We start from the raw sequence: 72,089 nt of genomic DNA on the forward strand, positions 1-72,089 counted from the left end.
CTTCTGAACTGCTAAATAATTAGCAGAGAAGAGCTAACAGCCTGTGCCAGATTCCTTTACCTCAGTGGCTTCTCTGATCCCAGAGCCCTTCCCAGCGCAATGGGCACAGTGTGCCCCTACCCCACCATCTGTGCTGGTCTTTTTTATTCCTCCCCTGAGAACTGACCTTTCCTGTAGAAACTCCAGATTCTCTTCAGCTGGTAAGTCGTGCTTCCAGTCTTTGTGGTATCTATCAGTCCTGAGCTAATTTTGAGACTTAATTTATCTAATTGGTTGTGAGTGAGTGAGGACATTCACTGAGTCCTGTGTTTCTTCTCCGGCATCTTGGCTCCGCCCCATCAAAGGTTTCTTAACAGCAGTCCATTTCAGTGGAATTCGAAATTGTTCCAAGAAATCTTACACTTATTCCATTCTACACATCTATTCCTTTTCTTACTTGTTGTTCTCTGTTTCCCATTCCATTGAGTTTACTTTTCATATAGTTTCTTGTGCATTTTGTGTCATAATTATTGAAGTCAATGCTGTCTTATTTGTGTCAATGGAACTCTTTCTGCAAAATGGATTTCCGTCTTTATATTAACAGCTGGGAGAAAAGTTTCTAAGCAGCACTTCTTTTTTGTGGAAATAGTGAATGTGTCAAGAAATCTTTCAGTTATTGTGTTTTGAAACATCAATACGTTATCTTACTTGTACTTTACCCTTTCCCATTCTATCAGGTCTAGTTATTCCTTTGTTTCCTTTCCTTTTTTGTCATAATTATTGATGTCAATGAGGTCTTATTTGCATCAATAAAATGCCTTTCTTCTTTATATTAACAGGAGAAAGGTTTCTAAGTAGCACTTCTTTTTCGTGGAAATAGTGAATGTGCAGAGAAATCTTTCAGTTATTGTCTTTTGAAACATCAATACGTTTTCTTACTTGTTCTACTCCGTTTTCCATTCCATCAGGTCTAGTTATCCCTTTGTTTCTTGTGCAGTTTGGCTTATTATTATTGATGACAATTTTTTTCCAATATGGGTCAATAGAACTGTGTCCTCACACTACATCATCTTCTTTACATATAACGTTCCATCAAACGCTTCTTAACAGTAGTCCTTTTCAATGGAAATCAGGATTGTTCGAAGAAATCTTACACTTATTCCTTTCTACACAGATATTCCTTTTCTTACTTGTTGTTCTGTTTCCCATTCCATTGAGTCTACTTTTCATATTGTTTCTTATGCATTTTGTGTCATAATTATTGAAGTAAAAGCTGTCTTATTTGTGTCAATGGAACTCTTTCTGCAAAATGCATTTCTGTCTTTATATTAATAGCTGGGAGAAAAGTTTCTAAGCAGCACTTCTTTTTTGTGGAAATAGTGAATGGGTAAAGAAATCTTTCAGTTATTGTCTTTTGAAACATCAATTCGTTTTCTTACTTGTTCTTCTCCATTTCCCATTCTATCGGGTCTAGTTATCCCTTTGTTTCTTGTGCAGGTTGGCATATTATTATTGATGTCAATTTTCTCCATTCTGCGTCAATAGAACTGTGTCCACACAGTGCATCAACTTCTTTACATATAGCGTTCCATCAAAGGTTTCTTAATAGCAGTCCATTTCAGTGGAATTCGAGATTGTTCCAAGAAATCTTACAGTTATTTAGATCCAAACATCTATTCCTTTTCTTACTTGTTTTTCTCTATATCCTGTTCCATTTAGTCTATTTTTCGCATTGTTTTCTGTGCATTTTGGGTCATAATTATCAATGTTAATGCTGTCTTATTTGTGTATTTGGGACTCTTTCTGCAAAATTCAGTTTCTTCTTTATATTAACAGCTGGGAGAAATGTTCCTTAGCAGCTCTCTTTCTTCTTGAAAATACCGAATGTGCAGAGAAATCTTACAGTTATTCCCTTTTTGAAACATCAATTACTTTTCTTACTCATTCTTCTATATTTCCCTTTCTATTGAGTCTACTAGTGCCATTTTTTCTTGTTCATATAGCGAAATTACTATTGATGTCAATTCCCTTCTTGTTATGTCGATGGAACTGTGTGTACACACTGCATTACCTTCTTTATATTTAGTGCAGGAACCAAGGTTTCTTAACAGTCCTTTTCAGTGTCAATAGTGAATGTGCAGAGAAATCTTTCAGTTAAATTCTTTTGAAACATTAATTCGTCTTATTACTTGTTCTTCTGTACTTCCCATTCAATCGGGTCTTGTTATCCCTTTATTTTGTGTGCACTTTGGGACATTGTTATTGATGTCAGCGCTCTCCCATTTGCATCAATGGAACTCTTTCTTCACAATGCATTTTCTTCTTTATATTGACAGCTAGATGAAAGGTTTCTTAAGAATAGTTCCTTTCTTTGTAAATATTGAATTTACAAAGAAATTTTCCATTTATATCCTTTGGAAACATCAATGCGTTTTCTTACTTATTCTTCTCCATTTCCCATTCTGTCGGGTCTAGTTATCCCTTTGTTTCTTGTGCAGTTTGGCATATTATTATAAATGTAAATTTTCTCCAATATGCGGCAATAGAAATGTGTCGGCACATTCCATCATTTTCTTTACATTTAATGGTCCATCAAAGGTTTCTTAACAGCAGTCCATTTCAGTGGAATTCGAAATTGTTCCAAGAAATCTTACACTTATTGCATTCTACACATCTATTCCTTTTCTTACTTGTTGTTCTCTGTTTCCCATTCCATTGAGTTTACTTTTCATAAAGTTTCTTGTGCATTTTGTGTCATAATTATTGAAGTAAATGCTGTCTTTTTTGTGTCAATGGAACTCTTTCTGCAAAATGGATTTCCGTCATTATATTAACAGCTGGGAGAAAAGTTTCTAAGCAGCACTTCTTTTTTGTGGAAATAGTGAGTGTGTCAAGAAATCTTTCAGTTATTGTGTTTTGAAACATCAATACGTTTTCTTACTTGTACTTTACCCTTTCCCATTCTATCAGGTCTAGTTATTCCTTTGTTTCCTTTCCTTTTTTGTCATAATTATTGATGTCAATGAGGTCTTATTTGCATCAATAAAATGCCTTTCTTCTTTATATTAACAGGAGAAAGGTTTCTAAGTAGCACTTCTTTTTCGTGGAAATAGTGAATGTGCAGAGAAATCTTTCAGTTATTGTCTTTTGAAACATCAATACGTTTTCTTACTTGTTCTTCTCCGTTTACCATTCCATCAGGTCTAGTTATCCCTTTGTTTCTTGTGCAGTTTGGCTTATTATTATTGATGACAATTTTTTTGCAATATGGGTCAATAGAACTGTGTCCTCACACTACATCATCTTCTTTACATATAACGTTCCATCAAACGCTTCTTAACAGTAGTCCTTTTCAATGGAAATCAGGATTGTTCAAAGAAATCTTACACTTATTCCTTTCTACACAGATATTCCTTTTCTTACTTGTTGTTCTGTTTCCCATTCCATTGAGTCTACTTTTCGTATTGTTTCTTATGCATTTTGTGTCATAATTATTGAAGTAAAAGCTGTCTTATTTGTGGCAATGGAACTCTTTCTGCAAAATGCATTTTTGTCTTTATATTAATAGCTGCGAGAAAAGTTTCTAAGCAGCACTTCTTTTTTGTGGAAATAGTGAATGGGTAAAGAAATCTTTCAGTTATTGTCTTTTGAAACATCAATTCGTTTTCTTACTTGTTCTTCTCCATTTCCCATTCTATCGGGTCTAGTTATCCCTTTGTTTCTTGTGCAGGTTGGCATATTATTATTGATGTCAATTTTCTCCATTCTGCGTCAATAGAACTGTGTCCCCACAGTGCATCAACTTCTTTACATATAGCGTTCCATCGAAGGTTTCTTAATAGCAGTCCATTTCAGTGGAATTCGAGATTGTTCCAAGAAATCTTACAGTTATTTTGATCCAAACATCTATTCCTTTTCTTAGTTGTTTTTCTCTATATCCTGTTCCATTTAGTCTATTTTTCGCATTGTTTTCTGTGCATTTTGGGTCATAATTATCAATGTTAATGCTGTCTTATTTGTGTCATTGGGACTCTTTCTGCAAAATTCAGTTTCTTCTTTATATTAACAGCTGGGAGAAAAGTTTCTAAGCAGCACTTCTTTTTTGTGGAAATAGTGAATGTGTCAAGAAATCTTTCAGTTATTGTCTTTTGAAACATCAATTCGTTTTCTTACTTGTTCTTCTCCATTTCCCATTCTATCGGGTCTAGTTATCCCGTTGTTTCTTGTGCAGGTTGGCATATTATTATTGATGTCAATTTTCTCCATTCTGCGTCAATAGAACTGTGTCCACACAGTGCATCAACTTCTTTACATATAGCGTTCCATCGAAGGTTTCTTAATAGCAGTCCATTTCAGTGGAATTCGAGATTGTTCCAAGAAATCTTACAGTTATTTTGATCCAAACATCTATTCCTTTTCTTACTTGTTTTTCTCTATTTCCCGTTCCATTTAGTCTATTTTTCGCATTGTTTTCTGTGCATTTTGGGTCATAATTATCAATGTTAATGCTGTCTTATTTGTGTCATTGGGATTCTTTCTGCAAAATTCAGTTTCTTCTTTATATTAACAGCTGGGAGAAATGTTTCTTAGCAGCTCTCTTTTTTCTTGAAAATACTGAATGTGCAGAGAAATCTTGCAGTTATTCCCTTTTTGAAACATCAATTACTTTTCTTACTCATTCTTCTATATTTCCCTTTCTATTGAGTCTACTAGTGCCATTTTTTCTTGTTCATATAGCGAAATTACTATTGATGTCAATTCCCTTCTTGTTATGTCGATGGAACTGTGTGTACACACTGCATTACCTTCTTTATATTTAGTGCAGGATCCAAGGTTTCTTAACCGTCCTTTTCAGTGTCAATAGTGAATGTGCAGAGAAATCTTTCAGTTAAATTCTTTTGAAACATTAATTCGTCTTATTACTTGTTCTTCTGTACTTCCCATTCAATCGGGTCTTGTTATCCCTTTATTTTGTGTGCACTTTGGGACATTGTTATTGATGTCAGCGCTCTCCCATTTGCATCAATGGAACTCTTTCTTCACAATGCATTTTCTTCTTTATATTGACAGCTAGATGAAAGGTTTCTTAAGAATTGATCCTTTATTTGTAAATATTGAATTTACAAAGAAATCTTCCATTTATATCCTTTGGAAACATCAATGCGTTTTCTTACTTATTCTTCTCCATTTCCCATTCTGTCGGGTCTAGTTATCCCTTTGTTTCTTGTGCAGTTTGGCATATTATTATAAATGTAAATTTTCTCCAATATGCGGCAATAGAAATGTGTCGGCACATTCCATCATCTTCTTTACATTTAATGGTCCATCAAAGGTTTCTTAACAGCAGTCCATTTCAGTGGAATTCGAGATTGTTCCAAGAAATCTTACAGTTATTTTGATCCAAACATCTATTCCTTTTCTTACTTGTTTTTCTCTATTTCCCGTTCCATTTAGTCTATTTTTCGCATTGTTTTCTGTGCATTTTGGGTCATAATTATCAATGTTAATGCTGTCTTATTTGTGTCATTGGGATTCTTTCTGCAAAATTCAGTTTCTTCTTTATATTAACAGCTGGGAGAAATGTTTCTTAGCAGCTCTCTTTTTTCTTGAAAATACTGAATGTGCAGAGAAATCTTGCAGTTATTCCCTTTTTGAAACATCAATTACTTTTCTTACTCATTCTTCTATATTTCCCTTTCTATTGAGTCTACTAGTGCCATTTTTTCTTGTTCATATAGCGAAATTACTATTGATGTCAATTCCCTTCTTGTTATGTCGATGGAACTGTGTGTACACACTGCATTACCTTCTTTATATTTAGTGCAGGATCCAAGGTTTCTTCACCGTCCTTTTCAGTGTCAATAGTGAATGTGCAGAGAAATCTTTCAGTTAAATTCTTTTGAAACATTAATTCGTCTTATTACTTGTTCTTCTGTACTTCCCATTCAATCGGGTCTTGTTATCCCTTTATTTTGTGTGCACTTTGGGACATTGTTATTGATGTCAGCGCTCTCCCATTTGCATCAATGGAACTCTTTCTTCACAATGCATTTTCTTCTTTATATTGACAGCTAGATGAAAGGTTTCTTAAGAATAGTTCCTTTCTTTGTAAATATTGAATTTACAAAGAAATCTTAGATTTATATCCTTTGGAAACATCAATGCGTTTTCTTACTTATTCTTCTCCATTTCCCATTCTGTCGGGTCTAGTTATCCCTTTGTTTCTTGTGCAGTTTGGCATATTATTATAAATGTAAATTTTCTCCAATATGCGGCAATAGAAATGTGTCGGCACATTCCATCATCTTCTTTACATTTAATGGTCCATCAAAGGTTTCTTTACAGCAGTCCATTTCAGTGGAATTCGAGATTGTTCCAAGAAATCTTACAGTTATTTTGATCCAAACATCTATTCCTTTTCTTACTTGTTTTTCTCTATTTCCCGTTCCATTTAGTCTATTTTTCGCATTGTTTTCTGTGCATTTTGGGTCATAATTATCAATGTTAATGCTATCTTATTTGTGTCATTGGGATTCTTTCTGCAAAATTCAGTTTCTTCTTTATATTAACAGCTGGGAGAAATGTTTCTTAGCAGCTCTCTTTTTTCTTGAAAATACTGAATGTGCAGAGAAATCTTGCAGTTATTCCCTTTTTGAAACATCAATTACTTTTCTTACTCATTCTTCTATATTTCCCTTTCTATTGAGTCTACTAGTGCCATTTTTTCTTGTTCATATAGCAAAATTACTGTTGATGTCAATTCCCTTCTTGTTATGTCGATGGAACTGTGTGTACACACTGCATTACCTTCTTTATATTTAGTGCAGGATCCAAGGTTTCTTAACCGTCCTTTTCAGTGTCAATAGTGAATGTGCAGAGTAATCTTTCAGTTAAATTCTTTTGAAACATTAATTCGTCTTATTACTTGTTCTTCTGTACTTCCCATTCAATCGGGTCTTGTTATCCCTTTATTTTGTGTGCACTTTGGGACATTGTTATTGATGTCAGCGCTCTCCCATTTGCATCAATGGAACTCTTTCTTCACAATGCATTTTCTTCTTTATATTGACAGCTAGATGAAAGGTTTCTTAAGAATAGTTCCTTTCTTTGTAAATATTGAATTTACAAAGAAATCTTCCATTTATATCCTTTGGAAACATCAATGCGTTTTCTTACTTATTCTTCTCCATTTCCCATTCTGTCGGGTCTAGTTATCCCTTTGTTTCTTGTGCAGTTTGGCATATTATTATAAATGTAAATTTTCTCCAATATGCGGCAATAGAAATGTGTCGGCACATTCCATCATCTTCTTTACATTTAATGGTCCATCAAAGGTTTCTTAACAGCAGTCCATTTCAGTGGAATTCGAGATTGTTCCAAGAAATCTTACAGTTATTTTGATCCAAACATCTATTCCTTTTCTTACTTGGTTTTCTCTATTTCCCGTTCCATTTAGTCTATTTTTCGCATTGTTTTCTGTGCATTTTGGGTCATAATTATCAATGTTAATGCTGTCTTATTTGTGTCATTGGGACTCTTTCTGCAAAATTCAGTTTCTTCTTTATATTAACAGCTGGGAGAAATGTTTCTTAGCAGCTCTCTTTTTTCTTGAAAATACTGAATGTGCAGAGAAATCTTGCAGTTATTCCCTTTTTGAAACATTAATTACTTTTCTTACTCATTCTTCTATATTTCCCTTTCTATTGAGTCTACTAGTGCCATTTTTTTCTTGTTCATATAGCGAAATTACTATTGATGTCAATTCCCTTCTTGTTATGTCGATGGAACTGTGTGTACACACTGCATTACCTTCTTTATATTTAGTGCAGGATCCAAGGTTTCTTAACCGTCCTTTTCAGTGTCAATAGTGAATGTGCAGAGAAATCTTTCAGTTAAATTCTTTTGAAACATTAATTCGTCTTATTACTTGTTCTTCTGTACTTCCCATTCAATCGGGTCTTGTTATCCCTTTATTTTGTGTGCACTTTGGGACATTGTTATTGATGTCAGCGCTCTCCCATTTGCATCAATGGAACTCTTTCTTCACAATGCATTTTCTTCTTTATATTGACAGCTAGATGAAAGGTTTCTTAAGAATAGTTCCTTTCTTTGTAAATATTGAATTTACAAAGAAATCTTCCATTTATATCCTTTGGAAACATCAATGCGTTTTCTTACTTATTCTTCTCCATTTCCCATTCTGTCGGGTCTAGTTATCCCTTTGTTTCTTGTGCAGTTTGGCATATTATTATAAATGTAAATTTTCTCCAATATGCGGCAATAGAAATGTGTCGGCACATTCCATCATCTTCTTAACATTTAATGGTCCATCAAAGGTTTCTTTACAGCAGTCCATTTCAGTGGAATTCGAGATTGTTCCAAGAAATCATACAGTTATTTTGATCCAAACACCTATTCCTTTTCTTACTTGTTTTTCTCTATTTCCCGTTCCATTTAGTCTATTTTTCGCATTGTTTTCTGTGCATTTTGGGTCATAATTATCAATGTTAATGCTGTCTTATTTGTGTCATTGGGACTCTTTCTGCAAAATTCAGTTTCTTCTTTATATTAACAGCTGGGAGAAATGTTTCTTAGCAGCTCTCTTTTTTCTTGAAAATACTGAATGTGCAGAGAAATCTTGCAGTTATTCCCTTTTTGAAACATCAATTACTTTTCTTACTCATTCTTTTATATTTCCCTTTCTATTGAGTCTACTAGTGCCATTTTTTTCTTGTTCATATAGCGAAATTACTATTGATGTCAATTCCCTTCTTGTTATGTCGATGGAACTGTGTGTACACACTGCATTACCTTCTTTATATTTAGTGCAGGATCCAAGGTTTCTTAACCGTCCTTTTCAGTGTCAATAGTGAATGTGCAGAGAAATCTTTCAGTTAAATTCTTTTGAAACATTAATTCGTCTTATTACTTGTTCTTCTGTACTTCTCATTCAATCGGGTCTTGTTATCCCTTTATTTTGTGTGCACTTTGGGACATTGTTATTGATGTCAGCGCTCTCCCATTTGCATCAATGGAACTCTTTCTTCACAATGCATTTTCTTCTTTATATTGACAGCTAGATGAAAGGTTTCTTAAGAATAGTTCCTTTCTTTGTAAATATTGAACTTACAAAGAAATCTTCCATTTATATCCTTTGGAAACATCAATGCGTTTTCTTACTTATTCTTCTCCATTTCCCATTCTGTCGGGTCTAGTTATCCCTTTGTTTCTTGTGCAGTTTGGCATATTATTATAAATGTAAATTTTCTCCAATATGCGGCAATAGAAATGTGTCGGCACATTCCATCATCTTCTTTACATTTAATGGTCCATCAAAGGTTTCTTAACAGCAGTCCATTTCAGTGGAATTCGAGATTGTTCCAAGAAATCTTACAGTTATTTTGATCCAAACATCTATTCCTTTTCTTACTTGTTTTTCTCTATTTCCCGTTCCATTTAGTCTATTTTTCGCATTGTTTTCTGTGCATTTTGGGTCATAATTATCAATGTTAATGCTGTCTTATTTGTGTCATTGGGACTCTTTCTGCAAAATTCAGTTTCTTCTTTATATTAACAGCTGGGAGAAATGTTTCTTAGCAGCTCTCTTTTTTCTTGAAAATACTGAATGTGCAGAGAAATCTTGCAGTTATTCCCTTTTTGAAACATCAATTACTTTTCTTACTCATTCTTCTATATTTCCCTTTCTATTGAGTCTACTAGTGCCATTTTTTTCTTGTTCATATAGCGAAATTACTATTGATTTCAATTCCCTTCTTGTTATGTCGATGGAACTGTGTGTACACACTGCATTACCTTCTTTATATTTAGTGCAGGATCCAAGGTTTCTTAACCGTCCTTTTCAGTGTCAATAGTGAATGTGCAGAGAAATCTTTCAGTTAAATTCTTTTGAAACATTAATTCGTCTTATTACTTGTTCTTCTGTACTTCCCATTCAATCGGGTCTTGTTATCCCTTTATTTTGTGTGCACTTTGGGACATTGTTATTGATGTCAGCGCTCTCCCATTTTCATCAATGGAACTCTTTCTTCACAATGCATTTTCTTCTTTATATTGACAGCTAGATGAAAGGTTTCTTAAGAATAGTTCCTTTCTTTGTAAATATTGAATTTACAAAGAAATCTTCCATTTATATCCTTTGGAAACATCAATGCGTTTTCTTACTTATTCTTCTCCATTTCCCATTCTGTCGGGTCTAGTTATCCCTTTGTTTCTTGTGCAGTTTGGCATATTATTATAAATGTAAATTTTCTCCAATATGCGGCAATAGAAATGTGTCGGCACATTCCATCATCTTCTTTACATTTAATGGTCCATCAAAGGTTTCTTTACAGCAGTCCATTTCAGTGGAATTCGAGATTGTTCCAAGAAATCTTACAGTTATTTTGATCCAAACACCTATTCCTTTTCTTACTTGTTTTTCTCTATTTCCCGTTCCATTTAGTCTATTTTTTGCATTGTTTTCTGTGCATTTTGGGTCATAATTATCAATGTTAATGCTGTCTTATTTGTGTCATTGGGACTCTTTCTGCAAAATTCAGTTTCTTCTTTATATTAACAGCTGGGAGAAATGTTTCTTAGCAGCTCTCTTTTTTCTTGAAAATACTGAATGTGCAGAGAAATCTTGCAGTTATTCCCTTTTTGAAACATCAATTACTTTTCTTACTCATTCTTCTATATTTCCCTTTCTATTGAGTCTACTAGTGCCATTTTTTTCTTGTTCATATAGCGAAATTACTATTGATGTCAATTCCCTTCTTGTTATGTCGATGGAACTGTGTGTACACACTGCATTACCTTCTTTATATTTAGTGCAGGATCCAAGGTTTCTTAACCGTCCTTTTCAGTGTCAATAGTGAATGTGCAGAGAAATCTTTCAGTTAAATTCTTTTGAAACATTAATTCGTCTTATTACTTGTTCTTCTGTACTTCCCATTCAATCGGGTCTTGTTATCCCTTTATTTTGTGTGCACTTTGGGACATTGTTATTGATGTCAGCGCTCTCCCATTTGCATCAATGGAACTCTTTCTTCACAATGCATTTTCTTCTTTATATTGACAGCTAGATGAAAGGTTTCTTAAGAATAGTTCCTTTCTTTGTAAATATTGAATTTACAAAGAAATCTTCCATTTATATCCTTTGGAAACATCAATGCGTTTTCTTACTTATTCTTCTCCATTTCCCATTCTGTCGGGTCTAGTTATCCCTTTGTTTCTTGTGCAGTTTGGCATATTATTATAAATGTAAATTTTCTCCAATATGCGGCAATAGAAATGTGTCGGCACATTCCATCATCTTCTTTACATTTAATGGTCCATCAAAGGTTTCTTTACAGCAGTCCATTTCAGTGGAATTCGAGATTGTTCCAAGAAATCTTACAGTTATTTTGATCCAAACATCTATTCCTTTTCTTACTTGTTTTTCTCTATTTCCCGTTCCATTTAGTCTATTTTTCGCATTGTTTTCTGTGCATTTTGGGTCATAATTATCAATGTTAATGCTGTCTTATTTGTGTCATTGGGACTCTTTCTGCCAAATTCAGTTTCTTCTGTATATTAACAGCTGGGAGAAATGTTTCTTAGCAGCTCTCTTTTTTCTTGAAAATACTGAATGTGCAGAAAAATCTTGCAGTTATTCCCTTTTTGAAACATCAATTACTTTTCTTACTCATTCTTCTATATTTCCCTTTCTATTGAGTCTACTAGTGCCATTTTTTTCTTGTTCATATAGCGAAATTACTATTGATGTCAATTCCCTTCTTGTTATGTCGATGGAACTGTGTGTACACACTGCATTAACTTCTTTATATTTAGTGCAGGATCCAAGGTTTCTTAACCGTCCTTTTCAGTGTCAATAGTGAATGTGCAGAGAAATCTTTCAGTTAAATTCTTTTGAAACATTAATTCGTCTTATTACTTGTTCTTCTGTACTTCCCATTCAATCGGGTCTTGTTATCCCTTTATTTTGTGTGCACTTTGGGACATTGTTATTGATGTCAGCGCTCTCCCATTTGCATCAATGGAACTCTTTCTTCACAATGCATTTTCTTCTTTATATTGACAGCTAGATGAAAGGTTTCTTAAGAATAGTTCCTTTCTTTGTAAATATTGAATTTACAAAGAAATCTTCCATTTATATCCTTTGGAAACATCAATGCGTTTTCTTACTTATTCTTCTCCATTTCCCATTCTGTCGGGTCTAGTTATCCCTTTGTTTCTTGTGCAGTTTGGCATATTATTATAAATGTAAATTTTCTCCAATATGCGGCAATAGAAATGTGTCGGCACATTCCATCATCTTCTTAACATTTAATGGTCCATCAAAGGTTTCTTTACAGCAGTCCATTTCAGTGGAATTCGAGATTGTTCCAAGAAATCATACAGTTATTTTGATCCAAACACCTATTCCTTTTCTTACTTGTTTTTCTCTATTTCCCGTTCCATTTAGTCTATTTTTCGCATTGTTTTCTGTGCATTTTGGGTCATAATTATCAATGTTAATGCTGTCTTATTTGTGTCATTGGGACTCTTTCTGCAAAATTCAGTTTCTTCTTTATATTAACAGCTGGGAGAAATGTTTCTTAGCAGCTCTCTTTTTTCTTGAAAATACTGAATGTGCAGAGAAATCTTGCAGTTATTCCCTTTTTGAAACATCAATTACTTTTCTTACTCATTCTTCTATATTTCCCTTTCTATTGAGTCTACTAGTGCCATTTTTTTCTTGTTCATATAGCGAAATTACTATTGATGTCAATTCCCTTCTTGTTATGTCGATGGAACTGTGTGTACACACTGCATTACCTTCTTTATATTTAGTGCAGGATCCAAGGTTTCTTAACCGTCCTTTTCAGTGTCAATAGTAAATGTGCAGAGAAATCTTTCAGTTAAATTCTTTTGAAACATTAATTCGTCTTATTACTTGTTCTTCTGTACTTCCCATTCAATCGGGTCTTGTTATCCCTTTATTTTGTGTGCACTTTGGGACATTGTTATTGATGTCAGCGCTCTCCCATTTGCATCAATGGAACTCTTTCTTCACAATGCATTTTCTTCTTTATATTGACAGCTAGATGAAAGGTTTCTTAAGAATAGTTCCTTTCTTTGTAAATATTGAATTTACAAAGAAATCTTCCATTTATATCCTTTGGAAACATCAATGCGTTTTCTTACTTATTCTTCTCCATTTCCCATTCTGTCGGGTCTAGTTATCCCTTTGTTTCTTGTGCAGTTTGGCATATTATTATAAATGTAAATTTTCTCCAATATGCGGCAATAGAAATGTGTCGGCACATTCCATCATCTTCTTTACATTTAATGGTCCATCAAAGGTTTCTTTACAGCAGTCCATTTCAGTGGAATTCGAGATTGTTCCAAGAAATCTTACAGTTATTTTGATCCAAACATCTATTCCTTTTCTTACTTGTTTTTCTCTATTTCCCGTTCCATTTAGTCTATTTTTCGCATTGTTTTCTGTGCATTTTGGGTCATAATTATCAATGTTAATGCTGTCTTATTTGTGTCATTGGGACTCTTTCTGCAAAATTCAGTTTCTTCTTTATATTAACAGCTGGGAGAAATGTTTCTTAGCAGCTCTCTTTTTTCTTGAAAATACTGAATGTGCAGAGAAATCTTGCAGTTATTCCCTTTTTGAAACATCAATTACTTTTCTTACTCATTCTTCTATATTTCCCTTTCTATTGAGTCTACTAGTGCCATTTTTTTCTTGTTCATATAGCGAAATTACCATTGATGTCAATTCCCTTCTTGTTATGTCGATGGAACTGTGTGTACACACTGCATTACCTTCTTTATATTTAGTGCAGGATCCAAGGTTTCTTAACCGTCCTTTTCAGTGTCAATAGTGAATGTGCAGAGAAATCTTTCAGTTAAATTCTTTTGAAACATTAATTCGTCTTATTACTTGTTCTTCTGTACTTCCCATTCAATCGGGTCTTGTTATCCCTTTATTTTGTGTGCACTTTGGGACATTGTTATTGATGTCAGCGCTCTCCCATTTGCATCAATGGAACTCTTTCTTCACAATGCATTTTCTTCTTTATATTGACAGCTAGATAAAAGGTTTCTTAAGAATAGTTCCTTTCTTTGTAAATATTGAATTTACAAAGAAATCTTCCATTTATATCCTTTGGAAACATCAATGCGTTTTCTTACTTATTCTTCTCCATTTCCCATTCTGTAGGGTCTAGTTATCCCTTTGTTTCTTGTGCAGTTTGGCATATTATTATAAATGTAAATTTTCTCCAATATGCGGCAATAGAAATGTGTCGGCACATTCCATCATCTTCTTTACATTTAATGGTCCATCAAAGGTTTCTTAACAGCAGTCCTTTTCAGTGGAATTCGAGATTGTTCCAAGAAATCTTACAGTTATTTTGATTCAAACATCTATTCCTTTTCTTACTTGTTTTTCTCTATTTCCCGTTCCATTTAGTCTATTTTTCGCATTGTTTTCTGTGCATTTTGGGTCATAATTATCAATGTTAATGCTGTCTTATTTGTGTCATTGGGACTCTTTCTGCAAAATTCAGTTTCTTCTTTATATTAACAGCTGGGAGAAATGTTTCTTAGCAGCGCTCTTTTTTCTTGAAAATACTGAATGTGCAGAGAAATCTTGCAGTTATTCCCTTTTTGAAACATCAATTACTTTTCTTACTCATTCTACTATATTTCCCTTTTTATTGAGTCTACTAGTGCCATTTTTTTCTTGTTCATATAGCGAAATTACTATTGATGTCAATTCCCTTCTTGTTATGTCGATGGAACTGTGTGTACACACTGCATTACCTTCTTTATATTTAGTGCAGGATCCAAGGTTTCTTAACCGTCCTTTTCAGTGTCAATAGTGAATGTGCAGAGAAATCTTTCAGTTAAATTCTTTTGAAACATTAATTCGTCTTATTACTTGTTCTTCTCTACTTCCCATTCAATCGGGTCTTGTTATCACTTTATTTTGTGTGCACTTTGGGACATTGTTATTGATGTCAGCGCTCTCCCATTTGCATCAAGGGAACTCTTTCTTCACAATGTATTTTCTTCTTTATATTGACAGCTAGATGAAAGGTTTCTTAAGAATTGATCCTTTCTTTGTAAATATTGAATTTACAAAGAAATCTTCCATTTATATCCTTTGGAAACATCAATGCGTTTTCTTACTTATTCTTCTCCATTTCCCATTCTGTCGGGTCTAGTTATCCCTTTGTTTCTTGTGCAGTTTGGCATATTATTATAAATGTAAATTTTCTCCAATATGCGGCAATAGAAATGTGTCGGCACATTCCATCATCTTCTTTACATTTAATGGTCCATCAAAGGTTTCTTAACAGCAGTCCATTTCAGTGGAATTCGAGATTGTTCCAAGAAATCTTACAGTTATTTTGATCCAAACATCTATTCCTTTTCTTACTTGTTTTTCTCTATTTCCCGTTCCATTTAGTCTATTTTTCGCATTGTTTTCTGTGCATTTTGGGTCATAATTATCAATGTTAATGCTGTCTTATTCGTGTCATTGGGACTCTTTCTGCAAAATTCAGTTTCTTCTTTATATTAACAGCTGGGAGAAATGTTTCTTAGCAGCTCTCTTTTTTCTTGAAAATACTGAATGTGCAGAGAAATCTTGCAGTTATTCCCTTTTTGAAACATCAATTACTTTTCTTACTCATTCTTCTATATTTCCCTTTCTATTGAGTCTACTAGTGCCATTTTTTTCTTGTTCATATAGCGAAATTACTATTGATGTCAATTCCCTTCTTGTTATGTCGATGGAACTGTGTGACACACTGCATTACCTTCTTTATATTTAGTGCAGGATCCAAGGTTTCTTAACCGTCCTTTTCAGTGTCAATAGTGAATGTGCAGAGAAATCTTTCAGTTAAATTCTTTTGAAACATTAATTCGTCTTATTACTTGTTCTTCTGTACTTCCCATTCAATCGGGTCTTGTTATCCCTTTATTTTGTGTGCACTTTGGGACATTGTTATTGATGTCAGCGCTCTCCCTTTTGCATCAATGGAACTCTTTCTTCACAATGCATTTTCTTCTTTATATTGACAGCTAGATGAAAGGTTTCTTACGAATAGTTCCTTTCTTTGTAAATATTGAATTTACAAAGAAATCTTCCATTTATATCCTTTGGAAACATCAATGCGTTTTCTGACTTATTCTTCTCCATTTCCCATTCTGTCGGGTCTAGTTATCCCTTTGTTTCTTGTGCAGTTTGGCATATTATTATAAATGTAAATTTTCTCCAATATGTGGCAATAGAAATGTGTCGGCACATTCCATCATCTTCTTTACATTTAATGGTCCATCAAAGATTTCTTAACAGCAGTCCATTTCAGTGGAATTCGAGATTGTTCCAAGAAATCTTACAGTTATTTTGATCCAAACATCTATTCCTTTTCTTACTTGGTTTTCTCTATTTCCCGTTCCATTTAGTCTATTTTTCGCATTGTTTTCTGTGCATTTTGGGTCATAATTATCAATGTTAATGCTGTCTTATTTGTGTCATTGGGACTCTTTCTGCAAAATTCAGTTTCTTCTTTATATTAACAGCTGGGAGAAATGTTTCTTAGCAGCTCTCTTTTTTCTTGAAAATACTGAATGTGCAGAGAAATCTTGCAGTTATTCCCTTTTTGAAACATCAATTACTTTTCTTACTCATTCTTCTATATTTCCCTTTCTATTGAGTCTACTAGTGCCATTTTTTTCTCGTTCATATAGCAAAATTACTATTGATGTCAATTCCCTTCTTGTTATGTCGATGGAACTGTGTGTACACACTGCATTACCTTCTTTATATTTAGTGCAGGATCCAAGGTTTCTTAACCGTCCTTTTCAGTGTCAATAGTGTATGTGCAGAGAAATCTTTCAGTTAAATTCTTTTGAAACATTAATTCGTCTTATTACTTGTTCTTCTGTACTTCCCATTCAATCGGGTCTTGTTATCCCTTTATTTTGTGTGCACTTTGGGACATTGTTATTGATGTCAGCGCTCTCCCATTTGCATCAATGGAACTCTTTCTTCACAATGCATTTTCTTCTTTATATTGACAGCTAGATGAAAGGTTTCTTAAGAATAGTTCCTTTCTTTGTAAATATTGAATTTACAAAGAAATCTTCCATTTATATCCTTTGGAAACATCAATGCGTTTTCTTACTTATTCTTCTCCATTTCCCATTCTGTCGGGTCTAGTTATCCCTTTGTTTCTTGTGCAGTTTGGCATATTATTATAAATGTAAATTTTCTCCAATATGCGGCAATAGAAATGTGTCGGCACATTCCATCATCTTCTTTACATTTAATGGTCCATCAAAGGTTTCTTAACAGCAGTCCATTTCAGTGGAATTCGAGATTGTTCCAAGAAATCTTACAGTTATTTTGATCCAAACATCTATTCCTTTTCTTACTTGTTTTTCTCTATTTCCCGTTCCATTTAGTCTATTTTTCGCATTGTTTTCTGTGCATTTTGGGTCATAATTATCAATGTTAATGCTGTCTTATTTGTGTCATTGGGACTCTTTCTGCAAAATTCAGTTTCTTCTTTATATTAACAGCTGGGAGAAATGTTTCTTAGCAGCTCTCTTTTTTCTTGAAAATACTGAATGTGCAGAGAAATCTTGCAGTTATTCCCTTTTTGAAACATCAATTACTTTTCTTACTCATTCTTCTATATTTCCCTTTCTATTGAGTCTACTAGTGCCATTTTTTTCTTGTTCATATAGCGAAATTACTATTGATGTCAATTCCCTTCTTGTTATGTCGATGGAACTGTGTGACACACTGCATTACCTTCTTTATATTTAGTGCAGGATCCAAGGTTTCTTAACCGTCCTTTTCAGTGTCAATAGTGAATGTGCAGAGAAATCTTTCAGTTAAATTCTTTTGAAACATTAATTCGTCTTATTACTTGTTCTTCTGTACTTCCCATTCAATCGGTTCTTGTTATCCCTTTATTTTGTGTGCACTTTGGGACATTGTTATTGATGTCAGCGCTCTCCCATTTGCATCAATGGAACTCTTTCTTCACAATGCATTTTCTTCTTTATATTGACAGCTAGATGAAAGGTTTCTTAAGAATAGTTCCTTTCTTTGTAAATATTGAATTTACAAAGAAATCTTCCATTTATATCCTTTGGAAACATCAATGCTTTTTCTTACTTATTCTTCTCCATTTCCCATTCTGTCGGGTCTAGTTATCCCTTTGTTTCTTGTGCAGTTTGGCATATTATTATAAATGTAAATTTTCTCCAATATGCGGCAATAGAAATGTGTCGGCACATTCCATCATCTTCTTTACATTTAATGGTCCATCAAAGGTTTCTTAACAGCAGTCCATTTCAGTGGAATTCGAGATTGTTCCAAGAAATCTTACAGTTATTTTGATCCAAACATCTATTCCTTTTCTTACTTGTTTTTCTCTATTTCCCGTTCCATTTAGTCTATTTTTCGCATTGTTTTCTGTGCATTTTGGGTCATAATTATCAATGTTAATGCTGTCTTATTTGTGTCATTGGGACTCTTTCTGCAAAATTCAGTTTCTTCTTTATATTAACAGCTGGGAGAAATGTTTCTTAGCAGCTCTCTTTTTTCTTGAAAATACTGAATGTGCAGAGAAATCTTGCAGTTATTCCCTTTTTGAAACATCAATTACTTTTCTTACTCATTCTTCTATATTTCCCTTTCTATTGAGTCTACTAGTGCCATTTTTTTCTTGTTCACATAGCGAAATTACTATTGATGTCAATTCCCTTCTTGTTATGTCGATGGAACTGTGTGTACACACTGCATTACCTTCTTTATATTTAGTGCAGGATCCAAGGTTTCTTAACCGTCCTTTTCAGTGTCAATAGTGAATGTGCAGAGAAATCTTTCAGTTAAATTCTTTTGAAACATTAATTCGTCTTATTACTTGTTCTTCTGTACTTCCCATTCAATCGGGTCTTGTTATCCCTTTATTTTGTGTGCACTTTGGGACATTGTTATTGATGTCAGCGCTCTCCCATTTGCATCAATGGAACTCTTTCTTCACAATGCATTTTCTTCTTTATATTGACAGCTAGATGAAAGGTTTCTTAAGAATAGTTCCTTTCTTTGTAAATATTGAATTTACAAAGAAATCTTCCATTTATATCCTTTGGAAACATCAATGCGTTTTCTTACTTATTCTTCTCGATTTCCCATTCTGTCGGGTCTAGTTATCCCTTTGTTTCTTGTGCAGTTTGGCATATTATTATAAATGTAAATTTTCTCCAATATGCGGCAATAGAAATGTGTCGGCACATTCCATCATCTTCTTTACATTTAATGGTCCATCAAAGATTTCTTAACAGCAGTCCATTTCAGTGGAATTCGAGATTGTTCCAAGAAATCTTACAGTTATTTTGATCCAAACATCTATTCCTTTTCTTACTTGGTTTTCTCTATTTCCCGTTCCATTTAGTCTATTTTTCGCATTGTTTTCTGTGCATTTTGGGTCATAATTATCAATGTTAATGCTGTCTTATTTGTGTCATTGGGACTCTTTCTGCAAAATTCAGTTTCTTCTTTATATTAACAGCTGGGAGAAATGTTTCTTAGCAGCTCTCTTTTTTCTTGAAAATACTGAATGTGCAGAGAAATCTTGCAGTTATTCCCTTTTTGAAACATCAATTACTTTTCTTACTCATTCTTCTATATTTCCCTTTCTATTGAGTCTACTAGTGCCATTTTTTTCTTGTTCATATAGCGAAATTACTATTGATGTCAATTCCCTTCTTGTTATGTCGATGGAACTGTGTGACACACTGCATTACCTTCTTTATATTTAGTTCAGGATCCAAGGTTTCTTAACCGTCCTTTTCAGTGTCAATAGTGAATGTGCAGAGAAATCTTTCAGTTAAATTCTTTTGAAACATTAATTCGTCTTATTACTTGTTCTTCTCTACTTCCCATTCAATCGGGTCTTGTTATCACTTTATTTTGTGTGCACTTTGGGACATTGTTATTGATGTCAGCGCTCTCCCATTTGCATCAAGGGAACTCTTTCTTCACAATGCATTTTCTTCTTTATATTGACAGCTAGATGAAAGGTTTCTTAAGAATTGATCCTTTCTTTGTAAATATTGAATTTACAAAGAAATCTTCCATTTATATCCTTTGGAAACATCAATGCGTTTTCTTACTTATTCTTCTCCATTTCCCATTCTGTCGGGTCTAGTTATCCCTTTGTTTCTTGTGCAGTTTGGCATATTATTATAAATGTAAATTTTCTCCAATATGCGGCAATAGAAATGTGTCGGCACATTCCATCATCTTCTTTACATTTAATGGTCCATCAAAGGTTTCTTAACAGCAGTCCATTTCAGTGGAATTCGAGATTGTTCCAAGAAATCTTACAGTTATTTTGATCCAAACATCTATTCCTTTTCTTACTTGTTTTTCTCTATTTCCCGTTCCATTTATTCTATTTTTCGCATTGTTTTCTGTGCATTTTGGGTCATAATTATCAATGTTAATGCTGTCTTATTCGTGTCATTGGGACTCTTTCTGCAAAATTCAGTTTCTTCTTTATATTAACAGCTGGGAGAAATGTTTCTTAGCAGCTCTCTTTTTTCTTGAAAATACTGAATGTGCAGAGAAATCTTGCAGTTATTCCCTTTTTGAAACATCAATTACTTTTCTTACTCATTCTTCTATATTTCCCTTTCTATTGAGTCTACTAGTGCCATTTTTTTCTTGTTCATATAGCGAAATTACTATTGATGTCAATTCCCTTCTTGTTATGTCGATGGAACTGTGTGTACACACTGCATTACCTTCTTTATATTTAGTGCAGGATCCAAGGTTTCTTAACCGTCCTTTTCAGTGTCAATAGTGAATGTGCAGAGAAATCTTTCAGTTAAATTCTTTTGAAACATTAATTCGTCTTATTACTTGTTCTTCTGTACTTCCCATTCAATCGGGTCTTGTTATCCCTTTATTTTGTGTGCTCTTTGGGACATTGTTATTGATGTCAGCGCTCTCCCATTTGCATCAATGGAACTCTTTCTTCACAATGCATTTTCTTCTTTATATTGACAGCTAGATGAAAGGTTTCTTAAGAATAGTTCCTTTCTTTGTAAATATTGAATTTACAAAGAAATCTTCCATTTATATCCTTTGGAAACATCAATGCGTTTTCTTACTTATTCTTCTCCATTTCCCATTCTGTCGGGTCTAGTTATCCCTTTGTTTCTTGTGCAGTTTGGCATATTATTATAAATGTAAATTTTCTCCAATATGCGGCAATAGAAATGTGTCGGCACATTCCATCATCTTCTTTACATTTAATGGTCCATCAAAGTTTTCTTAACAGCAGTCCATTTCAGTGGAATTCGAGATTGTTCCAAGAAATCTTACAGTTATTTTGATCCAAACATCTATTCCTTTTCTTACTTGTTTTTCTCTATTTCCCGTTCCATTTAGTCTATTTTTCGCATTGTTTTCTGTGCATTTTGGGTCATAATTATCAATGTTAATGCTGTCTTATTTGTGTCATTGGGACTCTTTCTGCAAAATTCAGTTTCTTCTTTATATTAACAGCTGGGAGAAATCTTTCTTAGCAGCTCTCTTTTTTCTTGAAAATACTGAATGTGCAGAGAAATCTTGCAGTTATTCCCTTTTTGAAACATCAATTACTTTTCTTACTCATTCTTCTATATTTCCCTTTCTATTGAGTCTACTAGTGCCATTTTTTTCTTGTTCATATAGCGAAATTACTATTGATGTCAATTTCCTTCTTGTTATGTCGATGGAACTGTGTGACACACTGCATTACCTTCTTTATATTTAGTTCAGGATCCAAGGTTTCTTAACCGTCCTTTTCAGTGTCAATAGTGAATGTGCAGAGAAATCTTTCAGTTAAATTCTTTTGAAACATTAATTCGTCTTATTACTTCTTCTTCTGTACTTCCCATTCAATCGGTTCTTGTTATCCCTTTATTTTGTGTGCACTTTGGGACATTGTTATTGATGTCAGCGCTCTCCCATTTGCATCAATGGAACTCTTTCTTCACAATGCATTTTCTTCTTTATATTGACAGCTAGATGAAAGGTTTCTTAAGAATAGTTCCTTTCTTTGTAAATATTGAATTTACAAAGAAATCTTCCATTTATATCCTTTGGAAACATCAATGCTTTTTCTTACTTATTCTTCTCCATTTCCCATTCTGTCGGGTCTAGTTATCCCTTTGTTTCTTGTGCAGTTTGGCATATTTTTATAAATGTAAATTTTCTCCAATATGCGGCAATAGAAATGTGTCGGCACATTCCATCATCTTCTTTACATTTAATGGTCCATCAAAGGTTTCTTAACAGCAGTCCATTTCAGTGGAATTCGAGATTGTTCCAAGAAATCTTACAGTTATTTTGATCCAAACATCTATTCCTTTTCTTACTTGTTTTTCTCTATTTCCCGTTCCATTTAGTCTATTTTTCGCATTGTTTTCTGTGCATTTTGGGTCATAATTATCAATGTTAATGCTGTCTTATTTGTGTCATTGGGACTCTTTCTGCCAAATTCAGTTTCTTCTGTATATTAACAGCTGGGAGAAATGTTTCTTAGCAGCTCTCTTTTTTCTTGAAAATACTGAATGTGCAGAGAAATCTTGCAGTTATTCCCTTTTTGAAACATCAATTACTTTTCTTACTCATTCTTCTGTATTTCCCTTTCTATTGAGTCTACTAGTGCCATTTTTTTCTTGTTCACATAGCGAAATTACTATTGATGTCAATTCCCTTCTTGTTATGTCGATGGAACTGTGTGTACACACTGCATTACCTTCTTTATATTTAGTGCAGGATCCAAGGTTTCTTAACCGTCATTTTCAGTGTCAATAGTGAATGTGCAGAGAAATCTTTCAGTTAAATTCTTTTGAAACATTAATTCGTCTTATTACTTGTTCTTCTGTACTTCCCATTCAATCGGGTCTTGTTATCCCTTTATTTTGTGTGCACTTTGGGACATTGTTATTGATGTCAGCGCTCTCCCATTTGCATCAATTGAACTCTTTCTTCACAATGCATTTTCTTCTTTATATTGACAGCTAGATGAAAGGTTTCTTAAGAATAGTTCCTTTCTTTGTAAATATTGAATTTACAAAGAAATCTTCCATTTATATCCTTTGGAAACATCAATGCGTTTTCTTACTTATTCTTCTCGATTTCCCATTCTGTCGGGTCTAGTTATCCCTTTGTTTCTTGTGCAGTTTGGCATATTATTATAAATGTAAATTTTCTCCAATATGCGGAAATAGAAATGTGTCGGCACATTCCATCATCTTCTTTACATTTAATGGTCCATCAAAGGTTTCTTAACAGCAGTCCATTTCAGTGGAATTCGAGATTGTTCCAAGAAATCTTACAGTTATTTTGATCCAAACATCTATTCCTTTTCTTACTTGTTTTTCTCTATTTCCCGTTCCATTTGGTCTATTTTTCGCATTGTTTTCTGTGCATTTTGGGTCATAATTATCAATGTTAATGCTGTCTTATTTGTGTCATTGGGACTCTTTCTGCAAAATTCAGTTTCTTCTTTATATTAACAGCTGGGAGAAATGTTTCTTAGCAGCTCTCTTTTTTCTTGAAAATACTGAATGTGCAGAGAAATCTTGCAGTTATTCCCTTTTTGAAACATCAATTACTTTTCTTACTCATTCTTCTATATTTCCCTTTCTATTGAGTCTACTAGTGCCATTTTTTTCTTGTTCATATAGCGAAATTACTATTGATGTCAATTCCCTTCTTGTTATGTCGATGGAACTGTGTGTACACACTGCATTACCTTCTTTATATTTAGTGCAGGATCCAAGGTTTCTTAACAGTCCTTTTCAGTGTCAATAGTGAATGTGCAGAGAAATCTTTCAGTTAAATTCTTTTGAAACATTAATTCGTCTTATTACTTGTTCTTCTGTACTTCCCATTCAATCGGGTCTTGTTATCCCTTTATTTTGTGTGCACTTTGGGACATTGTTATTGATGTCAGCGCTCTCCCATTTGCATCAATGGAACTCTTTCTTCACAATGCATTTTCTTCTTTATATTGACAGCTAGATGAAAGGTTTCTTAAGAATAGTTCCTTTCTTTGTAAATATTGAATTTACAAAGAAATCTTCCATTTATATCCTTTGGAAACATCAATGCGTTTTCTTACTTATTCTTCTCCATTTCCCATTCTGTCGGGTCTAGTTATCCCTTTGTTTCTTGTGCAGTTTGGCATATTATTATAAATGTAAATTTTCTCCAATATGCGGCAATAGAAATGTGTCGGCACATTCCATCATCTTCTTTACATTTAATGGTCCATCAAAGGTTTCTTAACAGCAGTCCATTTCAGTGGAATTCGAGATTGTTCCAAGAAATCTTACAGTTATTTTGATCCAAACATCTATTCCTTTTCTTACTTGTTTTTCTCTATTTCCCGTTCCATTTAGTCTATTTTTCGCATTGTTTTCTGTGCATTTTGGGTCATAATTATCAATGTTAATGCTGTCTTATTCGTGTCATTGGGACTCTTTCTGCAAAATTCAGTTTCTTCTTTATATTAACAGCTGGGAGAAATGTTTCTTAGCAGCTCTCTTTTTTCTTGAAAATACTGAATGTGCAGAGAAATCTTGCAGTTATTCCCTTTTTGAAACATCAATTACTTTTCTTACTCATTCTTCTATATTTCCCTTTCTATTGAGTCTACTAGTGCCATTTTTTTCTTGTTCATATAGCGAAATTACTATTGATGTCAATTCCCTTCTTGTTATGTCGATGGAACTGTGTGTACACACTGCATTACCTTCTTTATATTTAGTGCAGGATCCAAGGTTTCTTAACCGTCCTTTTCAGTGTCAATAGTGAATGTGCAGAGAAATCTTTCAGTTAAATTCTTTTGAAACATTAATTCGTCTTATTACTTGTTCTTCTGTACTTCCCATTCAATCGGGTCTTGTTATCCCTTTATTTTGTGTGCTCTTTGGGACATTGTTATTGATGTCAGCGCTCTCCCATTTGCATCAATGGAACTCTTTCTTCACAATGCATTTTCTTCTTTATATTGACAGCTAGATGAAAGGTTTCTTAAGAATAGTTCCTTTCTTTGTAAATATTGAATTTACAAAGAAATCTTCCATTTATATCCTTTGGAAACATCAATGCGTTTTCTTACTTAATCTTCTCCATTTCCCATTCTGTCGGGTCTAGTTATCCCTTTGTTTCTTGTGCAGTTTGGCATATTATTATAAATGTAAATTTTCTCCAATATGCGGCAATAGAAATGTGTCGGCACATTCCATCATCTTCTTTACATTTAATGGTCCATCAAAGTTTTCTTAACAGCAGTCCATTTCAGTGGAATTCGAGATTGTTCCAAGAAATCTTACAGTTATTTTGATCCAAACATCTATTCCTTTTCTTACTTGTTTTTCTCTATTTCCCGTTCCATTTAGTCTATTTTTCGCATTGTTTTCTGTGCATTTTGGGTCATAATTATCAATGTTAATGCTGTCTTATTTGTGTCATTGGGACTCTTTCTGCAAAATTCAGTTTCTTCTTTATATTAACAGCTGGGAGAAATCTTTCTTAGCAGCTCTCTTTTTTCTTGAAAATACTGAATGTGCAGAGAAATCTTGCAGTTATTCCCTTTTTGAAACATCAATTACTTTTCTTACTCATTCTTCTATATTTCCCTTTCTATTGAGTCTACTAGTGTCATTTTTTTCTTGTTCATATAGCGAAATTACTATTGATGTCAATTTCCTTCTTGTTATGTCGATGGAACTGTGTGACACACTGCATTACCTTCTTTATATTTAGTTCAGGATCCAAGGTTTCTTAACCGTCCTTTTCAGTGTCAATAGTGAATGTGCAGAGAAATCTTTCAGTTAAATTCTTTTGAAACATTAATTCGTCTTATTACTTGTTCTTCTGTACTTCCCATTCAATCGGTTCTTGTTATCCCTTTATTTTGTGTGCACTTTGGGACATTGTTATTGATGTCAGCGCTCTCCCATTTGCATCAATGGAACTCTTTCTTCACAATGCATTTTCTTCTTTATATTGACAGCTAGATGAAAGGTTTCTTAAGAATAGTTCCTTTCTTTGTAAATATTGAATTTACAAAGAAATCTTCCATTTATATCCTTTGGAAACATCAATGCTTTTTCTTACTTATTCTTCTCCATTTCCCATTCTGTCGGGTCTAGTTATCCCTTTGTTTCTTGTGCAGTTTGGCATATTATTATAAATGTAAATTTTCTCCAATATGCGGCAATAGAAATGTGTCGGCACATTCCATCATCTTCTTTACATTTAATGGTCCATCAAAGGTTTCTTAACAGCAGTCCATTTCAGTGGAATTCGAGATTGTTCCAAGAAATCTTACAGTTATTTTGATCCAAACATCTATTCCTTTTCTTACTTGTTTTTCTCTATTTCCCGTTCCATTTAGTCTATTTTTCGCATTGTTTTCTGTGCATTTTGGGTCATAATTATCAATGTTAATGCTGTCTTATTTGTGTCATTGGGACTCTTTCTGCCAAATTCAGTTTCTTCTGTATATTAACAGCTGGGAGAAATGTTTCTTAGCAGCTCTCTTTTTTCTTGAAAATACTGAATGTGCAGAGAAATCTTGCAGTTATTCCCTTTTTGAAACATCAATTACTTTTCTTACTCATTCTTCTGTATTTCCCTTTCTATTGAGTCTACTAGTGCCATTTTTTTCTTGTTCACATAGCGAAATTACTATTGATGTCAATTCCCTTCTTGTTATGTCGATGGAACTGTGTGTACACACTGCATTACCTTCTTTATATTTAGTGCAGGATCCAAGGTTTCTTAACCGTCATTTTCAGTGTCAATAGTGAATGTGCAGAGAAATCTTTCAGTTAAATTCTTTTGAAACATTAATTCGTCTTATTACTTGTTCTTCTGTACTTCCCATTCAATCGGGTCTTGTTATCCCTTTATTTTGTGTGCACTTTGGGACATTGTTATTGATGTCAGCGCTCTCCCATTTGCATCAATGGAACTCTTTCTTCACAATGCATTTTCTTCTTTATATTGACAGCTAGATGAAAGGTTTCTTAAGAATAGTTCCTTTCTTTGTAAATATTGAATTTACAAAGAAATCTTCCATTTATATCCTTTGGAAACATCAATGTGTTTTCTTACTTATTCTTCTCCATTTCCCATTCTGTCGGGTCTAGTTATCCCTTTGTTTCTTGTGCAGTTTGGCATATTATTATAAATGTAAATTTTCTCCTATATGCGGCAATAGAAATGTGTCGGCACATTCCATCATCTTCTTTACATTTAATGGTCCATCAAAGGTTTCTTAACAGCAGTCCATTTCAGTGGAATTCGAGATTGTTCCAAGAAATCTTACAGTTATTTTGATCCAAACATCTATTCCTTTTCTTACTTGTTTTTCTCTATTTCCCGTTCCATTTAGTCTATTTTTCGCATTGTTTTCTGTGCATTTTGGGTCATAATAATCAATGTTAATTCTGTCTTATTCGTGTCATTGGGACTCTTTCTGCAAAATTCAGTTTCTTCTTTATATTAACAGCTGGGAGAAATATTTCTTAGCAGCTCTCTTTTTTTTTGAAAATAATGAATGTGCAGAGAAATCTTGCAGTTATTCCCTTTTTGAAACATCAATTACTTTTCTTACTCATTCTTCTATATTTCCCTTTCTATTGAGTCTACTAGTGCCATTTTTTTCTTGTTCATATAGCGAAATTACTATTGATGTCAATTTCCTTCTTGTTATGTCGATGGAACTGTGTGACACACTGCATTACCTTCTTTATATTTAGTGCAGGATCCAAGGTTTCTTAACCGTCCTTTTCAGTGTCAATAGTGAATGTGCAGAGAAATCTTTCAGTTAAATTCTTTTGAAACATTAATTCGTCTTATTACTTGTTCTTCTCTACTTCCCATTCAATCGGGTCTTGTTATCACTTTATTTTGTGTGCACTTTGGGACATTGTTATTGATGTCAGCGCTCTCCCATTTGCATCAAGGGAACTCTTTCTTCACAATGCATTTTCTTCTTTATATTGACAGCTAGATGAAAGGTTTCTTAAGAATTGATCCTTTCTTTGTAAATATTGAATTTACAAAGAAATCTTCCATTTATATCCTTTGGAAACATCAATGCGTTTTCTTACTTATTCTTCTCCATTTCCCATTCTGTCGGGTCTAGTTATCCCTTTGTTTCTTGTGCAGTTTGGCATATTATTATAAATGTAAATTTTCTCCAATATGCGGCAATAGAAATGTGTCGGCACATTCCATCATCTTCTTTACATTTAATGGTCCATCAAAGGTTTCTTAACAGCAGTCCATTTCAGTGGAATTCGAGATTGTTCCAAGAAATCTTACAGTTATTTTGATCCAAACATCTATTCCTTTTCTTACTTGTTTTTCTCTATTTCCCGTTCCATTTAGTCTATTTTTCGCATTGTTTTCTGTGCATTTTGGGTCATAATTATCAATGTTAATGCTGTCTTATTCGTGTCATTGGGACTCTTTCTGCAAAATTCAGTTTCTTCTTTATATTAACAGCTGGGAGAAATGTTTCTTAGCAGCTCTCTTTTTTCTTGAAAATACTGAATGTGCAGAGAAATCTTGCAGTTATTCCCTTTTTGAAACATCAATTACTTTTCTTACTCATTCTTCTATATTTCCCTTTCTATTGAGTCTACTAGTGCCATTTTTTTCTTGTTCATATAGCGAAATTACTACCGATGTCAATTTCCTTCTTGTTATGTCGATGGAACTGTGTGACACACTGCATTACCTTCTTTATATTTAGTGCAGGATCCAAGGTTTCTTAACCGTCCTTTTCAGTGTCAATAGTGAATGTGCAGAGAAATCTTTCAGTTAAATTCTTTTGAAACATTAATTCGTCTTATTACTTGTTCTTCTGTACTTCCCATTCAATCGGGTCTTGTTATCCCTTTATTTTGTGTGCACTTTGGGACATTGTTATTGATGTCAGCGCTCTCCCATTTGCATCAATGGAACTCTTTCTTCACAATGCATTTTCTTCTTTATATTGACAGCTAGATGAAAGGTTTCTTAAGAATAGTTCCTTTCTTTGTAAATATTGAATTTACAAAGAAATCTTCCATTTATATCCTTTGGAAACATCAATGCGTTTTCTTACTTATTCTTCTCCATTTCCCATTCTGTCGGGTCTAGTTATCCCTTTGTTTCTTGTGCAGTTTGGCATATTATTATAAATGTAAATTTTCTCCAATATGCGGCAATAGAAATGTGTCGGCACATTCCATCATCTTCTTTACATTTAATGGTCCATCAAAGGTTTCTTAACAGCAGTCCATTTCAGTGGAATTCGAGATTGTTCCAAGAAATCTTACAGTTATTTTGATCCAAACATCTATTCCTTTTCTTACTTGTTTTTCTCTATTTCCCGTTCCATTTAGTCTATTTTTCGCATTGTTTTCTGTGCATTTTGGGTCATAATTATCAATGTTAATGCTGTCTTATTCGTGTCATTGGGACTCTTTCTGCAAAATTCAGTTTCTTCTTTATATTAACAGCTGGGAGAAATGTTTCTTAGCAGCTCTCTTTTTTCTTGAAAATACTGAATGTGCAGAGAAATCTTGCAGTTATTCCCTTTTTGAAACATCAATTACTTTTCTTACTCATTCTTCTATATTTCCCTTTCTATTGAGTCTACTAGTGCCATTTTTTTCTTGTTCATATAGCGAAATTACTATTGATGTCAATTCCCTTCTTGTTATGTCGATGGAACTGTGTGTACACACTGCATTACCTTCTTTATATTTAGTGCAGGATCCAAGGTTTCTTAACCGTCCTTTTCAGTGTCAATAGTGAATGTGCAGAGAAATCTTTCAGTTAAATTCTTTTGAAACATTAATTCGTCTTATTACTTGTTTTTCTGTACTTCCCATTCAATCGGGTCTTGTTATCCCTTTATTTTGTGTGCTCTTTGGGACATTGTTATTGATGTCAGCGCTCTCCCATTTGCATCAATGGAACTCTTTCTTCACAATGCATTTTCTTCTTTATATTGACAGCTAGATGAAAGGTTTCTTAAGAATAGTTCCTTTCTTTGTAAATATTGAATTTACAAAGAAATCTTCCATTTATATCCTTTGGAAATATCAATGCGTTTTCTTACTTATTCTTCTCCATTTCCCATTCTGTCGGGTCTAGTTATCCCTTTGTTTCTTGTGCAGTTTGGCATATTATTATAAATGTAAATTTTCTCCAATATGCGGCAATAGAAATGTGTCGGCACATTCCATCATCTTCTTTACATTTAATGGTCCATCAAAGTTTTCTTAACAGCAGTCCATTTCAGTGGAATTCGAGATTGTTCCAAGAAATCTTACAGTTATTTTGATCCAAACATCTATTCCTTTTCTTACTTGTTTTTCTCTATTTCCCGTTCCATTTAGTCTATTTTTCGCATTGTTTTCTGTGCATTTTGGGTCATAATTATCAATGTTAATGCTGTCTTATTTGTGTCATTGGGACTCTTTCTGCAAAATTCAGTTTCTTCTTTATATTAACAGCTGGGAGAAATCTTTCTTAGCAGCTCTCTTTTTTCTTGAAAATACTGAATGTGCAGAGAAATCTTGCAGTTATTCCCTTTTTGAAACATCAATTACTTTTCTTACTCATTCTTCTATATTTCCCTTTCTATTGAGTCTACTAGTGCCATTTTTTTCTTGTTCATATAGCGAAATTACTATTGATGTCAATTTCCTTCTTGTTATGTCGATGGAACTGTGTGACACACTGCATTACCTTCTTTATATTTAGTTCAGGATCCAAGGTTTCTTAACCGTCCTTTTCAGTGTCAATAGTGAATGTGCAGAGAAATCTTTCAGTTAAATTCTTTTGAAACATTAATTCGTCTTATTACTTGTTCTTCTGTACTTCCCATTCAATCGGTTCTTGTTATCCCTTTATTTTGTGTGCACTTTGGGACATTGTTATTGATGTCAGCGCTCTCCCATTTGCATCAATGGAACTCTTTCTTCACAATGCATTTTCTTCTTTATATTGACAGCTAGATGAAAGGTTTCTTAAGAATAGTTCCTTTCTTTGTAAATATTGAATTTACAAAGAAATCTTCCATTTATATCCTTTGGAAACATCAATGTGTTTTCTTACTTATTCTTCTCCATTTCCCATTCTGTCGGGTCTAGTTATCCCTTTGTTTCTTGTGCAGTTTGGCATATTATTATAAATGTAAATTTTCTCCTATATGCGGCAATAGAAATGTGTCGGCACATTCCATCATCTTCTTTACATTTAATGGTCCATCAAAGGTTTCTTAACAGCAGTCCATTTCAGTGGAATTCGAGATTGTTCCAAGAAATCTTACAGTTATTTTGATCCAAACATCTATTCCTTTTCTTACTTGTTTTTCTCTATTTCCCGTTCCATTTAGTCTATTTTTCGCATTGTTTTCTGTGCATTTTGGGTCATAATAATCAATGTTAATTCTGTCTTATTCGTGTCATTGGGACTCTTTCTGCAAAATTCAGTTTCTTCTTTATATTAACAGCTGGGAGAAATATTTCTTAGCAGCTCTCTTTTTTTTTGAAAATAATGAATGTGCAGAGAAATCTTGCAGTTATTCCCTTTTTGAAACATCAATTACTTTTCTTACTCATTCTTCTATATTTCCCTTTCTATTGAGTCTACTAGTGCCATTTTTTTCTTGTTCATATAGCGAAATTACTATTGATGTCAATTTCCTTCTTGTTATGTCGATGGAACTGTGTGTACACACTGCATTACCTTCTTTATATTTAGTGCAGGATCCAAGGTTTCTTAACCGTCCTTTTCAGTGTCAATAGTGAATGTGCAGAGAAATCTTTCAGTTAAATTCTTTTGAAACATTAATTCGTCTTATTACTTGTTCTTCTCTACTTCCCATTCAATCGGGTCTTGTTATCACTTTATTTTGTGTGCACTTTGGGACATTGTTATTGATGTCAGCGCTCTCCCATTTGCATCAAGGGAACTCTTTCTTCACAATGCATTTTCTTCTTTATATTGACAGCTAGATGAAAGGTTTCTTAAGAATTGATCCTTTCTTTGTAAATATTGAATTTACAAAGAAATCTTCCATTTATATCCTTTGGAAACATCAATGCGTTTTCTTACTTATTCTTCTCCATTTCCCATTCTGTCGGGTCTAGTTATCCCTTTGTTTCTTGTGCAGTTTGGCATATTATTATAAATGTAAATTTTCTCCAATATGCGGCAATAGAAATGTGTCGGCACATTCCATCATCTTCTTTACATTTAATGGTCCATCAAAGGTTTCTTAACAGCAGTCCATTTCAGTGGAATTCGAGATTGTTCCAAGAAATCTTACAGTTATTTTGATCCAAACATCTATTCCTTTTCTTACTTGTTTTTCTCTATTTCCCGTTCCATTTAGTCTATTTTTCGCATTGTTTTCTGTGCATTTTGGGTCATAATTATCAATGTTAATGCTGTCTTATTCGTGTCATTGGGACTCTTTCTGCAAAATTCAGTTTCTTCTTTATATTAACAGCTGGGAGAAATGTTTCTTAGCAGCTCTCTTTTTTCTTGAAAATACTGAATGTGCAGAGAAATCTTGCAGTTATTCCCTTTTTGAAACATCAATTACTTTTCTTACTCATTCTTCTATATTTCCCTTTCTATTGAGTCTACTAGTGCCATTTTTTTCTTGTTCATATAGCGAAATTACTACCGATGTCAATTTCCTTCTTGTTATGTCGATGGAACTGTGTGACACACTGCATTACCTTCTTTATATTTAGTGCAGGATCCAAGGTTTCTTAACCGTCCTTTTCAGTGTCAATAGTGAATGTGCAGAGAAATCTTTCAGTTAAATTCTTTTGAAACATTAATTCGTCTTATTACTTGTTCTTCTGTACTTCCCATTCAATCGGGTCTTGTTATCCCTTTATTTTGTGTGCACTTTGGGACATTGTTATTGATGTCAGCGCTCTCCCATTTGCATCAATGGAACTCTTTCTTCACAATGCATTTTCTTCTTTATATTGACAGCTAGATGAAAGGTTTCTTAAGAATAGTTCCTTTCTTTGTAAATATTGAATTTACAAAGAAATCTTCCATTTATATCCTTTGGAAACATCAATGCGTTTTCTTACTTATTCTTCTCCATTTCCCATTCTGTCGGGTCTAGTTATCCCTTTGTTTCTTGTGCAGTTTGGCATATTATTATAAATGTAAATTTTCTCCAATATGCGGCAATAGAAATGTGTCGGCACATTCCATCATCTTCTTTACATTTAATGGTCCATCAAAGGTTTCTTAACAGCAGTCCATTTCAGTGGAATTCGAGATTGTTCCAAGAAATCTTACAGTTATTTTGATCCAAACATCTATTCCTTTTCTTACTTGTTTTTCTCTATTTCCCGTTCCATTTAGTCTATTTTTCGCATTGTTTTCTGTGCATTTTGGGTCATAATTATCAATGTTAATGCTGTCTTATTCGTGTCATTGGGACTCTTTCTGCAAAATTCAGTTTCTTCTTTATATTAACAGCTGGGAGAAATGTTTCTTAGCAGCTCTCTTTTTTCTTGAAAATACTGAATGTGCAGAGAAATCTTGCAGTTATTCCCTTTTTGAAACATCAATTACTTTTCTTACTCATTCTTCTATATTTCCCTTTCTATTGAGTCTACTAGTGCCATTTTTTTCTTGTTCATATAGCGAAATTACTATTGATGTCAATTCCCTTCTTGTTATGTCGATGGAACTGTGTGTACACACTGCATTACCTTCTTTATATTTAGTGCAGGATCCAAGGTTTCTTAACCGTCCTTTTCAGTGTCAATAGTGAATGTGCAGAGAAATCTTTCAGTTAAATTCTTTTGAAACATTAATTCGTCTTATTACTTGTTTTTCTGTACTTCCCATTCAATCGGGTCTTGTTATCCCTTTATTTTGTGTGCTCTTTGGGACATTGTTATTGATGTCAGCGCTCTCCCATTTGCATCAATGGAACTCTTTCTTCACAATGCATTTTCTTCTTTATATTGACAGCTAGATGAAAGGTTTCTTAAGAATAGTTCCTTTCTTTGTAAATATTGAATTTACAAAGAAATCTTCCATTTATATCCTTTGGAAATATCAATGCGTTTTCTTACTTATTCTTCTCCATTTCCCATTCTGTCGGGTCTAGTTATCCCTTTGTTTCTTGTGCAGTTTGGCATATTATTATAAATGTAAATTTTCTCCAATATGCGGCAATAGAAATGTGTCGGCACATTCCATCATCTTCTTTACATTTAATGGTCCATCAAAGTTTTCTTAACAGCAGTCCATTTCAGTGGAATTCGAGATTGTTCCAAGAAATCTTACAGTTATTTTGATCCAAACATCTATTCCTTTTCTTACTTGTTTTTCTCTATTTCCCGTTCCATTTAGTCTATTTTTCGCATTGTTTTCTGTGCATTTTGGGTCATAATTATCAATGTTAATGCTGTCTTATTTGTGTCATTGGGACTCTTTCTGCAAAATTCAGTTTCTTCTTTATATTAACAGCTGGGAGAAATCTTTCTTAGCAGCTCTCTTTTTTCTTGAAAATACTGAATGTGCAGAGAAATCTTGCAGTTATTCCCTTTTTGAAACATCAATTACTTTTCTTACTCATTCTTCTATATTTCCCTTTCTATTGAGTCTACTAGTGCCATTTTTTCTTGTTCATATAGCGAAATTACTATTGATGTCAATTCCCTTCTTGTTATGTCGAGTGAACTGTGTGTACACACTGCATTACCTTCTTTATATTTAGTGCAGGATCCAAGGTTTCTTAACAGTCCTTTTCAGTGTCAATAGTGAATGTGCAGAGAAATCTTTCAGTTAAATTCTTTTGAAACATTAATTCGTCTTATTACTTGTTCTTCTGTACTTTACATTCAATCGGGTCTTGTTATCCCTTTATTTTGTGTGCACTTTGGGACATTGTTATTGATGTCAGCGCTCTCCCATTTGCATCAATGGAACTCTTTCTTCACAATGCATTTTCTTCTTTATATTGACAGCTAGATGAAAGGTTTCTTAAGAATAGTTCCTTTCTTTGTAAATATTGAATTTACAAAGAAATCTTCCATTTATATCCTTTGGAAACATCAATGCGTTTTCTTACTTATTCTTCTCCATTTCCCATTCTGTCGGGTCTAGTTATCCCTTTGTTTCTTGTGCAGTTTGGCATATTATTATAAATGTAAATTTTCTCCAATATGCGGCAATAGAAATGTGTCGGCACATTCCATCATCTTCTTTACATTTAATGGTCCATCAAAGGTTTCTTAACAGCAGTCCATTTCAGTGGAATTCGAGATTGTTCCAAGAAATCTTACAGTTATTTTGATCCAAACATCTATTCCTTTTCTAACTTGTTTTTCTCTATTTCCCGTTCCATTTAGTCTATTTTTCGCATTGTTTTCTGTGCATTTTGGGTCATAATTATCAATGTTAATGCTGTCTTATTTGTGTCATTGGGACTCTTTCTGCAAAATTCAGTTTCTTCTTTATATTAACAGGAGGGAGAAATGTTTCTTAGCAGCTCTTTTTTTCTTGAAAATACTGAATGTGCAGAGAAATCTTGCAGTTATTCCCTTTTTGAAACATCAATTACTTTTATTACTCATTCTTCTATATTTCCCTTTCTATTGAGTCTACTAGTGCCATTTTTTTCTTGTTCATATAGCGAAATTACTATTGATGTCAATTCCCTTCTTGTTATGTCGATGGAACTGTGTGACACACTGCATTACCTTCTTTATATTTAGTGCAGGATCCAAGGTTTCTTAACCGTCCTTTTCAGTGTCAATAGTGAATGTGCAGAGAAATCTTTCAGTTAAATTCTTTTGAAACATTAATTCGTCTTATTACTTTTTCTTCTGCACTTCCCATTCAATCGGGTCTTGTTATCCCTTTATTTTGTGTGCACTTTGGGACATTGTTATTGATGTCAGCGCTCTCCCATTTGCATCAATGGAACTCTTTCTTCACAATGCATTTTCTTCTTTATATTGACAGCTAGATGAAAGGTTTCTTAAGAATAGTTCCTTTCTTTGTAAATATTGAATTTACAAAGAAATCTTCCATTTATATCCTTTGGAAACATCAATGCGTTTTCTTACTTATTCTTCTCCATTTCCCATTCTGTCGGGTCTAGTTATCCCTTTGTTTCTTGTGCAGTTTGGCATATTATTATAAATGTAAATTTTCTCCAATATGCGGCAATAGAAATGTGTCGGCACATTCCATCATCTTCTTTACATTTAATGGTCCATCAAAGGTTTCTTAACAGCAGTCCATTTCAGTGGAATTCGAGATTGTTCCAAGAAATCTTACAGTTATTTTGATCCAAACATCTATTCCTTTTCTAACTTGTTTTTCTCTATTTCCCGTTCCATTTAGTCTATTTTTCGCATTGTTTTCTGTGCATTTTGGGTCATAATTATCAATGTTAATGCTGTCTTATTTGTGTCATTGGGACTCTTTCTGCAAAATTCAGTTTCTTCTTTATATTAACAGGAGGGAGAAATGTTTCTTAGCAGCTCTTTTTTTCTTGAAAATACTGAATGTGCAGAGAAATCTTGCAGTTATTCCCTTTTTGAAACATCAATTACTTTTATTACTCATTCTTCTATATTTCCCTTTCTATTGAGTCTACTAGTGCCATTTTTTTCTTGTTCATATAGCGAAATTACTATTGATGTCAATTCCCTTCTTGTTATGTCGATGGAACTGTGTGACACACTGCATTACCTTCTTTATATTTAGTGCAGGATCCAAGGTTTCTTAACCGTCCTTTTCAGTGTCAATAGTGAATGTGCAGAGAAATCTTTCAGTTAAATTCTTTTGAAACATTAATTCGTCTTATTACTTTTTCTTCTGCACTTCCCATTCAATCGGGTCTTGTTATCCCTTTATTTTGTGTGCACTTTGGGACATTGTTATTGATGTCAGCGCTCTCCCATTTGCATCAATGGAACTCTTTCTTCACCATGCATTTTCTTCTTTATATTGACAGCTAGATGAAAGGTTTCTTAAGAATAGTTCCTTTCTTTGTAAATATTGAATTTACAAAGAAATCTTCCATTTATATCCTTTGGAAACATCAATGCGTTTTCTTACTTATTCTTCTCCATTTCCCATTCTGTCGGGTCTAGTTATCCCTTTGTTTCTTGTGCAGTTTGGCATATTATTATAAATGTAAATTTTCTCCAATATGCGGCAATAGAAATGTGTCGGCACATTCCATCATCTTCTTTACATTTAATGGTCCATCAAAGGTTTCTTAACAGCAGTCCATTTCAGTGGAATTCGAGATTGTTCCAAGAAATCTTACAGTTATTTTGATCCAAACATCTATTCCTTTTCTTACTTGTTTTTCTCTATTTCCCGTTCCATTTAGTCTATTTTTCGCATTGTTTTCTGTGCATTTTGGGTCATAATTATCAATGTTAATGCTGTCTATTTGTGTCATTGGGACTCTTTCTGCAAAATTCAGTTTCTTCTTTATATTAACAGGTGGGAGAAATGTTTCTTAGCAGCTCTTTTTTTCTTGAAAATACTGAATGTGCAGAGAAATCTTGCAGTTATTCCCTTTTTGAAACATCAATTACTTTTCTTACTCATTCTTCTATATTTCCCTTTCTATTGAGTCTACTAGTGCCATTTTTTTCTTGTTCATATAGCGAAATTACTATTGATGTCAATTCCCTTCTTGTTATGTCGAGTGAACTGTGTGTACACACTGCATTACCTTCTTTATATTTAGTGCAGGATCCAAGGTTTCTTAACCGTCCTTTTCAGTGTCAATAGTGAATGTGCAGAGAAATCTTTCAGTTAAATTCTTTTGAAACATTAATTCGTCTTATTACTTGTTCTTCTGTACTTTCCATTCAATTGGGTCTTGTTATCCCTTTATTTTGTGTGCACTTTGGGACATTGTTATTGATGTCAGCGCTCTTTCATTTGCATCAATGGAACTCTTTCTTCACAATGCATTTTCTTCTTTATATTGACAGTTAGATGAAAGGTTTCTTAAGAATAGTTCCTTTCTTAGTATATATTGAATTTACAAAGAAATCTTCCATTTATATCCTTTGGAAACATCAATGCGTTTTCTTACTTATTCTTCTCCATTTCCCATTCTGTCGGGTCTAGTTATCCCTTTGTTTCTTGTGCAGTTTGGCATATTATTATAAATGTAAATTTTCTCCAATATGCGGCAATAGAAATGTGTCGGCACATTCCATCATCTTCTTTACATTTAATGGTCCATCAAAGGTTTCTTAACAGCAGTCCATTTCAGTGGACTTCGAGATTGTTCCAAGAAATCTTACAGTTATTTTGATCCAAACATCTATTCCTTTTCTTACTTGGTTTTCTCTATTTCCCGTTCCATTTAGTCTATTTTTCGCATTGTTTTCTGTGCATTTTGGGTCATAATTATCAATTTTAATGCTGTCTTATTTGTGTCATTGGGACTCTTTCTGCAAAATTCAGTTTCTTCTTTATATTAACAGCTGGGAGAAATGTTTCTTAGCAGCTCTCTTTTTTCTTGAAAATACTGAATGTGCAGAGAAATCTTGCAGTTATTCCCTTTTTGAAACATCAATTACTTTTCTTACTCATTCTTCTATATTTCCCTTTCTATTGAGTCTACTAGTGCCATTTTTATCTTGTTCATATAGCGAAATTACTATTGATGTCAATTTCCTTCTTGTTATGTCGATGGAACTGTGTGACACACTGCATTACCTTCTTTATATTTAGTTCAGGATCCAAGGTTTCTTAACCGTCCTTTTCAGTGTCAATAGTGAATGTGCAGAGAAATCTTTCAGTTAAATTCTTTTGAAACATTAATTCGTCTTATTACTTGTTCTTCTGTACTTCCCATTCAATCGGTTCTTGTTATCCCTTTATTTTGTGTGCACTTTGGGACATTGTTATTGATGTCAGCGCTCTCCCATTTGCATCAATGGAACTCTTTCTTCACAATGCATTTTCTTCTTTATATTGACAGCTAGATGAAAGGTTTCTTAACAATAGTTCCTTTCTTTGTAAATATTGAATTTACAAAGAAATCTTCCATTTATATCCTTTGGAAACATCAATGCTTTTTCTTACTTATTCTTCTCCATTTCCCATTCTGTCGGGTCTAGTTATCCCTTTGTTTCTTGTGCAGTTTGGCATATTATTATAAATGTAAATTTTCTCCAATATGCGGCAATAGAAATGTGTCGGCACATTCCATCATCTTCTTTACATTTAATGGTCCATCAAAGGTTTCTTAACAGCAGTCCATTTCAGTGGAATTCGAGATTGTTCCAAGAAATCTTACAGTTATTTTGATCCAAACATCTATTCCTTTTCTAACTTGTTTTTCTCTATTTCCCGTTCCATTTAGTCTATTTTTCACATTGTTTTCTGTGCATTTTGGGTCATAATTATCAATGTTAATGCTGTCTTATTTGTGTCATTGGGACTCTTTCTGCAAAATTCAGTTTCTTCTTTATATTAACAGGTGGGAGAAATGTTTCTTAGCAGCTCTTTTTTTCTTGAAAATACTGAATGTGCAGAGAAATCTTGCAGTTATTCCCTTTTTGAAACATCAATTACTTTTATTACTCATTCTTCTATATTTCCCTTTCTATTGAGTCTACTAGTGCCATTTTTTTCTTGTTCATATAGCGAAATTACTATTGATGTCAATTCCCTTCTTGTTATGTCGATGGAACTGTGTGACACACTGCATTACCTTCTTTATATTTAGTGCAGGATCCAAGGTTTCTTAACCGTCCTTTTCAGTGTCAATAGTGAATGTGCAGAGAAATCTTTCAGTTAAATTCTTTTGAAACATTAATTCGTCTTATTACTTTTTCTTCTGTACTTCCCATTCAATCGGGTCTTGTTATCCCTTTATTTTGTGTGCACTTTGGGACATTGTTATTGATGTCAGCGCTCTCCCATTTGCATCAATGGAACTCTTTCTTCACCATGCATTTTCTTCTTTATATTGACAGCTAGATGAAAGGTTTCTTAACAATAGTTCCTTTCTTTGTAAATATTGAATTTACAAAGAAATCTTCCATTTATATCCTTTGGAAACATCAATGCTTTTTCTTACTTATTCTTCTCCATTTCCCATTCTGTCGGGTCTAGTTATCCCTTTGTTTCTTGTGCAGTTTGGCATATTATTATAAATGTAAATTTTCTCCAATATGCGGCAATAGAAATGTGTCGGCACATTCCATCATCTTCTTTACATTTAATGGTCCATCAAAGGTTTCTTAACAGCAGTCCATTTCAGTGGAATTCGAGATTGTTCCAAGAAATCTTACAGTTATTTTGATCCAAACATCTATTCCTTTTCTTACTTGTTTTTCTCTATTTCCCGTTCCATTTAGTCTATTTTTCGCATTGTTTTCTGTGCATTTTGGGTCATAATTATCAATGTTAATGCTGTCTTATTCGTGTCATTGGGACTCTTTCTGCAAAATTCAGTTTCTTCTTTATATTAACAGCTGGGAGAAATGTTTCTTAGCAGCTCTCTTTTTTCTTGAAAATACTGAATGTGCAGAGAAATCTTGCAGTTATTCCCTTTTTGAAACATCAATTACTTTTCTTACTCATTCTTCTATATTTCCCTTTCTATTGAGTCTACTAGTGCCATTTTTTTCTTGTTCATATAGCGAAATTACTATTGATGTCAATTCCCTTCTTGTTATGTCGAGTGAACTGTGTGTACACACTGCATTACCTTCTTTATATTTAGTGCAGGATCCAAGGTTTCTTAACAGTCCTTTTCAGTGTCAATAGTGAATGTGCAGAGAAATCTTTCAGTTAAATTCTTTTGAAACATTAATTCGTCTTATTACTTGTTCTTCTCTACTTCCCATTCAATCGGGTCTTGTTATCACTTTATTTTGTGTGCACTTTGGGACATTGTTATTGATGTCAGCGCTCTCCCATTTGCATCAAGGGAACTCTTTCTTCACAATGCATTTTCTTCTTTATATTGACAGCTAGATGAAAGGTTTCTTAAGAATTGATCCTTTCTTTGTAAATATTGAATTTACAAAGAAATCTTCCATTTATATCCTTTGGAAACATCAATGCGTTTTCTTACTTATTCTTCTCCATTTCCCATTCTGTCGGGTCTAGTTATCCCTTTGTTTCTTGTGCAGTTTGGCATATTATTATAAATGTAAATTTTCTCCAATATGCGGCAATAGAAATGTGTCGGCACATTCCATCATCTTCTTTACATTTAATGGTCCATCAAAGGTTTCTTAACAGCAGTCCATTTCAGTGGAATTCGAGATTGTTCCAAGAAATCTTACAGTTATTTTGATCCAAACATCTATTCCTTTTCTTACTTGTTTTTCTCTATTTCCCGTTCCATTTAGTCTATTTTTCGCATTGTTTTCTGTGCATTTTGGGTCATAATTATCAATGTTAATGCTGTCTTATTCGTGTCATTGGGACTCTTTCTGCAAAATTCAGTTTCTTCTTTATATTAACAGCTGGGAGAAATGTTTCTTAGCAGCTCTCTTTTTTCTTGAAAATACTGAATGTGCAGAGAAATCTTGCAGTTATTCCCTTTTTGAAACATCAATTACTTTTCTTACTCATTCTTCTATATTTCCCTTTCTATTGAGTCTACTAGTGCCATTTTTTTCTTGTTCATATAGCGAAATTACTACCGATGTCAATTTCCTTCTTGTTATGTCGATGGAACTGTGTGACACACTGCATTACCTTCTTTATATTTAGTGCAGGATCCAAGGTTTCTTAACCGTCCTTTTCAGTGTCAATAGTGAATGTGCAGAGAAATCTTTCAGTTAAATTCTTTTGAAACATTAATTCGTCTTATTACTTGTTCTTCTGTACTTCCCATTCAATCGGGTCTTGTTATCCCTTTATTTTGTGTGCACTTTGGGACATTGTTATTGATGTCAGCGCTCTCCCATTTGCATCAATGGAACTCTTTCTTCACAATGCATTTTCTTCTTTATATTGACAGCTAGATGAAAGGTTTCTTAAGAATAGTTCCTTTCTTTGTAAATATTGAATTTACAAAGAAATCTTCCATTTATATCCTTTGGAAACATCAATGCGTTTTCTTACTTATTCTTCTCCATTTCCCATTCTGTCGGGTCTAGTTATCCCTTTGTTTCTTGTGCAGTTTGGCATATTATTATAAATGTAAATTTTCTCCAATATGCGGCAATAGAAATGTGTCGGCACATTCCATCATCTTCTTTACATTTAATGGTCCATCAAAGGTTTCTTAACAGCAGTCCATTTCAGTGGAATTCGAGATTGTTCCAAGAAATCTTACAGTTATTTTGATCCAAACATCTATTCCTTTTCTTACTTGTTTTTCTCTATTTCCCGTTCCATTTAGTCTATTTTTCGCATTGTTTTCTGTGCATTTTGGGTCATAATTATCAATGTTAATGCTGTCTTATTCGTGTCATTGGGACTCTTTCTGCAAAATTCAGTTTCTTCTTTATATTAACAGCTGGGAGAAATGTTTCTTAGCAGCTCTCTTTTTTCTTGAAAATACTGAATGTGCAGAGAAATCTTGCAGTTATTCCCTTTTTGAAACATCAATTACTTTTCTTACTCATTCTTCTATATTTCCCTTTCTATTGAGTCTACTAGTGCCATTTTTTTCTTGTTCATATAGCGAAATTACTATTGATGTCAATTCCCTTCTTGTTATGTCGATGGAACTGTGTGTACACACTGCATTACCTTCTTTATATTTAGTGCAGGATCCAAGGTTTCTTAACCGTCCTTTTCAGTGTCAATAGTGAATGTGCAGAGAAATCTTTCAGTTAAATTCTTTTGAAACATTAATTCGTCTTATTACTTGTTTTTCTGTACTTCCCATTCAATCGGGTCTTGTTATCCCTTTATTTTGTGTGCTCTTTGGGACATTGTTATTGATGTCAGCGCTCTCCCATTTGCATCAATGGAACTCTTTCTTCACAATGCATTTTCTTCTTTATATTGACAGCTAGATGAAAGGTTTCTTAAGAATAGTTCCTTTCTTTGTAAATATTGAATATACAAAGAAATCTTCCATTTATATCCTTTGGAAATATCAATGCGTTTTCTTACTTATTCTTCTCCATTTCCCATTCTGTCGGGTCTAGTTATCCCTTTGTTTCTTGTGCAGTTTGGCATATTATTATAAATGTAAATTTTCTCCAATATGCGGCAATAGAAATGTGTCGGCACATTCCATCATCTTCTTTACATTTAATGGTCCATCAAAGTTTTCTTAACAGCAGTCCATTTCAGTGGAATTCGAGATTGTTCCAAGAAATCTTACAGTTATTTTGATCCAAACATCTATTCCTTTTCTTACTTGTTTTTCTCTATTTCCCGTTCCATTTAGTCTATTTTTCGCATTGTTTTCTGTGCATTTTGGGTCATAATTATCAATGTTAATGCTGTCTTATTTGTGTCATTGGGACTCTTTCTGCAAAATTCAGTTTCTTCTTTATATTAACAGCTGGGAGAAATCTTTCTTAGCAGCTCTCTTTTTTCTTGAAAATACTGAATGTGCAGAGAAATCTTGCAGTTATTCCCTTTTTGAAACATCAATTACTTTTCTTACTCATTCTTCTATATTTCCCTTTCTATTGAGTCTACTAGTGCCATTTTTTTCTTGTTCATATAGCGAAATTACTATTGATGTCAATTTCCTTCTTGTTATGTCGATGGAACTGTGTGACACACTGCATTACCTTCTTTATATTTAGTTCAGGATCCAAGGTTTCTTAACCGTCCTTTTCAGTGTCAATAGTGAATGTGCAGAGAAATCTTTCAGTTAAATTCTTTTGAAACATTAATTCGTCTTATTACTTGTTCTTCTGTACTTCCCATTCAATCGGTTCTTGTTATCCCTTTATTTTGTGTGCACTTTGGGACATTGTTATTGATGTCAGCGCTCTCCCATTTGCATCAATGGAACTCTTTCTTCACAATGCATTTTCTTCTTTATATTGACAGCTAGATGAAAGGTTTCTTAAGAATAGTTCCTTTCTTTGTAAATATTGAATTTACAAAGAAATCTTCCATTTATATCCTTTGGAAACATCAATGTGTTTTCTTACTTATTCTTCTCCATTTCCCATTCTGTCGGGTCTAGTTATCCCTTTGTTTCTTGTGCAGTTTGGCATATTATTATAAATGTAAATTTTCTCCTATATGCGGCAATAGAAATGTGTCGGCACATTCCATCATCTTCTTTACATTTAATGGTCCATCAAAGGTTTCTTAACAGCAGTCCATTTCAGTGGAATTCGAGATTGTTCCAAGAAATCTTACAGTTATTTTGATCCAAACATCTATTCCTTTTCTTACTTGTTTTTCTCTATTTCCCGTTCCATTTAGTCTATTTTTCGCATTGTTTTCTGTGCATTTTGGGTCATAATAATCAATGTTAATTCTGTCTTATTCGTGTCATTGGGACTCTTTCTGCAAAATTCAGTTTCTTCTTTATATTAACAGCTGGGAGAAATATTTCTTAGCAGCTCTCTTTTTTTTTGAAAATAATGAATGTGCAGAGAAATCTTGCAGTTATTCCCTTTTTGAAACATCAATTACTTTTCTTACTCATTCTTCTATATTTCCCTTTCTATTGAGTCTACTAGTGCCATTTTTTTCTTGTTCATATAGCGAAATTACTATTGATGTCAATTTCCTTCTTGTTATGTCGATGGAACTGTGTGACACACTGCATTACCTTCTTTATATTTAGTGCAGGATCCAAGGTTTCTTAACCGTCCTTTTCAGTGTCAATAGTGAATGTGCAGAGAAATCTTTCAGTTAAATTCTTTTGAAACATTAATTCGTCTTATTACTTGTTCTTCTCTACTTCCCATTCAATCGGGTCTTGTTATCACTTTATTTTGTGTGCACTTTGGGACATTGTTATTGATGTCAGCGCTCTCCCATTTGCATCAAGGGAACTCTTTCTTCACAATGCATTTTCTTCTTTATATTGACAGCTAGATGAAAGGTTTCTTAAGAATTGATCCTTTCTTTGTAAATATTGAATTTACAAAGAAATCTTCCATTTATATCCTTTGGAAACATCAATGCGTTTTCTTACTTATTCTTCTCCATTTCCCATTCTGTCGGGTCTAGTTATCCCTTTGTTTCTTGTGCAGTTTGGCATATTATTATAAATGTAAATTTTCTCCAATATGCGGCAATAGAAATGTGTCGGCACATTCCATCATCTTCTTTACATTTAATGGTCCATCAAAGGTTTCTTAACAGCAGTCCATTTCAGTGGAATTCGAGATTGTTCCAAGAAATCTTACAGTTATTTTGATCCAAACATCTATTCCTTTTCTTACTTGTTTTTCTCTATTTCCCGTTCCATTTAGTCTATTTTTCGCATTGTTTTCTGTGCATTTTGGGTCATAATTATCAATGTTAATGCTGTCTTATTCGTGTCATTGGGACTCTTTCTGCAAAATTCAGTTTCTTCTTTATATTAACAGCTGGGAGAAATGTTTCTTAGCAGCTCTCTTTTTTCTTGAAAATACTGAATGTGCAGAGAAATCTTGCAGTTATTCCCTTTTTGAAACATCAATTACTTTTCTTACTCATTCTTCTATATTTCCCTTTCTATTGAGTCTACTAGTGCCATTTTTTTCTTGTTCATATAGCGAAATTACTACCGATGTCAATTTCCTTCTTGTTATGTCGATGGAACTGTGTGACACACTGCATTACCTTCTTTATATTTAGTGCAGGATCCAAGGTTTCTTAACCGTCCTTTTCAGTGTCAATAGTGAATGTGCAGAGAAATCTTTCAGTTAAATTCTTTTGAAACATTAATTCGTCTTATTACTTGTTCTTCTGTACTTCCCATTCAATCGGGTCTTGTTATCCCTTTATTTTGTGTGCACTTTGGGACATTGTTATTGATGTCAGCGCTCTCCCATTTGCATCAATGGAACTCTTTCTTCACAATGCATTTTCTTCTTTATATTGACAGCTAGATGAAAGGTTTCTTAAGAATAGTTCCTTTCTTTGTAAATATTGAATTTACAAAGAAATCTTCCATTTATATCCTTTGGAAACATCAATGCGTTTTCTTACTTATTCTTCTCCATTTCCCATTCTGTCGGGTCTAGTTATCCCTTTGTTTCTTGTGCAGTTTGGCATATTATTATAAATGTAAATTTTCTCCAATATGCGGCAATAGAAATGTGTCGGCACATTCCATCATCTTCTTTACATTTAATGGTCCATCAAAGGTTTCTTAACAGCAGTCCATTTCAGTGGAATTCGAGATTGTTCCAAGAAATCTTACAGTTATTTTGATCCAAACATCTATTCCTTTTCTTACTTGTTTTTCTCTATTTCCCGTTCCATTTAGTCTATTTTTCGCATTGTTTTCTGTGCATTTTGGGTCATAATTATCAATGTTAATGCTGTCTTATTCGTGTCATTGGGACTCTTTCTGCAAAATTCAGTTTCTTCTTTATATTAACAGCTGGGAGAAATGTTTCTTAGCAGCTCTCTTTTTTCTTGAAAATACTGAATGTGCAGAGAAATCTTGCAGTTATTCCCTTTTTGAAACATCAATTACTTTTCTTACTCATTCTTCTATATTTCCCTTTCTATTGAGTCTACTAGTGCCATTTTTTTCTTGTTCATATAGCGAAATTACTATTGATGTCAATTCCCTTCTTGTTATGTCGATGGAACTGTGTGTACACACTGCATTACCTTCTTTATATTTAGTGCAGGATCCAAGGTTTCTTAACCGTCCTTTTCAGTGTCAATAGTGAATGTGCAGAGAAATCTTTCAGTTAAATTCTTTTGAAACATTAATTCGTCTTATTACTTGTTTTTCTGTACTTCCCATTCAATCGGGTCTTGTTATCCCTTTATTTTGTGTGCTCTTTGGGACATTGTTATTGATGTCAGCGCTCTCCCATTTGCATCAATGGAACTCTTTCTTCACAATGCATTTTCTTCTTTATATTGACAGCTAGATGAAAGGTTTCTTAAGAATAGTTCCTTTCTTTGTAAATATTGAATTTACAAAGAAATCTTCCATTTATATCCTTTGGAAATATCAATGCGTTTTCTTACTTATTCTTCTCCATTTCCCATTCTGTCGGGTCTAGTTATCCCTTTGTTTCTTGTGCAGTTTGGCATATTATTATAAATGTAAATTTTCTCCAATATGCGGCAATAGAAATGTGTCGGCACATTCCATCATCTTCTTTACATTTAATGGTCCATCAAAGTTTTCTTAACAGCAGTCCATTTCAGTGGAATTCGAGATTGTTCCAAGAAATCTTACAGTTATTTTGATCCAAACATCTATTCCTTTTCTTACTTGTTTTTCTCTATTTCCCGTTCCATTTAGTCTATTTTTCGCATTGTTTTCTGTGCATTTTGGGTCATAATTATCAATGTTAATGCTGTCTTATTTGTGTCATTGGGACTCTTTCTGCAAAATTCAGTTTCTTCTTTATATTAACAGCTGGGAGAAATCTTTCTTAGCAGCTCTCTTTTTTCTTGAAAATACTGAATGTGCAGAGAAATCTTGCAGTTATTCCCTTTTTGAAACATCAATTACTTTTCTTACTCATTCTTCTATATTTCCCTTTCTATTGAGTCTACTAGTGCCATTTTTTCTTGTTCATATAGCGAAATTACTATTGATGTCAATTCCCTTCTTGTTATGTCGAGTGAACTGTGTGTACACACTGCATTACCTTCTTTATATTTAGTGCAGGATCCAAGGTTTCTTAACAGTCCTTTTCAGTGTCAATAGTGAATGTGCAGAGAAATCTTTCAGTTAAATTCTTTTGAAACATTAATTCGTCTTATTACTTGTTCTTCTGTACTTTACATTCAATCGGGTCTTGTTATCCCTTTATTTTGTGTGCACTTTGGGACATTGTTATTGATGTCAGCGCTCTCCCATTTGCATCAATGGAACTCTTTCTTCACAATGCATTTTCTTCTTTATATTGACAGCTAGATGAAAGGTTTCTTAAGAATAGTTCCTTTCTTTGTAAATATTGAATTTACAAAGAAATCTTCCATTTATATCCTTTGGAAACATCAATGCGTTTTCTTACTTATTCTTCTCCATTTCCCATTCTGTCGGGTCTAGTTATCCCTTTGTTTCTTGTGCAGTTTGGCATATTATTATAAATGTAAATTTTCTCCAATATGCGGCAATAGAAATGTGTCGGCACATTCCATCATCTTCTTTACATTTAATGGTCCATCAAAGGTTTCTTAACAGCAGTCCATTTCAGTGGAATTCGAGATTGTTCCAAGAAATCTTACAGTTATTTTGATCCAAACATCTATTCCTTTTCTAACTTGTTTTTCTCTATTTCCCGTTCCATTTAGTCTATTTTTCGCATTGTTTTCTGTGCATTTTGGGTCATAATTATCAATGTTAATGCTGTCTTATTTGTGTCATTGGGACTCTTTCTGCAAAATTCAGTTTCTTCTTTATATTAACAGGAGGGAGAAATGTTTCTTAGCAGCTCTTTTTTTCTTGAAAATACTGAATGTGCAGAGAAATCTTGCAGTTATTCCCTTTTTGAAACATCAATTACTTTTATTACTCATTCTTCTATATTTCCCTTTCTATTGAGTCTACTAGTGCCATTTTTTTCTTGTTCATATAGCGAAATTACTATTGATGTCAATTCCCTTCTTGTTATGTCGATGGAACTGTGTGACACACTGCATTACCTTCTTTATATTTAGTGCAGGATCCAAGGTTTCTTAACCGTCCTTTTCAGTGTCAATAGTGAATGTGCAGAGAAATCTTTCAGTTAAATTCTTTTGAAACATTAATTCGTCTTATTACTTTTTCTTCTGCACTTCCCATTCAATCGGGTCTTGTTATCCCTTTATTTTGTGTGCACTTTGGGACATTGTTATTGATGTCAGCGCTCTCCCATTTGCATCAATGGAACTCTTTCTTCACAATGCATTTTCTTCTTTATATTGACAGCTAGATGAAAGGTTTCTTAAGAATAGTTCCTTTCTTTGTAAATATTGAATTTACAAAGAAATCTTCCATTTATATCCTTTGGAAACATCAATGCGTTTTCTTACTTATTCTTCTCCATTTCCCATTCTGTCGGGTCTAGTTATCCCTTTGTTTCTTGTGCAGTTTGGCATATTATTATAAATGTAAATTTTCTCCAATATGCGGCAATAGAAATGTGTCGGCACATTCCATCATCTTCTTTACATTTAATGGTCCATCAAAGGTTTCTTAACAGCAGTCCATTTCAGTGGAATTCGAGATTGTTCCAAGAAATCTTACAGTTATTTTGATCCAAACATCTATTCCTTTTCTAACTTGTTTTTCTCTATTTCCCGTTCCATTTAGTCTATTTTTCGCATTGTTTTCTGTGCATTTTGGGTCATAATTATCAATGTTAATGCTGTCTTATTTGTGTCATTGGGACTCTTTCTGCAAAATTCAGTTTCTTCTTTATATTAACAGGAGGGAGAAATGTTTCTTAGCAGCTCTTTTTTTCTTGAAAATACTGAATGTGCAGAGAAATCTTGCAGTTATTCCCTTTTTGAAACATCAATTACTTTTATTACTCATTCTTCTATATTTCCCTTTCTATTGAGTCTACTAGTGCCATTTTTTTCTTGTTCATATAGCGAAATTACTATTGATGTCAATTCCCTTCTTGTTATGTCGATGGAACTGTGTGACACACTGCATTACCTTCTTTATATTTAGTGCAGGATCCAAGGTTTCTTAACCGTCCTTTTCAGTGTCAATAGTGAATGTGCAGAGAAATCTTTCAGTTAAATTCTTTTGAAACATTAATTCGTCTTATTACTTTTTCTTCTGCACTTCCCATTCAATCGGGTCTTGTTATCCCTTTATTTTGTGTGCACTTTGGGACATTGTTATTGATGTCAGCGCTCTCCCATTTGCATCAATGGAACTCTTTCTTCACCATGCATTTTCTTCTTTATATTGACAGCTAGATGAAAGGTTTCTTAAGAATAGTTCCTTTCTTTGTAAATATTGAATTTACAAAGAAATCTTCCATTTATATCCTTTGGAAACATCAATGCGTTTTCTTACTTATTCTTCTCCATTTCCCATTCTGTCGGGTCTAGTTATCCCTTTGTTTCTTGTGCAGTTTGGCATATTATTATAAATGTAAATTTTCTCCAATATGCGGCAATAGAAATGTGTCGGCACATTCCATCATCTTCTTTACATTTAATGGTCCATCAAAGGTTTCTTAACAGCAGTCCATTTCAGTGGAATTCGAGATTGTTCCAAGAAATCTTACAGTTATTTTGATCCAAACATCTATTCCTTTTCTTACTTGTTTTTCTCTATTTCCCGTTCCATTTAGTCTATTTTTCGCATTGTTTTCTGTGCATTTTGGGTCATAATTATCAATGTTAATGCTGTCTATTTGTGTCATTGGGACTCTTTCTGCAAAATTCAGTTTCTTCTTTATATTAACAGGTGGGAGAAATGTTTCTTAGCAGCTCTTTTTTTCTTGAAAATACTGAATGTGCAGAGAAATCTTGCAGTTATTCCCTTTTTGAAACATCAATTACTTTTCTTACTCATTCTTCTATATTTCCCTTTCTATTGAGTCTACTAGTGCCATTTTTTTCTTGTTCATATAGCGAAATTACTATTGATGTCAATTCCCTTCTTGTTATGTCGAGTGAACTGTGTGTACACACTGCATTACCTTCTTTATATTTAGTGCAGGATCCAAGGTTTCTTAACCGTCCTTTTCAGTGTCAATAGTGAATGTGCAGAGAAATCTTTCAGTTAAATTCTTTTGAAACATTAATTCGTCTTATTACTTGTTCTTCTGTACTTTCCATTCAATTGGGTCTTGTTATCCCTTTATTTTGTGTGCACTTTGGGACATTGTTATTGATGTCAGCGCTCTTTCATTTGCATCAATGGAACTCTTTCTTCACAATGCATTTTCTTCTTTATATTGACAGTTAGATGAAAGGTTTCTTAAGAATAGTTCCTTTCTTAGTATATATTGAATTTACAAAGAAATCTTCCATTTATATCCTTTGGAAACATCAATGCGTTTTCTTACTTATTCTTCTCCATTTCCCATTCTGTCGGGTCTAGTTATCCCTTTGTTTCTTGTGCAGTTTGGCATATTATTATAAATGTAAATTTTCTCCAATATGCGGCAATAGAAATGTGTCGGCACATTCCATCATCTTCTTTACATTTAATGGTCCATCAAAGGTTTCTTAACAGCAGTCCATTTCAGTGGACTTCGAGATTGTTCCAAGAAATCTTACAGTTATTTTGATCCAAACATCTATTCCTTTTCTTACTTGGTTTTCTCTATTTCCCGTTCCATTTAGTCTATTTTTCGCATTGTTTTCTGTGCATTTTGGGTCATAATTATCAATGTTAATGCTGTCTTATTTGTGTCATTGGGACTCTTTCTGCAAAATTCAGTTTCTTCTTTATATTAACAGCTGGGAGAAATGTTTCTTAGCAGCTCTCTTTTTTCTTGAAAATACTGAATGTGCAGAGAAATCTTGCAGTTATTCCCTTTTTGAAACATCAATTACTTTTCTTACTCATTCTTCTATATTTCCCTTTCTATTGAGTCTACTAGTGCCATTTTTATCTTGTTCATATAGCGAAATTACTATTGATGTCAATTTCCTTCTTGTTATGTCGATGGAACTGTGTGACACACTGCATTACCTTCTTTATATTTAGTTCAGGATCCAAGGTTTCTTAACCGTCCTTTTCAGTGTCAATAGTGAATGTGCAGAGAAATCTTTCAGTTAAATTCTTTTGAAACATTAATTCGTCTTATTACTTGTTCTTCTGTACTTCCCATTCAATCGGTTCTTGTTATCCCTTTATTTTGTGTGCACTTTGGGACATTGTTATTGATGTCAGCGCTCTCCCATTTGCATCAATGGAACTCTTTCTTCACAATGCATTTTCTTCTTTATATTGACAGCTAGATGAAAGGTTTCTTAACAATAGTTCCTTTCTTTGTAAATATTGAATTTACAAAGAAATCTTCCATTTATATCCTTTGGAAACATCAGTGCTTTTTCTTACTTATTCTTCTCCATTTCCCATTCTGTCGGGTCTAGTTATCCCTTTGTTTCTTGTGCAGTTTGGCATATTATTATAAATGTAAATTTTCTCCAATATGCGGCAATAGAAATGTGTCGGCACATTCCATCATCTTCTTTACATTTAATGGTCCATCAAAGGTTTCTTAACAGCAGTCCATTTCAGTGGAATTCGAGATTGTTCCAAGAAATCTTACAGTTATTTTGATCCAAACATCTATTCCTTTTCTAACTTGTTTTTCTCTATTTCCCGTTCCATTTAGTCTATTTTTCACATTGTTTTCTGTGCATTTTGGGTCATAATTATCAATGTTAATGCTGTCTTATTTGTGTCATTGGGACTCTTTCTGCAAAATTCAGTTTCTTCTTTATATTAACAGGTGGGAGAAATGTTTCTTAGCAGCTCTTTTTTTCTTGAAAATACTGAATGTGCAGAGAAATCTTGCAGTTATTCCCTTTTTGAAACATCAATTACTTTTATTACTCATTCTTCTATATTTCCCTTTCTATTGAGTCTACTAGTGCCATTTTTTTCTTGTTCATATAGCGAAATTACTATTGATGTCAATTCCCTTCTTGTTATGTCGATGGAACTGTGTGACACACTGCATTACCTTCTTTATATTTAGTGCAGGATCCAAGGTTTCTTAACCGTCCTTTTCAGTGTCAATAGTGAATGTGCAGAGAAATCTTTCAGTTAAATTCTTTTGAAACATTAATTCGTCTTATTACTTTTTCTTCTGTACTTCCCATTCAATCGGGTCTTGTTATCCCTTTATTTTGTGTGCACTTTGGGACATTGTTATTGATGTCAGCGCTCTCCCATTTGCATCAATGGAACTCTTTCTTCACCATGCATTTTCTTCTTTATATTGACAGCTAGATGAAAGGTTTCTTAACAATAGTTCCTTTCTTTGTAAATATTGAATTTACAAAGAAATCTTCCATTTATATCCTTTGGAAACATCAATGCTTTTTCTTACTTATTCTTCTCCATTTCCCATTCTGTCGGGTCTAGTTATCCCTTTGTTTCTTGTGCAGTTTGGCATATTATTATAAATGTAAATTTTCTCCAATATGCGGCAATAGAAATGTGTCGGCACATTCCATCATCTTCTTTACATTTAATGGTCCATCAAAGGTTTCTTAACAGCAGTCCATTTCAGTGGAATTCGAGATTGTTCCAAGAAATCTTACAGTTATTTTGATCCAAACATCTATTCCTTTTCTTACTTGTTTTTCTCTATTTCCCGTTCCATTTAGTCTATTTTTCGCATTGTTTTCTGTGCATTTTGGGTCATAATTATCAATGTTAATGCTGTCTTATTCGTGTCATTGGGACTCTTTCTGCAAAATTCAGTTTCTTCTTTATATTAACAGCTGGGAGAAATGTTTCTTAGCAGCTCTCTTTTTTCTTGAAAATACTGAATGTGCAGAGAAATCTTGCAGTTATTCCCTTTTTGAAACATCAATTACTTTTCTTACTCATTCTTCTATATTTCCCTTTCTATTGAGTCTACTAGTGCCATTTTTTTCTTGTTCATATAGCGAAATTACTATTGATGTCAATTCCCTTCTTGTTATGTCGAGTGAACTGTGTGTACACACTGCATTACCTTCTTTATATTTAGTGCAGGATCCAAGGTTTCTTAACAGTCCTTTTCAGTGTCAATAGTGAATGTGCAGAGAAATCTTTCAGTTAAATTCTTTTGAAACATTAATTCGTCTTATTACTTGTTCTTCTGTACTTTCCATTCAATCGGGTCTTGTTATCCCTTTATTTTGTGTGCACTTTGGGACATTGTTATTGATGTCAGCGCTCTTTCATTTGCATCAATGGAACTCTTTCTTCACAATGCATTTTCTTCTTTATATTGACAGTTAGATGAAAGGTTTCTTAAGAATAGTTCCTTTCTTAGTATATATTGAATTTACAAAGAAATCTTCCATTTATATCCTTTGGAAACATCAATGCGTTTTCTTACTTATTCTTCTCCATTTCCCATTCTGTCGGGTCTAGTTATCCCTTTGTTTCTTGTGCAGTTTGGCATATTATTATAAATGTAAATTTTCTCCAATATGCGGCAATAGAAATGTGTCGGCACATTCCATCATCTTCTTTACATTTAATGGTCCATCAAAGGTTTCTTAACAGCAGTCCATTTCAGTGGAATTCGAGATTGTTCCAAGAAATCTTACAGTTATTTTGATCCAAACATCTATTCCTTTTCTTACTTGTTTTTCTCTATTTCCCGTTCCATTTAGTCTATTTTTCGCATTGTTTTCTGTGCATTTTGGGTCATAATTATCAATGTTAATGCTGTCTTATTTGTGTCATTGGGACTCTTTCTGCAAAATTCAGTTTCTTCTTTATATTAACAGCTGGGAGAAATGTTTCTTAGCAGCTCTCTTTTTTCTTGAAAATACTGAATGTGCAGAGAAATCTTGCAGTTATTCCCTTTTTGAAACATCAATTACTTTTCTTACTCATTCTTCTATATTTCCCTTTCTATTGAGTCTACTAGTGCCATTTTTTTCTTGTTCATATAGCGAAATTACTATTGATGTCAATTCCCTTCTTGTTATGTCGATGGAACTGTGTGACACACTGCATTACCTTCTTTATATTTAGTTCAGGATCCAAGGTTTCTTAACCGTCCTTTTCAGTGTCAATAGTGAATGTGCAGAGAAATCTTTCAGTTAAATTCTTTTGAAACATTAATTCGTCTTATTACTTGTTCTTCTGTACTTCCCATTCAATCGGTTCTTGTTATCCCTTTATTTTGTGTGCACTTTGGGACATTGTTATTGATGTCAGCGCTCTCCCATTTGCATCAATGGAACTCTTTCTTCACAATGCATTTTCTTCTTTATATTGACAGCTAGATGAAAGGTTTCTTAACAATAGTTCCTTTCTTTGTAAATATTGAATTTACAAAGAAATCTTCCATTTATATCCTTTGGAAACATCAATGCTTTTTCTTACTTATTCTTCTCCATTTCCCATTCTGTCGGGTCTAGTTATCCCTTTGTTTCTTGTGCAGTTTGGCATATTATTATAAATGTAAATTTTCTCCAATATGCGGCAATAGAAATGTGTCGGCACATTCCATCATCTTCTTTACATTTAATGGTCCATCAAAGGTTTCTTAACAGCAGTCCATTTCAGTGGAATTCGAGATTGTTCCAAGAAATCTTACAGTTATTTTGATCCAAACATCTATTCCTTTTCTTACTTGTTTTTCTCTATTTCTCGTTCCATTTAGTCTATTTTTCGCATTGTTTTCTGTGCATTTTGGGTCATAATTATCAATGTTAATGCTGTCTTATTTGTGTCATTGGGACTCTTTCTGCAAAATTCAGTTTCTTCTTTATATTAACAGCTGGGAGAAATGTTTCTTAGCAGCTCTCTTTTTTCTTGAAAATACTGAATGTGCAGAGAAATCTTGCAGTTATTCCCTTTTTGAAACATCAATTACTTTTCTTACTCATTCTTCTATATTTCCCTTTCTATTGAGTCTACTAGTGCCATTTTTTTCTTGTTCATATAGCGAAATTACTATTGATGTCAATTCCCTTCTTGTTATGTCGATGGAACTGTGTGACACACTGCATTACCTTCTTTATATTTAGTTCAGGATCCAAGGTTTCTTAACCGTCCTTTTCAGTGTCAATAGTGAATGTGCAGAGAAATCTTTCAGTTAAATTCTTTTGAAACATTAATTCGTCTTATTACTTGTTCTTCTGTACTTCCCATTCAATCGGTTCTTGTTATCCCTTTATTTTGTGTGCACTTTGGGACATTGTTATTGATGTCAGCGCTCTCCCATTTGCATCAATGGAACTCTTTCTTCACAATGCATTTTCTTCTTTATATTGACAGCTAGATGAAAGGTTTCTTAACAATAGTTCCTTTCTTTGTAAATATTGAATTTACAAAGAAATCTTCCATTTATATCCTTTGGAAATATCAATGCTTTTTCTTACTTATTCTTCTCCATTTCCCATTCTGTCGGGTCTAGTTATCCCTTTGTTTCTTGTGCAGTTTGGCATATTATTATAAATGTAAATTTTCTCCAATATGCGGCAATAGAAATGTGTCGGCACATTCCATCATCTTCTTTACATTTAATGGTCCATCAAAGGTTTCTTAACAGCAGTCCATTTCAGTGGAATTCGAGATTGTTCCAAGAAATCTTACAGTTATTTTGATCCAAACATCTATTCCTTTTCTTACTTGTTTTTCTCTATTTCCCGTTCCATTTAGTCTATTTTTCGCATTGTTTTCTGTGCATTTTGGGTCATAATTATCAATGTTAATGCTGTCTTATTCGTGTCATTGGGACTCTTTCTGCAAAATTCAGTTTCTTCTTTATATTAACAGCTGGGAGAAATGTTTCTTAGCAGCTCTCTTTTTTCTTGAAAATACTGAATGTGCAGAGAAATCTTGCAGTTATTCCCTTTTTGAAACATCAATTACTTTTCTTACTCATTCTTCTATATTTCCCTTTCTATTGAGTCTACTAGTGCCATTTTTTTCTTGTTCATATAGCGAAATTACTATTGATGTCAATTCCCTTCTTGTTATGTCGAGTGAACTGTGTGTACACACTGCATTACCTTCTTTATATTTAGTGCAGGATCCAAGGTTTCTTAACAGTCCTTTTCAGTGTCAATAGTGAATGTGCAGAGAAATCTTTCAGTTAAATTCTTTTGAAACATTAATTCGTCTTATTACTTGTTCTTCTGTACTTTCCATTCAATCGGGTCTTGTTATCCCTTTATTTTGTGTGCACTTTGGGACATTGTTATTGATGTCAGCGCTCTTTCATTTGCATCAATGGAACTCTTTCTTCACAATGCATTTTCTTCTTTATATTGACAGTTAGATGAAAGGTTTCTTAAGAATAGTTCCTTTCTTAGTATATATTGAATTTACAAAGAAATCTTCCATTTATATCCTTTGGAAACATCAATGCGTTTTCTTACTTATTCTTCTCCATTTCCCATTCTGTCGGGTCTAGTTATCCCTTTGTTTCTTGTGCAGTTTGGCATATTATTATAAATGTAAATTTTCTCCAATATGCGGCAATAGAAATGTGTCGGCACATTCCATCATCTTCTTTACATTTAATGGTCCATCAAAGGTTTCTTAACAGCAGTCCATTTCAGTGGAATTCGAGATTGTTCCAAGAAATCTTACAGTTATTTTGATCCAAACATCTATTCCTTTTCTTACTTGGTTTTCTCTATTTCCCGTTCCATTTAGTCTATTTTTCGCATTGTTTTCTGTGCATTTTGGGTCATAATTATCAATGTTAATGCTGTCTTATTTGTGTCATTGGGACTCTTTCTGCAAAATTCAGTTTCTTCTTTATATTAACAGCTGGGAGAAATGTTTCTTAGCAGCTCTCTTTTTTCTTGAAAATACTGAATGTGCAGAGAAATCTTGCAGTTATTCCCTTTTTGAAACATCAATTACTTTTCTTACTCATTCTTCTATATTTCCCTTTCTATTGAGTCTACTAGTGCCATTTTTTTCTTGTTCATATAGCGAAATTACTATTGATGTCAATTTCCTTCTTGTTATGTCGATGGAACTGTGTGACACACTGCATTACCTTCTTTATATTTAGTTCAGGATCCAAGGTTTCTTAACCGTCCTTTTCAGTGTCAATAGTGAATGTGCAGAGAAATCTTTCAGTTAAATTCTTTTGAAACATTAATTCGTCTTATTACTTGTTCTTCTGTACTTCCCATTCAATCGGTTCTTGTTATCCCTTTATTTTGTGTGCACTTTGGGACATTGTTATTGATGTCAGCGCTCTCCCATTTGCATCAATGGAACTCTTTCTTCACAATGCATTTTCTTCTTTATATTGACCGCTAGATGAAAGGTTTCTTAACAATAGTTCCTTTCTTTGTAAATATTGAATTTACAAAGAAATCTTCCATTTATATCCTTTGGAAACATCAATGCTTTTTCTTACTTATTCTTCTCCATTTCCCATTCTGTCGGGTCTAGTTATCCCTTTGTTTCTTGTGCAGTTTGGCATATTATTATAAATGTAAATTTTCTCCAATATGCGGCAATAGAAATGTGTCGGCACATTCCATCATCTTCTTTACATTTAATGGTCCATCAAAGGTTTCTTAACAGCAGTCCATTTCAGTGGAATTCGAGATTGTTCCAAGAAATCTTACAGTTATTTTGATCCAAACATCTATTCCTTTTCTTACTTGTTTTTCTCTATTTCCCGTTCCATTTAGTCTATTTTTCGCATTGTTTTCTGTGCATTTTGGGTCATAATTATCAATGTTAATGCTGTCTTATTTGTGTCATTGGGACTCTTTCTGCAAAATTCAGTTTCTTCTTTATATTAACAGCTGGGAGAAATGTTTCTTAGCAGCTCTCTTTTTTCTTGAAAATACTGAATGTGCAGAGAAATCTTGCAGTTATTCCCTTTTTGAAACATCAATTACTTTTCTTACTCATTCTTCTATATTTCCCTTTCTATTGAGTCTACTAGTGCCATTTTTTTCTTGTTCATATAGCGAAATTACTATTGATGTCAATTCCCTTCTTGTTATGTCGATGGAACTGTGTGACACACTGCATTACCTTCTTTATATTTAGTTCAGGATCCAAGGTTTCTTAACCGTCCTTTTCAGTGTCAATAGTGAATGTGCAGAGAAATCTTTCAGTTAAATTCTTTTGAAACATTAATTCGTCTTATTACTTGTTCTTCTGTACTTCCCATTCAATCGGTTCTTGTTATCCCTTTATTTTGTGTGCACTTTGGGACATTGTTATTGATGTCAGCGCTCTCCCATTTGCATCAAGGGAACTCTTTCTTCACAATGCATTTTCTTCTTTATATTGACAGCTAGATGAAAGGTTTCTTAAGAATAGTTCCTTTCTTTGTAAATATTGAATTTACAAAGAAATCTTCCATTTATATCCTTTGGAAACATCAATGCTTTTTCTTACTTATTCTTCTCCATTTCCCATTCTGTCGGGTCTAGTTATCCCTTTGTTTCTTGTGCAGTTTGGCATATTATTATAAATGTAAATTTTCTCCAATATGCGGCAATAGAAATGTGTCGGCACATTCCATCATCTTCTTTACATTTAATGGTCCATCAAAGGTTTCTTAACAGCAGTCCATTTCAGTGGAATTCGAGATTGTTCCAAGAAATCTTACAGTTATTTTGATCCAAACATCTATTCCTTTTCTTACTTGTTTTTCTCTATTTCCCGTTCCATTTAGTCTATTTTTCGCATTGTTTTCTGTGCATTTTGGGTCATAATTATCAATGTTAATGCTGTCTTATTCGTGTCATTGGGACTCTTTCTGCAAAATTCAGTTTCTTCTTTATATTAACAGCTGGGAGAAATGTTTCTTAGCAGCTCTCTTTTTTCTTGAAAATACTGAATGTGCAGAGAAATCTTGCAGTTATTCCCTTTTTGAAACATCAATTACTTTTCTTACTCATTCTTCTATATTTCCCTTTCTATTGAGTCTACTAGTGCCATTTTTTTCTTGTTCATATAGTGAAATTACTATTGATGTCAATTTCCTTCTTGTTATGTCGATGGAACTGTGTGACACACTGCATTACCTTCTTTATATTTAGTGCAGGATCCAAGGTTTCTTAACCGTCCTTTTCAGTGTCAATAGTGAATGTGCAGAGAAATCTTTCAGTTAAATTCTTTTGAAACATTAATTCGTCTTATTACTTGTTCTTCTCTACTTCCCATTCAATCGGTTCTTGTTATCCCTTTATTTTGTGTGCACTTTGGGACATTGTTATTGATGTCAGCGCTCTCCCATTTGCATCAAGGGAACTCTTTCTTCACAATGCATTTTCTTCTTTATATTGACAGCTAGATGAAAGGTTTCTTAAGAATAGTTCCTTTTCTTTGTAAATATTGAATTTAAAAAGAAATCTTCCATTTATATCCTTTGGAAACATCAATGCTTTTTCTTACTTATTCTTCTCCATTTCCCATTCTGTCGGGTCTAGTTATCCCTTTGTTTCTTGTGCAGTTTGGCATATTATTATAAATGTAAATTTTCTCCAATATGCGGCAATAGAAATGTGTCGGCACATTCCATCATCTTCTTTACATTTAATGGTCCATCAAAGGTTTCTTAACAGCAGTCCATTTCAGTGGAATTCGAGATTGTTCCAAGAAATCTTACAGTTATTTTGATCCAAACATCTATTCCTTTTCTTACTTGTTTTTCTCTATTTCCCGTTCCATTTAGTCTATTTTTCGCATTGTTTTCTGTGCATTTTGGGTCATAATTATCAATGTTAATGCTGTCTTATTCGTGTCATTGGGACTCTTTCTGCAAAATTCAGTTTCTTCTTTATATTAACAGCTGGGAGAAATGTTTCTTAGCAGCTCTCTTTTTTCTTGAAAATACTGAATGTGCAGAGAAATCTTGCAGTTATTCCCTTTTTGAAACATCAATTACTTTTCTTACTCATTCTTCTATATTTCCCTTTCTATTGAGTCTACTAGTGCCATTTTTTTCTTGTTCATATAGCGAAATTACTATTGATGTCAATTTCCTTCTTGTTATGTCGATGGAACTGTGTGACACACTGCATTACCTTCTTTATATTTAGTGCAGGATCCAAGGTTTCTTAACCGTCCTTTTCAGTGTCAATAGTGAATGTGCAGAGAAATCTTTCAGTTAAATTCTTTTGAAACATTAATTCGTCTTATTACTTGTTCTTCTGTACTTCCCATTCAATCGGTTCTTGTTATCCCTTTATTTTGTGTGCACTTTGGGACATTGTTATTGATGTCAGCGCTCTCCCATTTGCATCAATGGAACTCTTTCTTCACAATGCATTTTCTTCTTTATATTGACAGCTAGATGAAAGGTTTCTTAACAATAGTTCCTTTCTTTGTAAATATTGAATTTACAAAGAAATCTTCGATTTATATCCTTTGGAAACATCAATGCTTTTTCTTACTTATTCTTCTCCATTTCCCATTCTGTCGGGTCTAGTTATCCCTTTGTTTCTTGTGCAGTTTGGCATATTATTATAAATGTAAATTTTCTCCAATATGCGGCAATAGAAATGTGTCGGCACATTCCATCATCTTCTTTACATTTAATGGTCCATCAAAGGTTTCTTAACAGCAGTCCATTTCAGTGGAATTCGAGATTGTTCCAAGAAATCTTACAGTTATTTTGATCCAAACATCTATTCCTTTTCTTACTTGGTTTTCTCTATTTCCCGTTCCATTTAGTCTATTTTTCGCATTGTTTTCTGTGCATTTTGGGTCATAATTATCAATGTTAATGCTGTCTTATTCGTGTCATTGGGACTCTTTCTGCAAAATTCAGTTTCTTCTTTATATTAACAGCTGGGAGAAATGTTTCTTAGCAGCTCTCTTTTTTCTTGAAAATACTGAATGTGCAGAGAAATCTTGCAGTTATTCCCTTTTTGAAACATCAATTACTTTTCTTACTCATTCTTCTATATTTCCCTTTCTATTGAGTCTACTAGTGCCATTTTTTTCTTGTTCATATAGCGAAATTACTATTGATGTCAATTTCCTTCTTGTTATGTCGATGGAACTGTGTGACACACTGCATTACCTTCTTTATATTTAGTTCAGGATCCAAGGTTTCTTAACCGTCCTTTTCAGTGTCAATAGTGAATGTGCAGAGAAATCTTTCAGTTAAATTCTTTTGAAACATTAATTCGTCTTATTACTTGTTCTTCTGTACTTCCCATTCAATCGGTTCTTGTTATCCCTTTATTTTGTGTGCACTTTGGGACATTGTTATTGATGTCAGCGCTCTCCCATTTGCATCAATGGAACTCTTTCTTCACAATGCATTTTCTTCTTTATATTGACCGCTAGATGAAAGGTTTCTTAACAATAGTTCCTTTCTTTGTAAATATTGAATTTACAAAGAAATCTTCCATTTATATCCTTTGGAAACATCAATGCTTTTTCTTACTTATTCTTCTCCATTTCCCATTCTGTCGGGTCTAGTTATCCCTTTGTTTCTTGTGCAGTTTGGCATATTATTATAAATGTAAATTTTCTCCAATATGCGGCAATAGAAATGTGTCGGCACATTCCATCATCTTCTTTACATTTAATGGTCCATCAAAGGTTTCTTAACAGCAGTCCATTTCAGTGGAATTCGAGATTGTTCCAAGAAATCTTACAGTTATTTTGATCCAAACATCTATTCCTTTTCTTACTTGTTTTTCTCTATTTCCCGTTCCATTTAGTCTATTTTTCGCATTGTTTTCTGTGCATTTTGGGTCATAATTATCAATGTTAATGCTGTCTTATTTGTGTCATTGGGACTCTTTCTGCAAAATTCAGTTTCTTCTTTATATTAACAGCTGGGAGAAATGTTTCTTAGCAGCTCTCTTTTTTCTTGAAAATACTGAATGTGCAGAGAAATCTTGCAGTTATTCCCTTTTTGAAACATCAATTACTTTTCTTACTCATTCTTCTATATTTCCCTTTCTATTGAGTCTACTAGTGCCATTTTTTTCTTGTTCATATAGCGAAATTACTATTGATGTCAATTCCCTTCTTGTTATGTCGATGGAACTGTGTGACACACTGCATTACCTTCTTTATATTTAGTTCAGGATCCAAGGTTTCTTAACCGTCCTTTTCAGTGTCAATAGTGAATGTGCAGAGAAATCTTTCAGTTAAATTCTTTTGAAACATTAATTCGTCTTATTACTTGTTCTTCTGTACTTCCCATTCAATCGGTTCTTGTTATCCCTTTATTTTGTGTGCACTTTGGGACATTGTTATTGATGTCAGCGCTCTCCCATTTGCATCAATGGAACTCTTTCTTCACAATGCATTTTCTTCTTTATATTGACAGCTAGATGAAAGGTTTCTTAACAATAGTTCCTTTCTTTGTAAATATTGAATTTACAAAGAAATCTTCCATTTATATCCTTTGGAAACATCAATGCTTTTTCTTACTTATTCTTCTCCATTTCCCATTCTGTCGGGTCTAGTTATCCCTTTGTTTCTTGTGCAGTTTGGCATATTATTATAAATGTAAATTTTCTCCAATATGCGGCAATAGAAATGTGTCGGCACATTCCATCATCTTCTTTACATTTAATGGTCCATCAAAGGTTTCTTAACAGCAGTCCATTTCAGTGGAATTCGAGATTGTTCCAAGAAATCTTACAGTTATTTTGATCCAAACATCTATTCCTTTTCTTACTTGTTTTTCTCTATTTCCCGTTCCATTTAGTCTATTTTTCGCATTGTTTTCTGTGCATTTTGGGTCATAATTATCAATGTTAATGCTGTCTTATTCGTGTCATTGGGACTCTTTCTGCAAAATTCAGTTTCTTCTTTATATTAACAGCTGGGAGAAATGTTTCTTAGCAGCTCTCTTTTTTCTTGAAAATACTGAATGTGCAGAGAAATCTTGCAGTTATTCCCTTTTTGAAACATCAATTACTTTTCTTACTCATTCTTCTATATTTCCCTTTCTATTGAGTCTACTAGTGCCATTTTTTTCTTGTTCATATAGTGAAATTACTATTGATGTCAGTTTCCTTCTTGTTATGTCGATGGAACTGTGTGACACACTGCATTACCTTCTTTATATTTAGTGCAGGATCCAAGGTTTCTTAACCGTCCTTTTCAGTGTCAATAGTGAATGTGCAGAGAAATCTTTCAGTTAAATTCTTTTGAAACATTAATTCGTCTTATTACTTGTTCTTCTCTACTTCCCATTCAATCGGTTCTTGTTATCCCTTTATTTTGTGTGCACTTTGGGACATTGTTATTGATGTCAGCGCTCTCCCATTTGCATCAAGGGAACTCTTTCTTCACAATGCATTTTCTTCTTTATATTGACAGCTAGATGAAAGGTTTCTTAAGAATAGTTCCTTTCTTTGTAAATATTGAATTTAAAAAGAAATCTTCCATTTATATCCTTTGGAAACATCAATGCTTTTTCTTACTTATTCTTCTCCATTTCCCATTCTGTCGGGTCTAGTTATCCCTTTGTTTCTTGTGCAGTTTGGCATATTATTATAAATGTAAATTTTCTCCAATATGCGGCAATAGAAATGTGTCGGCACATTCCATCATCTTCTTTACATTTAATGGTCCATCAAAGGTTTCTTAACATCAGTCCATTTCAGTGGAATTCGAGATTGTTCCAAGAAATCTTACAGTTATTTTGATCCAAACATCTATTCCTTTTCTTACTTGTTTTTCTCTATTTCCCGTTCCATTTAGTCTATTTTTCGCATTGTTTTCTGTGCATTTTGGGTCATAATTATCAATGTTAATGCTGTCTTATTCGTGTCATTGGGACTCTTTCTGCAAAATTCAGTTTCTTCTTTATATTAACAGCTGGGAGAAATGTTTCTTAGCAGCTCTCTTTTTTCTTGAAAATACTGAATGTGCAGAGAAATCTTGCAGTTATTCCCTTTTTGAAACATCAATTACTTTTCTTACTCATTCTTCTATATTTCCCTTTCTATTGAGTCTACTAGTGCCATTTTTTTCTTGTTCATATAGCGAAATTACTATTGATGTCAATTTCCTTCTTGTTATGTCGATGGAACTGTGTGACACACTGCATTACCTTCTTTATATTTAGTGCAGGATCCAAGGTTTCTTAACCGTCCTTTTCAGTGTCAATAGTGAATGTGCAGAGAAATCTTTCAGTTAAATTCTTTTGAAACATTAATTCGTCTTATTACTTGTTCTTCTGTACTTCCCATTCAATCGGTTCTTGTTATCCCTTTATTTTGTGTGCACTTTGGGACATTGTTATTGATGTCAGCGCTCTCCCATTTGCATCAATGGAACTCTTTCTTCACAATGCATTTTCTTCTTTATATTGACAGCTAGATGAAAGGTTTCTTAACAATAGTTCCTTTCTTTGTAAATATTGAATTTACAAAGAAATCTTCCATTTATATCCTTTGGAAACATCAATGCTTTTTCTTACTTATTCTTCTCCATTTCCCATTCTGTCGGGTCTAGTTATCCCTTTGTTTCTTGTGCAGTTTGGCATATTATTATAAATGTAAATTTTCTCCAATATGCGGCAATAGAAATGTGTCGGCACATTCCATCATCTTCTTTACATTTAATGGTCCATCAAAGGTTTCTTAACAGCAGTCCATTTCAGTGGAATTCGAGATTGTTCCAAGAAATCTTACAGTTATTTTGATCCAAACATCTATTCCTTTTCTTACTTGTTTTTCTCTATTTCCCGTTCCATTTAGTCTATTTTTCGCATTGTTTTCTGTGCATTTTGGGTCATAATTATCAATGTTAATGCTGTCTTATTCGTGTCATTGGGACTCTTTCTGCAAAATTCAGTTTCTTCTTTATATTAACAGCTGGGAGAAATGTTTCTTAGCAGCTCTCTTTTTTCTTGAAAATACTGAATGTGCAGAGAAATCTTGCAGTTATTCCCTTTTTGAAACATCAATTACTTTTCTTACTCATTCTTCTATATTTCCCTTTCTATTGAGTCTACTAGTGCCATTTTTTTCTTGTTCATATAGCGAAATTACTATTGATGTCAATTCCCTTCTTGTTATGTCGATGGAACTGTGTGACACACTGCATTACCTTCTTTATATTTAGTTCAGGATCCAAGGTTTCTTAACCGTCCTTTTCAGTGTCAATAGTGAATGTGCAGAGAAATCTTTCAGTTAAATTCTTTTGAAACATTAATTCGTCTTATTACTTGTTCTTCTGTACTTCCCATTCAATCGGTTCTTGTTATCCCTTTATTTTGTGTGCACTTTGGGACATTGTTATTGATGTCAGCGCTCTCCCATTTGCATCAATGGAACTCTTTCTTCACAATGCATTTTCTTCTTTATATTGACAGCTAGATGAAAGGTTTCTTAACAATAGTTCCTTTCTTTGTAAATATTGAATTTACAAAGAAATCTTCCATTTATATCCTTTGGAAACATCAATGCTTTTTCTTACTTATTCTTCTCCATTTCCCATTCTGTCGGGTCTAGTTATCCCTTTGTTTCTTGTGCAGTTTGGCATATTATTATAAATGTAAATTTTCTCCAATATGCGGCAATAGAAATGTGTCGGCACATTCCATCATCTTCTTTACATTTAATGGTCCATCAAAGGTTTCTTAACAGCAGTCCATTTCAGTGGAATTCGAGATTGTTCCAAGAAATCTTACAGTTATTTTGATCCAAACATCTATTCCTTTTCTTACTTGTTTTTCTCTATTTCCCGTTCCATTTAGTCTATTTTTCGCATTGTTTTCTGTGCATTTTGGGTCATAATTATCAATGTTAATGCTGTCTTATTCGTGTCATTGGGACTCTTTCTGCAAAATTCAGTTTCTTCTTTATATTAACAGCTGGGAGAAATGTTTCTTAGCAGCTCTCTTTTTTCTTGAAAATACTGAATGTGCAGAGAAATCTTGCAGTTATTCCCTTTTTGAAACATCAATTACTTTTCTTACTCATTCTTCTATATTTCCCTTTCTATTGAGTCTACTAGTGCCATTTTTTTCTTGTTCATATAGCGAAATTACTATTGATGTCAATTTCCTTCTTGTTATGTCGATGGAACTGTGTGACACACTGCATTACCTTCTTTATATTTAGTGCAGGATCCAAGGTTTCTTAACCGTCCTTTTCAGTGTCAATAGTGAATGTGCAGAGAAATCTTTCAGTTAAATTCTTTTGAAACATTAATTCGTCTTATTACTTGTTCTTCTCTACTTCCCATTCAATCGGTTCTTGTTATCCCTTTATTTTGTGTGCACTTTGGGACATTGTTATTGATGTCAGCGCTCTCCCATTTGCATCAAGGGAACTCTTTCTTCACAATGCATTTTCTTCTTTATATTGACAGCTAGATGAAAGGTTTCTTAAGAATAGTTCCTTTCTTTGTAAATATTGAATTTAAAAAGAAATCTTCCATTTATATCCTTTGGAAACATCAATGCTTTTTCTTACTTATTCTTCTCCATTTCCCATTCTGTCGGGTCTAGTTATCCCTTTGTTTCTTGTGCAGTTTGGCATATTATTATAAATGTAAATTTTCTCCAATATGCGGCAATAGAAATGTGTCGGCACATTCCATCATCTTCTTTACATTTAATGGTCCATCAAAGGTTTCTTAACATCAGTCCATTTCAGTGGAATTCGAGATTGTTCCAAGAAATCTTACAGTTATTTTGATCCAAACATCTATTCCTTTTCTTACTTGTTTTTCTCTATTTCCCGTTCCATTTAGTCTATTTTTCGCATTGTTTTCTGTGCATTTTGGGTCATAATTATCAATGTTAATGCTGTCTTATTCGTGTCATTGGGACTCTTTCTGCAAAATTCAGTTTCTTCTTTATATTAACAGCTGGGAGAAATGTTTCTTAGCAGCTCTCTTTTTTCTTGAAAATACTGAATGTGCAGAGAAATCTTGCAGTTATTCCCTTTTTGAAACATCAATTACTTTTCTTACTCATTCTTCCATATTTCCCTTTCTATTGAGTCTACTAGTGCCATTTTTTTCTTGTTCATATAGCGAAATTACTATTGATGTCAATTTCCTTCTTGTTATGTCGATGGAACTGTGTGACACACTGCATTACCTTCTTTATATTTAGTGCAGGATCCAAGGTTTCTTAACCGTCCTTTTCAGTGTCAATAGTGAATGTGCAGAGAAATCTTTCAGTTAAATTCTTTTGAAACATTAATTCGTCTTATTACTTGTTCTTCTCTACTTCCCATTCAATCGGGTCTTGTTATCCCTTTATTTTGTGTGCACTTTGGGACATTGTTATTGATGTCAGCGCTCTCCCATTTGCATCAATGGAACTCTTTCTTCACAATGCATTTTCTTCTTTATATTGACAGCTAGATGAAAGGTTTCTTAACAATAGTTCCTTTCTTTGTAAATATTGAATTTACAAAGAAATCTTCCATTTATATCCTTTGGAAACATCAATGCTTTTTCTTACTTATTCTTCTCCATTTCCCATTCTGTCGGGTCTAGTTATCCCTTTGTTTCTTGTGCAGTTTGGCATATTATTATAAATGTAAATTTTCTCCAATATGCGGCAATAGAAATGTGTCGGCACATTCCATCATCTTCTTTACATTTAATGGTCCATCAAAGGTTTCTTAACAGCAGTCCATTTCAGTGGAATTCGAGATTGTTCCAAGAAATCTTACAGTTATTTTGATCCAAACATCTATTCCTTTTCTTACTTGTTTTTCTCTATTTCCCGTTCCATTTAGTCTATTTTTCGCATTGTTTTCTGTGCATTTTGGGTCATAATTATCAATGTTAATGCTGTCTTATTCGTGTCATTGGGACTCTTTCTGCAAAATTCAGTTTCTTCTTTATATTAACAGCTGGGAGAAATGTTTCTTAGCAGCTCTCTTTTTTCTTGAAAATACTGAATGTGCAGAGAAATCTTGCAGTTATTCCCTTTTTGAAACATCAATTACTTTTCTTACTCATTCTTCTATATTTCCCTTTCTATTGAGTCTACTAGTGCCATTTTTTTCTTGTTCATATAGCGAAATTACTATTGATGTCAATTTCCTTCTTGTTATGTCGATGGAACTGTGTGACACACTGCATTACCTTCTTTATATTTAGTGCAGGATCCAAGGTTTCTTAACCGTCCTTTTCAGTGTCAATAGTGAATGTGCAGAGAAATCTTTCAGTTAAATTCTTTTGAAACATTAATTCGTCTTATTACTTGTTCTTCTGTACTTCCCATTCAATCGGTTCTTGTTATCCCTTTATTTTGTGTGCACTTTGGGACATTGTTATTGATGTCAGCGCTCTCCCATTTGCATCAATGGAACTCTTTCTTCACAATGCATTTTCTTCTTTATATTGACAGCTAGATGAAAGGTTTCTTAACAATAGTTCCTTTCTTTGTAAATATTGAATTTACAAAGAAATCTTCCATTTATATCCTTTGGAAACATCAATGCTTTTTCTTACTTATTCTTCTCCATTTCCCATTCTGTCGGGTCTAGTTATCCCTTTGTTTCTTGTGCAGTTTGGCATATTATTATAAATGTAAATTTTCTCCAATATGCGGCAATAGAAATGTGTCGGCACATTCCATCATCTTCTTTACATTTAATGGTCCATCAAAGGTTTCTTAACAGCAGTCCATTTCAGTGGAATTCGAGATTGTTCCAAGAAATCTTACAGTTATTTTGATCCAAACATCTATTCCTTTTCTTACTTGTTTTTCTCTATTTCCCGTTCCATTTAGTCTATTTTTCGCATTGTTTTCTGTGCATTTTGGGTCATAATTATCAATGTTAATGCTGTCTTATTCGTGTCATTGGGACTCTTTCTGCAAAATTCAGTTTCTTCTTTATATTAACAGCTGGGAGAAATGTTTCTTAGCAGCTCTCTTTTTTCTTGAAAATACTGAATGTGCAGAGAAATCTTGCAGTTATTCCCTTTTTGAAACATCAATTACTTTTCTTACTCATTCTTCTATATTTCCCTTTCTATTGAGTCTACTAGTGCCATTTTTTTCTTGTTCATATAGCGAAATTACTATTGATGTCAATTCCCTTCTTGTTATGTCGATGGAACTGTGTGACACACTGCATTACCTTCTTTATATTTAGTTCAGGATCCAAGGTTTCTTAACCGTCCTTTTCAGTGTCAATAGTGAATGTGCAGAGAAATCTTTCAGTTAAATTCTTTTGAAACATTAATTCGTCTTATTACTTGTTCTTCTGTACTTCCCATTCAATCGGTTCTTGTTATCCCTTTATTTTGTGTGCACTTTGGGACATTGTTATTGATGTCAGCGCTCTCCCATTTGCATCAATGGAACTCTTTCTTCACAATGCATTTTCTTCTTTATATTGACAGCTAGATGAAAGGTTTCTTAACAATAGTTCCTTTCTTTGTAAATATTGAATTTACAAAGAAATCTTCCATTTATATCCTTTGGAAACATCAATGCTTTTTCTTACTTATTCTTCTCCATTTCCCATTCTGTCGGGTCTAGTTATCCCTTTGTTTCTTGTGCAGTTTGGCATATTATTATAAATGTAAATTTTCTCCAATATGCGGCAATAGAAATGTGTCGGCACATTCCATCATCTTCTTTACATTTAATGGTCCATCAAAGGTTTCTTAACAGCAGTCCATTTCAGTGGAATTCGAGATTGTTCCAAGAAATCTTACAGTTATTTTGATCCAAACATCTATTCCTTTTCTTACTTGTTTTTCTCTATTTCCCGTTCCATTTAGTCTATTTTTCGCATTGTTTTCTGTGCATTTTGGGTCATAATTATCAATGTTAATGCTGTCTTATTCGTGTCATTGGGACTCTTTCTGCAAAATTCAGTTTCTTCTTTATATTAACAGCTGGGAGAAATGTTTCTTAGCAGCTCTCTTTTTTCTTGAAAATACTGAATGTGCAGAGAAATCTTGCAGTTATTCCCTTTTTGAAACATCAATTACTTTTCTTACTCATTCTTCTATATTTCCCTTTCTATTGAGTCTACTAGTGCCATTTTTTTCTTGTTCATATAGCGAAATTACTATTGATGTCAATTTCCTTCTTGTTATGTCGATGGAACTGTGTGACACACTGCATTACCTTCTTTATATTTAGTGCAGGATCCAAGGTTTCTTAACCGTCCTTTTCAGTGTCAATAGTGAATGTGCAGAGAAATCTTTCAGTTAAATTCTTTTGAAACATTAATTCGTCTTATTACTTGTTCTTCTCTACTTCCCATTCAATCGGTTCTTGTTATCCCTTTATTTTGTGTGCACTTTGGGACATTGTTATTGATGTCAGCGCTCTCCCATTTGCATCAAGGGAACTCTTTCTTCACAATGCATTTTCTTCTTTATATTGACAGCTAGATGAAAGGTTTCTTAAGAATAGTTCCTTTCTTTGTAAATATTGAATTTAAAAAGAAATCTTCCATTTATATCCTTTGGAAACATCAATGCTTTTTCTTACTTATTCTTCTCCATTTCCCATTCTGTCGGGTCTAGTTATCCCTTTGTTTCTTGTGCAGTTTGGCATATTATTATAAATGTAAATTTTCTCCAATATGCGGCAATAGAAATGTGTCGGCACATTCCATCATCTTCTTTACATTTAATGGTCCATCAAAGGTTTCTTAACATCAGTCCATTTCAGTGGAATTCGAGATTGTTCCAAGAAATCTTACAGTTATTTTGATCCAAACATCTATTCCTTTTCTTACTTGTTTTTCTCTATTTCCCGTTCCATTTAGTCTATTTTTCGCATTGTTTTCTGTGCATTTTGGGTCATAATTATCAATGTTAATGCTGTCTTATTCGTGTCATTGGGACTCTTTCTGCAAAATTCAGTTTCTTCTTTATATTAACAGCTGGGAGAAATGTTTCTTAGCAGCTCTCTTTTTTCTTGAAAATACTGAATGTGCAGAGAAATCTTGCAGTTATTCCCTTTTTGAAACATCAATTACTTTTCTTACTCATTCTTCCATATTTCCCTTTCTATTGAGTCTACTAGTGCCATTTTTTTCTTGTTCATATAGCGAAATTACTATTGATGTCAATTTCCTTCTTGTTATGTCGATGGAACTGTGTGACACACTGCATTACCTTCTTTATATTTAGTGCAGGATCCAAGGTTTCTTAACCGTCCTTTTCAGTGTCAATAGTGAATGTGCAGAGAAATCTTTCAGTTAAATTCTTTTGAAACATTAATTCGTCTTATTACTTGTTCTTCTCTACTTCCCATTCAATCGGGTCTTGTTATCCCTTTATTTTGTGTGCACTTTGGGACATTGTTATTGATGTCAGCGCTCTCCCATTTGCATCAAT

The sequence above is a fragment of the Sminthopsis crassicaudata genome, chromosome 6 (genome assembly GCF_048593235.1).
Source record: "Sminthopsis crassicaudata isolate SCR6 chromosome 6, ASM4859323v1, whole genome shotgun sequence".
Classification (NCBI taxonomy): Eukaryota; Metazoa; Chordata; class Mammalia; order Dasyuromorphia; family Dasyuridae; genus Sminthopsis; species Sminthopsis crassicaudata.